Below are 72,089 nucleotides of genomic sequence, written 5' to 3' on the forward strand. Positions count from 1 at the left end.
GTATCTAAGGGCATCATTGGCAAGGCTTCGTGGTTCGGCTTATATTTTGTTACAAATCACAACTTAACATAAGTGTGAGAATTTGTAAACAAAATTACCTGTTTGACCAGTATAGTCAGTGACAAGTAGGCTTTGGAAAAACTTATCAAGTAACAAAGAATTAAAATTGATATCTAGACCGAAATCATATTCCAAAACAAAATTATATCCTGGATCTTGTTGGGTAGCAAGACCACTCAAAATGAAAGAATATGATTTTTGATATCGAAGGTATAGAAACAAATGTTTTTTTGCATTCTAGAACAAAAAGTTCATTGTTAATTCATTGAATGTTACAAAAAGATGGGTTTCACCTTTTTCATGGTTTCATGAATTAGGATCATAAACACAGACTTTTGATATGCCTAAATCCTGATTGGTTTATGTCAGAGATCTCTTGGACATATGTCATTGTGTGTGAGCATGTAAGAACTTTTGCATGAAAACAATTGGTTGGAAAGATGAAAGTACCTCTGCAATAAGTGGACCAAGCAGAAAACTCTTAACTCATGTGAGAAGAGTAAGGTAGCTGAGGAACTAATGTGAATATAGCCTAATTGGAAAGGAATCCTAATGATGAGTAAACCATTAAGGTTTCGACACATTGAGTTATGGAGGCTTGGGTCGACATGTTGCATCATGCTTCTAGGGACATCTTAACTAGTACAAAGTATTGAATGAATACCTTTCCCAAAAGCCTCAAGCCATATTCCACCTAGAAATCTTCGACAACCAACTATACAAGCTCGTTAAACATAAAAAAAACAAAAAAATATTTTTGGATTTTGTAGATAAGAATGAGAAAAACAAATATAAGAAAATCTTTTTGTTATTTTTGATTTTTGAATGAAAATAAAAAATAAGAAATATTTTTGGTGTTTTTGATTTTGGAATGAAAAGAACAACAATGAAATAAACTAGCGATTTTTTTTTAAAAATGTCGACAAGAGAATAAAAGTCTCGACACTACGTATTGAGACAAAGTAACAAACCTGTTAATAAATCGTTCAGTCGAATGTTGAAAGCGAAGTATGTCGAAGGTGGTCCAATGACCAATAACCTCTGAATGATCCAAAAATTCGACATCAACAGCCTTTATAATACATATAGACCAGGAACAACATTCGCATCTAGCATGCCTAAACCCGCCAAAATTCATAGAAAGCTCTTTTCATCCAACGGTTTTGTAAAGGTATTAGCAAGCTGCTCTGTGGTCTTTACAAAATGAACTTCAATGTTGCCATCTTCAACGTGATCTTTGATAAAATGATAGCGAATTGCAACGTCTTTAGTCTTCGAATGTTGCACAAGGTTGTGACAAACACATATAGCACTTTGTGAATCACAATACAACATACTTTTCGTAATGTTGATTGCATAATCATGTAGTTGACTTTGAATCCAAATGATCTGAGAAATGCAGGCTGCAGCAGCAACATATTCTTCTTCTGATGTAGAAATCAAAACATATCTTTGATTGTTGGATTTCCAGCTCACAAGCTTCCCATCCAAAATTTGACGTCCACCATTTGTGCTTTTACGATCAAGTTGACAACCACCCAAGTCTGCATCTGAAAGCGCTTGAATGAAAACCCTATTTTCAAAGGATACCACAATCCAAACGAAATAGTGCCTTTGAAATATTGAAAAATATTCTTGACAATTGTGAGATGAGATTCCCTAGGATTCAATTGATACCTAGCACAATTACAAATAGCAAACATTATATCAAGTCGACTTGCTGTAAGATATAATAAAGAACCAATCATGCTTCGGTATAATGTGAGATCAATAGTCGATTTTTCCAACGAAGGACCAAGACATGTTCCAACAGCCAGCGACACTCGCAACTTTGAACTATTCGTCATCCCAAAATTTTCAAGTAGATTTCGAGAGTACTTTTCTTGATTGATGAAGATACCTTCACTGCTTTGACGAATATTTAACCCCAGAAAATTGTTGATTTTCCCCATCATGCTCATCTCAAATTGACTTTTCATATGATTCTTAAATTCTTTTGATAAAGTAGGGTCAGTAGAGCCAAAAATAATATCATCAACATAAATTTGAACAAGCATTAGATGAATCCCAACTTTCTTTCGAAAGAGAGTAGGATCAACTGATCCTTGTTTAAATTTTGATTGCTTTAAAAAAGTTGTAAGACTTGTGTACCATGCTCGTGGTGCTTGTTTTAATCCATAAACTGCTTTATCTAAAATGTAAGAATGATCAGGGTATTCCACATTAATAAAACTTGGGGGGTTGCTCGACATACACCGTTTCTTAAAGTTCACCATTGAGAAATGCACACTTAACATCCATATGATAGACATTAAAAACCTTGTGTGCTGCATACGAACAACATTTCCATCCTTATTGGTTTTATTTTTGAAAATCTATTTTAAACCCATAATGGAAACATTATCTAGTTTTGGAATAAGTCTCTAGAATTTGTTTCTTTCAAATTCAACAAGTTTAGATTGCATAGAAACAACCCAATCAGGATGTTCCATAACATTCTTTACTAATTTAGGTTCGATTTTGGAAATGAAAACATTGAACATACAAAATTATTTATGAACATCAAGTACCTAATGCTTGGCGCGAAGTTGAGCTCTTGTCAACACTCCATCATGAGGATCACCAATAACTTATTATTTTGGATGCTTTCTAGTTCACTATTCCATCGGAGGAAACGCAGGATCAAATTCCAATGGTGCATCTTTAAACATTTCTTCAGTTTCTGGTCCTTCACCTACATTCGACATGTTATCAGATATGTCATGAAAAATATCAATATGAATATTAAAAGTATTTGGTAAAACTTCAATTTGCTCCCTCTCAACAAGTGGATCAGTATTAATACGCTCCCCCTCGACATGAACATCCATTTGAAGTTGCTCCTCCTCAATATTAATCGTTGAACTCAAGTGCTCCCCCTCCGCTCGCGCATTAGGTATGTCTTGCACACCTTCATTGATTATTGGAGAATCTATTGAAGAATTCATATCTTCAGCTTCTTGTGTTACAGTCGAATCATCTGAATGCTTCGATGCTTCAGACACCTAATTATCATCAGCATGAATTTCTACATCAATTCTGATGAGAATTAATCTCTAGATCGATTAGATCTTTCACAGGTATGAATATGGAAATCAAACAAGTCAAAAGCAGTAGAAGAATGAACACAAAACAGAATCAAATGTATGCCTATGATTCAAAACAAAGTCACGCCTCAGCAGAGCTCGATGAAGATCTTCTGCTGTAGAGGCGAGCTAGGGTTACAAAACTTAGAGAAAATAAAACAATAAAAGCGATAACTTCTAAGACTGCATGCATGCAGCTTATATACTAAACCCTAGAACAAAGACATGCACGGTTGGACAGGCCCAATACCGGCAATCAAAATTGGGCTAAGGACCGAGCCCATGACGCAATCTATTAATCTCAACAAATTCCCCTGTCTGGAACACCAAAAATTAAATCATAACCAAAATCTAAAGAATTCAAATTCTTTTACCACTAATTTATTCAAATTCTTGAAATTTTGATGAGAAAGTCTTCGGTGCCATAACCAGCTTATGTCAGATGAAGCTTTTGAAAGGAGACACACCGAGGGAACACCAACAATGTGTTTAATGTCAAGAGTAAACATATCTCCTTTTTGTTTGGATTTTAGCAATACTTCTTTCGTATCGATATTCGAAATCACTTTTCCTTCTTCATTGAAAACAACCTGATTGGCAGTACCCACGACTAGTTGCGAAACACTTATCAAGTTGTGTTGAAGACCTTCGACATATGCTACCATGTTCACAGTGAACTTGCCATTCGTAACTTTACCATAACCTTTGACATCGCATTTGTGATTAATTTCAAATTTCACCACTCCAAGATTCTCTAAACTTCGATAGTCGTGCAAATTTTACTTCCTTCCAGTCATGTGATGAGTGAAACCACTATCAATGTACCATTTGTCATCATATTGCTCGTCACGCAAAACCTACAATCATTGAAGGAATTTCGGTCCTCAAGGTTGTTTGGGTCCTTTTCTATTAGAACAAAATGCTTGATGAAATGATTTCAAACTGTCGATTAAGTCAACTTCATTAGTTAAAGGTATTTAAATGAAATCATTCAAAGGTTTTGAATCAACACTAACGTTGCCTTGAACCTTCGCAGTTTGTGAAAAATCAACTTTCTCCTTTGGAACAGCTTTCCACTTTTGAATTATTGGATTTGACTCTTTGGAAGAAGAACTTCCACTAGTTAAGTCATTCAAATAAATTTCATAAGCAATCATGATCTCTTCTTGAGAAAATTTCCAACTTTGATACTGTTTTCCTTTTCCTTCTAACCAATGATAGAGATTTTTAACATTCATTTTTCATTTCGAAAATGATCTATTATGTGGTTTGTTGGAAGAATGATTAGGAAAATTTTGTTGAGTTGGTTTGAAAGTCTCATTTCTTTTCACATTTAACATTTCAAAACGTGGTTTTGAAAAATCAGATTTCACATGAGATTGAAATCAATTTTGAAACTAATTTTGACAGGCAACATTTGACGTTGGATAAACTTGTGAGCCATTCAAAAATCGCTTTTGATTAGAAATTTGAGAAAAATTTCTTTGTCCACTTGGTTGAAAACCATTCCTTTGAAAATTATGTTATGAAAGTCTTTTATTTTGATTGTAATGAACAAAATTCTTTGATTGTTGATTTTTCACAAAGTTCTCTTTGTTTTAATTTTGTGAATTGAATTTAGCTTTGAATGACGAAGCTTGTTGTGGACTTTTTGCAACATCTTTTGTGATGAACTTTTTGACAAATCTATTTGTGATTGAGCAGGTGTTTTCTTTATAAAAGACTTGTTTTGATGGTTTGTCTAAACTATTGTGGACTTAATTCATTTATATGATTTATTTGTCAAAATATTTTGTTTCTTTCGAGACTCAATATGTTGCCAATAAACCTTCTTCCTCGCTTTAGTCATTGAAATCCCAAGTTCTTCCGAAATCTTTTCAATTCGTTCTTTGAAATTTTGAACCTCTTGATTTGACTTTTGAGAAATTGTTTCTTTTATTTGATTTTCACCTTTTCACTATTCCCTGATGTAACAAACACTTGATTTGGAAAGATAACTTCATCGGTGCAGACGAAAATTGGATAGACAACTGAGTTTGTTTCAAGATAATGAGAACCTTTTTCCTTCATTATTGTTTCGAACTCCTCAGATTCCTCATAAAACTGATCAACTACTACCCTTGGTATAGTTGTTTCTTTCGAAGTATCATCATTATCATCATCACTATCTGTTTGACTATCTTCGATAGTCACATGGTCAGGATCATGAACTTTTGAAGTCGAAGGTCGGTCAGTGTTAATTTTAACCGAAGAATCATTACAAATATCTTTCCCTTCGGTCGTTCAAGTGACATAAATGATTGATAACTGAGAACAATCAACAACTTCCTCCTCCTTAATTTCACTAATATCATCAGAATCATCTTCGATATCAGCAAAACTATTTTGAGATTCAGATGTCGTATTCTTAGTTCTTTTCAAAATTATGATTTGTTCGTTTCTAGACAAGGTCCTATTACCAAGATCACCAAGATCATTTGCATCTAAACATTCGTCAATTTTCACAATTCGATATGCATATCTATTATCAGGAACCTTATCAAACTTAGAAATAATCATCTCAGAGTCATAGGAAGTTTAGTCTATTTTCTCCCTTTTGAAAGCTAAGAAAGGTAAAAGCTTCCTATTTTGTTCTTTTCTAATTTCACATGAATGATGCAAAGCAGTCAATTGACCATATAATCATTTAGCTGAGTTATAGTAAATATTTCTTTGTTTCAACAAAATCTTATTATCAGCACTCAAGCTATCCCTATCACACATAATGTTTGTAATTTGTAAGTCTAAATGATATATCTTTGCTTTCTTTGACTCCAAAATCCTTTGTGTTTCTAGCAATTGAGTACTAGAATTCTTAGCATCATTACTAGCAGAGATAAGCAAATCATTAACATAAGTAATTCCATCATCAAACTCAGATAAAATTGAATTGTCTGCATTAAAAGGAATGTTAAATGATTGTAAAAGAGAACGTACCTTCGAAGTCATTGGTGATTTATGAGTTGATGTCGAAACAAAACACTTCCCAGTTACTTTCTCTTGCTACTCTTCCTCCTTTACCTCATACTATGAAAACATAGCCCCATGTGTAGGGATTCCCATTTCTTCATCATCAGAACCTGAGGACCAGATTTGGTAGGCTCCTTCTTCGTCAACCACACCCTTGGCTATAAGTCACACTCCCTTTGTTTTAGCTCTGACTTCCTCAACCCTTTCCACATAATAAGCTTCGTCCTTAACCATGTTCTTCTTCTCATCTTTCATCCTTAACATACAATCGCTTGACATATGATTCCCTTCATTGCAAAAATGACAATCGAATCCAAAGTCTCCTTTGAGCTTTTTCTTCACCTTCGCATCTTCAGCTTGAATTTCCTTCTTTTCTACTTTCTTCTCATCATTCACTGACTTCCCAAAAAAGCTTCCTTTTACTTCACTTGTTTGAGTCTATAATTTGAATGGCTTTTCGAAAAACTTCTTTACTCGATTCTCCTACTCAACAATTTCTTTCTCAATCTCTTTTGCAACAACCTTCGACACTAGAGCAAGTGGACCACCAAGACTGATCTTAGATTCCTCAGCAATTTCATTAACTTCAGATTCATGTGATTTCATCACATTGTAAACATCATTCAAGGAGAAATAGTTAAAACTTTCCTAAGTCTTCATCATGAAACTGACGTTTCGCCATTCTTTTTGAACTCCGATGATAAAAATGAGATTGAACTCCATTGTTGATCTTATTACGCCAAATATGTTACACTTGAATATGAACTCATTCCGACGATCATAATAAGGCTCAATTGTTTCTCCTTCCTTCTACTTAAACTCTCCTAATTCCAACAGAAACTGTTTGATTGAACTTGAAACGACCCAAAAATACGACCCAAAAATTTCGTTTTTTAATACCATCAAAACTATAATCAGAGTATCATATAGATAAACCATGCGTGATATTTCCCAAAAGATAATAAAGTACTGTGCGGAAAATGTAACATGCTATATCCAAAACAACAACTAAATCAAATCCAAACTAAAGCTGAAACGGTGGTGTGTGCGATGCCGTCATCCAGAGCTCTTCCCTTTGCTTGCGGAAGTACCTGAAACCAAAACTGAAACTGTAAGCACGAAGCTTAGTGAGCTCCCCCAACTTACCACATACCATACAACAACATATAAACACATATTGGGCCTTGCCCACTGCATCGGGTCGGGACCCGGAAAACTGCATCGGACCGAAGTCCGGAACTGACTGGGACCTTGTCCCCTGCATCGGACCGAAGTCCGGAACTAACTGCATCGGACCGAAGTCCGGAACTGACTGCATCGGACCGAAGTCCGGAACTAACTGGGACCGTGTCCCCTGCATCGGACCGAGGTCCGGGACTGACTGCACATAGCATAGCATATCATAACAATTTATACTGCATACTGCATCGGGCCGTGGCCCGGACCATAAACACATATACATAGCACATAAAACATGTCTGAACCACGAAGGCATCAAACATACTAACTACTACATCGGACCGAAGTCCGGAAACTACTATTAACTGGACGGGCCGGCATTGTGGCCTTAGACCCGCCCCTACGGGAAGGAAACTCACCTCGTAAGCTAGCGGATGAGAGTGCGGCTCGGAAAGCTAACGGCTGCTGCTCCTGAATCTCCTCGGCTACAAATCCATAACACACTCAATCAATCACTAGCACTACACTCAGGGTAAAATGACTCTTTTACCCTTGGTCAAAGTTGACTTACTCAGGGCTGACTCGCCGAGTCGGGATACCCGACTCGCCGAGTCCTAGACTCTCTGTTCAACTCTTACCTGCTGTTAATCGTCGAGTGTGGCATCGACTCGACGAGTACCCTCTGGATCCAAGAACTCAGATGATCTTCATCCGACTCGCCGAGTCAGATGAACAGACTCAACGAGTTGTTCTTAATCCTCAAGGAGATTGCCTTGGACTCGCCGAGTTGTATGAACAAACTCGCCGAGTCCCTCCATTACTGAGTCTACTCTTAACTCGCTGAGTCCACTCCCTAACTCACCTCGTACACTCGACACTGAAGAAACTGAAGAACTCGGGACTCGCGACCTGACTCGTCGAGTCGTTCCTCCGACTCGCCGAGTCGCCGCCATGCAACATATTTTTACTCGATTTCTCTTGAATCCAACACATGCAAATGATAGATCTAGGTCCATTAAGCTGTTTTACCACGTAAAGTTTCCAACTTTACGTGCACAACCACATGAATGAGGGAAATAAGACTAAAATATGCACAATAAGGGTAGATCCATGGCTAATAAGCAAAGGAACTCCAAAAAGACAGTGGATCTGGACTCTTCAACACCCCAACACTCAGATCCAAAGGTATTTCGGCTCAATAACACACTCAAGCAAGCATAAAGCTTGGAACAAGCATCAAATAGCCCTTAAAAGAGCTCTAATGGAAGTTTAAGCATGAAACCAGAAGAGAACTCCGAAAATACCTCAATAAGTTCACACTTGATCTTGGATCTTGGCACTAGAACTCGTTTCCTTGCTTCCTTCTTCTTCTCCTTCTTCACCCCTTCACAAAATGGAACAAGATCACTTATAAGCTCACAAGAGGAAGGTTTAGGGTTTCTCACAGTGCTCTCAGGGGGAAAGTGACGAGATGGAGGCTATAATGGGGTTTAAATAGTGAGCAAACCCGGGGAGTTAGGGTTTCACCCAGACGGACGGACTCGCCGAGTCCAGGATATGGACTCGCCGAGTCGCCGGCTCCTGCGTGCACAAGATGCGCGACCCGACTCGGCGAGTCAGGCTAGAACTCGCCGAGTCCCTCTTGAAAACTTAGCCCAAATCAAATTAATTAACATACCGGAAACGGGTCGTTACAATTCTCCCCCACTTGTTTCAGACTTCGTCCTCGAAGTCTGCTACGGCTGGATCTGCGAATAACTCCGGGTAGTGCGTTCTCATTTCTTCTTCAGCCTCCCATGTCCACTCAGACCCCTTCCGATGCTGCCACTGCACCTTTACCAGCTGAATTACCTTGTTCCTCAAGGTCTTGGTCTTCCGTTCCAAAATTGCTATCGGCTTCTCGATATAATTCAAGCCGCTATCGACCTGGATATCCTCCAAGGGAACGACCGCTGTCTCGTCCACTAGACACTTCCTCAACTGCGACACGTGGAAGGTGTTGTGTATCAAACTGAGCTCCTCAGGAAGATCTAACCGGTAAGCAACCCGACCCACCCGGGCCAAAACCCTGAAAGGACCAATAAATCTGGGGCCCAATTTGCCCCTCTTCCGGAACCTGATGACACCTTTCCAAGGTGAGACTTTCAGAAGAACCATGTCTCCTACCTGGAACTCCAAGTCTGAACGCCTCTTGTCGGCGTAGCTCTTCTGCCGACTCTGCGCAGTCTGCAGTCTACTACGGACCTGCTGGATCAGTTCCGTCGTCTTGAGCACCACTTCAGTGCTCCCCATAACCCGCTGACCGACCTCGCCCCAACAAATCGGGGTCCTGCACTTCCTGCCATATAACATCTCAAAAGGAGGTCGATCAATGCTCGCATGATAGCTGTTGTTATACGAGAATTCCGCTAAGGGAAGATACGTATCCCAACAGCCCCCAAAATCCAGAACGCATGCCCTAAGCATGTCCTCGAGAGTCTGAATCGTCCTCTCGCTCTGCCCGTCAGTCTGAGGATGAAAAGCGGTGCTGAAATGGAGACGAGTACCCATCTCGTCGTGAAACCGCTTCCAGAATCTGGACGTGAAGCGAACATCTCGGTCCGACACTACCGATACCGGCACTCCATGACGTGCCACAATCTCTCGCACATAGATATCGGCTAACCTTTCCGCCGATATACTCTCCTGGATCGGAATAAAATGGGCACTCTTCGTCAACCGATCCACCACTACCCATATCGAATCTACTCCACTTGCGGTCCTGGGAAGTTTGGTGATAAAATCCATGGTGATGTCCTCCCATTTCCACACGGGAATATCCAACGGCTGCATCTTGCCGTGAGGTCTCTGGTGCTCCGCCTTGACCTTTCAGCAGGTCAGGCACCTCTCAACGTACCAAGCGACGTCCCGCTTCATGCAGGGCCACCAATAATCAGGTCGAAGATCCCGATACATCTTCGTCGCCCCTGGATGGATAGAAAATCGAGACTTATGAGCCTCGTCCATCAATACCTGCCGTACCCCACCCCAGTACGGTACCCACACCCTACCATGAAGCGTCATCAAACCCCGACTGTCGTAGTCGAACGAAGCTACTCGACCCACTATCCTCTCGCACTTCTGCCTCTCCTCCTTGAGACCCTCCATCTGAGCCTCCTTGATCCGCTCCAACAAAGGAGTGATTACCGTCATCCTCATACACAAATCCCTGATAGGGGCCGCCGACACCTTGCGGCTCAGGGCATCGGCCACCACGTTGGCCTTCCCTGGATGATACAGGATCTCACAGTCATAGTCCTTCAGCACGTCCAACCATCTCCTTTGTCTCATATTCAAACTCGGCTGATCCATAAGGTATCGTAAACTCTTGTGGTCCGTGTAGATAGTACAGCGGACCCCATACAGGTAATGCCTCCAAATCTTGAGGGCAAATACAACTGCCCCCAGCTCCAAGTCGTGGGTAGGATAATTAGCCTCGTGAGGCTTCAACTGTCTCGAAGCATAAGCCACCACATGGCCTCGCTGCATCAACACTGCTCCCATACCTGTGATCGAAGCATCACAATAGACCACGAAATCCTCAACACCCTCTGGCAAGGTAAGGATCGGAGCCTCGCACAATCTCTGCCTGAGAGTCTCGAACGCCGCCTGCTGCTCAGGCCCCCAACGAAAAACTACCGACTTCTTGGTTAGTCGGGTGAGCGGCACTGCTATCTTGGAGAAATCCTGAATAAACCTCCGATAATACCCTGCCAATCCTAGGAAGCTCCGAATCTCAGATGGAGACCTCGGGACCTCCCATTGCATCACGGCCTCAATCTTGGCCGAGTCAACCAAAATACCCTTCTGATTAACGAGATGCCCAAGAAACTGCACCTCGCGTAACCAGAACTCGCACTTGGAGAACTTAGCGAACAGTCTCTCCCTCCTCAAAGTCTCCAACACCTCCCGCAGGTGCTCCTCGTGCTGTCCCTGCGTCTTGGAATACACCAAGATGTCATCGATGAACACTATCACTGACCGATCCAGCATCGGTCTACACACGCGGTTCATGAGATCCATGAACGCGGCTGGGGCATTGGTGAGCCCAAATGGCATCACCACAAACTCATAATGACCATACCGGGTCCTGAAAGCAGTCTTCTGTACATCCTCATCCCTGACCCTCATCTGGTGGTAACCGGAGCGTAGGTCGATCTTGGAGAACCAAGACGCTCCCTGGAGCTGATCAAACAAGTCATCTATCCTCGGAAGTGGGTAACGGTTCTTCACCGTTACCTTGTTCAACTCCCGGTAATCAATACACATCCGATGCGACCCGTCTTTCTTCCTCACAAATAAGATCGGCGCTCCCCAAGGCGAACTGCTCGGTCGAATGAAACCCTTGTCTAACAGCTCCTGAAGCTGTGTAGACAACTCCTGCATCTCAGGGGGAGCAAGTCGATATGGTGCTTTGGCTATCGGAGCCGCACCAGGAACCAGATCGATCCTGAACTCAACCTGCCTCTCAGGAGGTATCCCCGGCAAATCCTCGGGAAACACATCCGGGTAATCTCGAACAATAGGAACATCATCGATCGTCGTCTTGCCCTTATCCCGGGCATCCAAGACGTAGGCTACATAACCGGCGCAACCCTGCTGAACGTAGCGCCTCGCCCTAGCGGCAGAGCAGAAGGTCAATCCTCGCTGGGGCCTCTCGCCCTGAACCACTATCTCTCCCCCACTGGGAGTGCGAACCCTCACTAGCTGAAGCTCACAATCAATCACCGCCCCATTGGGGCTTAGCCAATCCATTCCCACAATAACTTTATTCCCACGCAGGGGAATCAGAACCAAATCCACTGAAAACTGCTCCTCAAATATCTGAAGGGAACACCCTCTATATACTTTGTCGACCCTCACGGTCCTATCATCTGCTATCTCAACCTCTAACGGACAATCCAGTTCCCCCGGAGCTCTGCTAAATCTCTTGCTAAGCGCAAGCGATACAAATGATCGGGTGGCCCCCGAGTCAAACAATACCAAAGCAGGGATGCCGTTCACCGAGAACGACCCTAAATAAAGCGTACCATCAAATAATATTCAAACGATATATTAATAATTAAGAGATGAAAGAAATATACATACCCGTCACCACATCAGGAGTCGCTCGCGCCTCCTCTGCTGTCATCTGAAATGCCCTGCTCTTCGCCACCGGCGCATCAGCTCGGCCCTGACGGCCATCTGTGATCCTCAAAGTAGCAGGGGCGGGTGCATGCACCTTCCCTGCTGCAGCTAAACTGGGACACTGGGACCTTTTGTGTCCCCTCTGATTGCACTGAAAGCAAATCAGATCCGATGCTGTAACCGTAGTGGCAGGGGCCGTACAATCCCTACTCATATGCCCGGTCCGACCGCACTTGTAGCAGCCGGAACTCCCTGCCTTGCACGCCCCCTCGTGCAACCTCCCACACTTGCCACATCGACCGTGGCTCTGCTGACCCCTGGACCTGTGATCTGAAACCTTGGGCTTTTTGCCCACACTGCCTGCACCCGAAACCGCCTCCGGTTTCCTCTTCCTCTCCATCTCGAGATCAATCTCCCTCTCTCTGGCTCTAGCAATCATGTCGTCCAGTGTTTTGCAACTGGACCGGCTCACAAACATACGAATGTCGCTCCGCAACATCTCGTGATAACGGGCCTTCTTCATCTCCTCGTCTGCTGCATACTGAGGAACAAGAAGGGCCCGCTCCCTGAACTTGGCGGTGATCTCCGCCACTGTCTCGGTAGTCTGGGTAAGATCCTGGAACTCCCTGGCTAACTGTTGCACCTCAATGACCGGTGCGAACTCCGCTCTGAACCTGGTAGAGAAATCAGCCCAGGTCATGGCATCCAATGCCGCATCATCCCCGATGGTATGTCCTACCTCCTCCCACCAGTCACGTGCCCTGTCCTTCAGGAGACAGGACGCCAATCTGACCTTGTCCCCCTCGGGACATCTGCTAGTGCGGAATGCGTTGGCCACATCCGCCAACCACCTGGTACTCGCTATGGGGTCCCGTGCCCCGTGATAGTCAGGAGCCCCGCATGCCCTGAACTCCCTGAAAGTGAGTGTGCGCGACCCCATCACGGCCGCCATCTCAGTACGGAAGGTACTCAGTCTCTCATCCATCATCTCCAAAATGCCCTCCTTGATCGAACCGAAGATCACAGGAGTCTGCTCAAGTATGATGCGAGTAATCTCAGAAGAAAGGAACTCTCTGGTCTGCTCATCGATCTGTCCGACCTCCGGGTCGGATCCCGATCCTGATCCTCCTCCGGCATCTGAACTGCCGGCTGCTGGCCTCGGACGCAAAACTACCATTCTGAAACATATCATAACAACATCAGAACATTGAAATATTTCAAGGGATCATGATACGACTACTAGCTTCCTGGTCTAATCTTGGCCTTCCTTGATTCGAATACGGATCCTCTGCTTCCAGTAGTATGGGCCCCTACTACCTTCCACATCTATCCATACTTTCCTCAAGAACTGCCTCGACTTCCCCAAGTCACTTCTACCGCTGCTATTCCCTGCTACTCTCACCCTAGGCTTGCCCTAGAGAAAACTCGAGCTCAATACGACTGGTCCTCAGCTGCTGTAGGTCTCCTTGCACTGCCAGTTAGCCATCACCTGAACACCATCACATGTGATGAGGATCGGATAATCCTTCAAGTAAAAGATCCGTCCCTACAACGGTTGGACTCAAACAAGAGCTGCGCAGTAGGGCCAGTTCCAGCACTCTGAGATTATTCAAACCTGATTACATGTGGTGTGACGCGTCCACCTAATGGCTAACTCCCATTACTCGGAATCCCACTAAGCACAAAGCAAGCAGCATTCGGACAAGGGAAACAGACTCACGCAAGGTATTCTTATAACAAGAAACTGCACTAGCATAGGATGCTAAGCTCATACGATCAGGCGTAACCTAAACAGGCTATCCTACTGCTGTCTACTCAATTCTAGCATGCAATATTCATAGAGCTGTAACACATAAGCAGGCACATAAGGCGTTCTCCTACACCCTTAGTCCTATTCTAGCATGCTGTTCTACTAAACTGAAATTGAACAAATAACTTGTATGGGTAATTTGGGAGTACTTACTTGAGCTCGGTTGACCGCATGCACACACCTTTTTCTTAAAACAATTCTTTTCCTTCTAAGTGTTTTCAAAATTCTTTTGTAAAAACATTTTATTAAAAATCTTTTATTTCCCTTTAGTTTGAGTTCAGATACACCCGAGAGTGTATCCGAATCCCTCAAACCAGGGCTCTGATACCAACTTGAAACGACCCAAAAATACGACCCAAAAATTTCGTTTTTTAATACCATCAAAACTATAATCAGAGTATCATATAGATAAACCATGCGTGATATTTCCCAAAAGATAATAAAGTACTGTGCGGAAAATGTAACATGCTATATCCAAAACAACAACTAAATCAAATCCAAACTAAAGCTGAAACGGTGGTGCGTGCGATGCCGTCATCCAGAGCTCTTCCCTTTGCTTGCGGAAGTACCTGAAACCAAAACTGAAACTGTAAGCACGAAGCTTAGTGAGCTCCCCCAACTTACCACATACCATACAACAACATATAAACACATATTGGGCCTTGCCCACTACATCGGGTCGGGACCCGGAAAACTGCATCGGACCGAAGTCCGGAACTGACTGGGACCTTGTCCCCTGCATCGGACCGAAGTCCGGAACTGACTGCATCGGACCGAAGTCCGGAACTGACTGCATCGGACCGAAGTCCGGAACTGACTGCATCGGACCGAAGTCCGGAACTAACTGGGACCGTGTCCCCTGCATCGGACCGAGGTCCGGGACTGACTGCACATAGCATAGCATATCATAACAATTTATACTGCATACTGCATCGGGCCGTGGCCCGGACCATAAACACATACACATAGCACATAAAACATGTCTGAACCACGAAGGCATCAAACATACTAACTACTACATCGGACCGAAGTCCGGAAACTACTATTAACTGGACGGGCCGGCATTGTGGCCTTAGACCCGCCCCTACGGGAAGGAAACTCACCTCGTAAGCTAGCGGATGAGAGTGCGGCTCGGAAAGCTAACGGCTGCTGCTCCTGAATCTCCTCGGCTACAAATCCATAACACACTCAATCAATCACTAGCACTACACTCAGGGTAAAATGACTCTTTTACCCTTGGTCAAAGTTGACTTACTCAGGGCTGACTCGCCGAGTCGGGATACCCGACTCGCCGAGTCCTAGACTCTCTGTTCAACTCTTACCTGCTGTTACTCGTCGAGTGTGGCATCGACTCGACGAGTACCCTCTGGATCCAAGAACTCAGATGATCTTCATCCGACTCGCCGAGTCAGATGAACAGACTCGACGAGTTGTTCTTAATCCTCAAGGAGATTGCCTTGGACTCGCCGAGTTGTATGAACAAACTCGCCGAGTCCCTCCATTACTGAGTCTACTCTTAACTCGCTGAGTCCACTCCCTAACTCACCTCGTACACTCGACACTGAAGAAACTGAAGAACTCGGGACTCGCGACCTGACTCGTCGAGTCGTTCCTCCGACTCGCCGAGTCGCCGCCATGCAACATATTTTTACTCGATTTCTCTTGAATCCAACACATGCAAATGATAGATCTAGGTCCATTAAGCTGTTTTACCACGTAAAGTTTCCAACTTTACGTGCACAACCACATGAATGAGGGAAATAAGACTAAAATATGCACAATAAGGGTAGATCCATGGCTAATAAGCAATGTAACTCCAAAAAGACAGTGGATCTGGACTCTTCAACACCCCAACACTCAGATCCAAAGGTATTTCGGCTCAATAACACAATCAAGCAAGCATAAAGCTTGGAACAAGCATCAAATAGCCCTTAAAAGAGCTCTAATGGAAGTTTAAGCATGAAACCAGAAGAGAACTCCGAAAATACCTCAATAAGTTCACACTTGATCTTGGATCTTGGCACTAGAACTCGTTTCCTTGCTTCCTTCTTCTTCTCCTTCTTCACCCCTTCACAAAATGGAACAAGATCACTTATAAGCTCACAAGAGGAAGGTTTAGGGTTTCTCACAGTGCTCTCAGGGGGAAAGTGACGAGATGGAGGCTATAATGGGGTTTAAATAGTGAGCAAACCCGGGGAGTTAGGGTTTCACCCAGACGGACGGACTCGCCGAGTCCAGGATATGGACTCGCCGAGTCGCCGGCTCCCGCGTGCACAAGATGCGCGACCCGACTCGGCGAGTCAGGCTAGAACTCGCCGAGTCCCTCTTGAAAACTTAGCCCAAATCAAATTAATTAACATACCGGAAACGGGTCGTTACAGAACTGATTTTTGTCTTTGCACTTCCTTGATACTTCCCCTTCGGTGTATCCCAAATCTCTTTTTATGTTTTACAATTGCGCATATAATTGTATACAACTGGAGGAAGAGCACCTCGGAGTTCACGCATACATTTCTTTTTAATCTTCAACAATTTCTCATCCTGTTCTGTAACAATTTGATTATTGGAAGAAGTTTCTACACCTTGAACAGCAGGAGGAAGACAAACATCGTATATGATTCATTTCCGGAGTTCCTCATCTATTCCATTCAAATAGTCCTCCATACAATCAGCCCATTGATCGTAAAACTCTAGAATCAGTATTGGAATTTTGGTTGAAGAACCAAGAATATGTGAGTATGAAGTCACGATGTCATGTTCAAGTTCGCCATTGATGTACGGATGAAAATTAGGAAAAGCTTCAATTAATGAGAATTGATTGACAAAAGCTTATAGAATACAAACACTGAATACTCGACTAGACAACCTAAACACATAATCGAAGCAAATCTGAAGATCTATTAAGACTTTCAGAATCAAAAGAGCGAAAACTTTTGAATCCAGAAGTAGAATCAAAATACATTTGAAACTTGAGAAAATTAGATCAGCACAGAATGATTCCTTCTCTCATACCAAATGAAGAGTCGAATGAATTGAGTATGAAATATGCGATCAGATTTATAAGTATGAATTAAGAACACACGATCTAAATATAATCCAATTGGCTCATTTATTCTTTCGAATACAGAGAAGTTTTTAGAAAGAACAATACCAATGACACAGTTACTTTCTAACTCTAGCCTTCATCCCATATTTATAGGGATCAGGAAAGCATACAAAAAATATAATCGACTAAGACTTTAAAGCCTTCGAAACAATGAGCCCTTTTAATAAACTTACAAATAAAACATTTTATACTACAAAAGACATAGAAGACTTTCGAAACCTCACAATAACATTCGACCTCAACATAAGTAAATGTTCTAGATATTTTCACCAAGGAATTGATATTTAAAGCCTTTATGGTTTGTACCTTTTAAGTTTGAAATATCATTTCCTCCTAAAAGATCTTGGTTTTTATTTTTCTTGAGATTTCCATAATATCCATCCACTTAGAGACTATCCAAAGCATACTTGTTCTTTTGGCTACACTGGTCAAACAAGTACTTCTCTCAGATCTTCGAACTTCTGTCAAGTTTTAGAATTTGATTGAAGCTTAAGCCACCCTTATAGTCTACTTAAAAGAATCCTTTCACTTTTTCTCAACAAATAGATGATCGTAATTCAATGGGATACCACACAAGCACTTCAGAGTCTTTCTTGACTCAGAAGGAAGAGATCGTTGTCTGGGATCCATCTGATTTTCATGTCATTTTTATTTGATATCACAGAATCCCACAAGTTTTATTTGGTTTATTTCTTTTTCTTTGGCACACTCTTGCACCAAAATATATATGAATTTTCGAAGTCTGGTTTTACTTCCGGTTGATTACTCTACCTTAGAGAATAGGTCATGGTGGATTGGTTGCTTATTTTGAATGAGTCGCGAACTGAAGAAACGATTTCTTGGAGACAAGGATTAAAATCAGGCGTGTCTTTTTAAAATCCCTGACATCACGCGTGTCAATTACAACGGCGCCTGGTACATGGATGAGATGCCACACTTTTCAAGGCTACTTTTACGAGGTAAAGGAACGTAAAGCCATGAATTTCTCTTACCACTCATAAGAAACAATATAAAAGGGTTTTGACAGTTCATTCTTTCTTACCGCTCACACAGTATTCCAAAACCCTCAAAGAAAAAATTGCAAATGCTCTCTACTACTCTTCATCTTTCTCGTTGCTTCAATGGTCGGATCATTAGAAACTACCTCTTTTGCCGATCAATTAGCCTCTATCATTATACTGAATGTGAAGCCAAACTAGAACCTGAATCTCGATCTCGACTCGTCTTGCTATAATGAAGCCCTAAGGCTTATGATTGAATGCTTAAGGTTCTCGCCACTGGCTCAAGCTTTAACCCTGGTGGAATCTATTCCTTTGGTCCATGTTTCTAAGGCTTATTCATCTGCCAACTAAAGTCAACCTTATGGAGTCATTCACTTAGAGGTAGCTTCTTACAAGACCTCGATCTCCAAATCCCATTTTTGTTGACTTTTAGGGTTTGCTTCATCTGAAGGACTCGTGGATCCAGAATCGATTTCAACTTCTGCACTCATTGATATGTTTTACCAGATGGGATACAATGGAGATATATCCTTATTGTCAATGTTAAGGAAGCCCTTTCTTCCTCCAATGTGGAATGGGCTGTTCACTATCATGTTCAAGAGATTTTCTGAAAGAGTTACAGGCTCTGACAACAAGTAGGTTGTTCTATACTATTATCTATGGACTCTACCATGGAGTAAATCTCGATTTTGGTTCTATCTTGTGGAATCAACTCATCTAAAGCACAGTCTCCACCTCTCGCAACACTAAGATCTCATGTGCTCACTTTTGGTCTATTGTGGTAAAACGCGCCCTAGGCCACTTCAAGGATCCACTAATGGGGGATTCGGTAATAGTTGCCATTCTAATTCTGCACACATCAACACTTATGATGTCCAATCCAAGAAAATTCAGCTTTTTTGGTACTATTCCAGAAGCGATTTTGGTAAAAGTTCCAATAGACAACGTGATTGTGAATGAATATCGCAATATGCCTACATCTGGTGTTAGTCATATGATAGAGGAATTATGAAAGGTAAACGAGGAAGGTAACAAACCGAAGAGGGTAGGCAAGCGGAAAGCGAAATCTGCTCTTTCTGAAGTAGTGAAAACTCCAAAGAATGTCAAGAAGCAGGCTAATAAACTGAGTTCTCCATCTCTGGTTTCTTGGGAGGACTCGAAATCCCGAACGGTTTCGGAAATTCGAGAGGATGCCATAGTTCATAATGAAGTTAAGGATACTACTGCAACTTCGGAACTCGTTCCTACTGACTTAATTCCAAAGGTATCCACTCCAGATCCTTCTTCTGTTTTTTTTTATTTTCAAATGAACACTCCACCATCCTCACTTATGAAGACCATAATTTCGATTTCCTCTATCCCTCCACTGCCACCAAAGATTTCTTTTGGAATTTCACTTCCACAGATCTCCATTCCTCTTTCTACACCTCTCTTTACAGATTCAACCACTACTACAACAACAACAGTAACCAGCACACCATAAGTCACTATCACCAAGTTCGTTTTGGGGGAGGTACATACTTTTGGTATTCATGTCAACGTATCTGATACAGGGGTGGATATCAATTTTGATGTAACTCTGGGTCGAGGCGCCTCTACCGCTTCTCCATTAGATGAAGATGATGCAAACATCCTTTTTGGCAATGATCAGGAGAATTTTACAGATTTTGTTTTCAGCCCCTTTACCATCAATGTTAATAGTGATGACGATGATGCCCCGATGAGCGAAGGGCAATTTAAGACGCTCAATGAAAAGTTGGATTCTCTATTAGAGTCTTCATAATCCTCATCTTCATCCAACTAGGAGTACATGCTAAAATCCCACCAAACTACCGTTGAGATGTTAACGAAGGCAAATGCAATAGTCCTTCAAGAATCGACCAAGGCAATCGAATCTTTAGAAAAGGCCATTTGATAAACGACCAAAAAAGTAGAGAAACTACAACATGAAGTCACTTCATTTATGACTGAGTTCAAAACCTCCTCTGACTCCAATACTAAAGCCGTGAACAAAGTCATTGCCGAATTTCGTACTTCTCTACAAGCTAATAAAGAGGCTCTCTCACTTTTCCTTTCTGAAATAAAGCTTGACAATATTGAGCTCAATGCCTCCATTGTCTCAAAGATAGAAAAACTTCAAAAAGACCTTGTTGCTGAGAATAATCTCATGGATAAATTAGCTGAAAATATTCAAAATGCCAAGGTCCTTTCGGTAAAGCTGCAATATACAAACAAGTGTGTTGATGATTTTGAATCTGAGAAAATACTTGTTAAAAGTTATGTTTCTGAAAATAATTGATACCTGCACCGGGTTTTCTAGACTCGTGACTCTTTGTTCATAGTCTCGGTTCGACAACACCTATCAGACAAACCTCAACCAGTCTTTATAATGTGGAATCAGATTGAAGGGGTTTAGGGTAGCGATGCTCTTCCGATACAAGGAGGTGACAAAGAAGACAAAGAAGAACCCCATGCAAAAAAAACAACTAAAGAACATGAACAAAACCCGAAGACTGATGATCAAAAGGGTAATAAAGCTTTTGCCTTAGATAAAGGAAAAGAGAAAGTACTTGATGACGAAGAAGAAGAAGAAGAAGAAGAAGAAGAAGAAGAAGAAGAAGAAGAAGAAGAAGAGCTCTCTGAATCTAAAAAGCTTGTAAGAAAGAAGCATGATAAAGAACTTGACGATCTTCGGAATCTTCGAAAGGAGTTAGAAGCATAAGAAAAGGAAGCTAATAATGCAAAAATCACCCTTGAAACTCAGAAGTCTCTCTTTCCTCCATTGACGATGGAACGAATTCAGAGGGAATTCATTGACGATCCGAGCATCTATTGGCCTGAACCTTCGGTATCCTTTGATCTGAGTAATATTGTGGAATCTCAACTCGATTTTCCTATCACTCCTAAGGCCTTTTTGTTTCGCTGCTTTGAGAAGATTGAAAAGTCTCTGATCTATGACATTATTGTTAATCCTATGTTCTTCGCTTTCTATCTGAAGTATGTCAAGCCTCAATTCAAGACTTGTAGTTTATAGAAGATAGTTGCTTTAAAAGTTTGTACGCCAGTCCAGACTAAAATCTTTGTGAACATAAAATTTAAAGAATTCAAAGGAGCAAGTCGTATCAAGGATGAGTTTACTTTGGCAGACTTACCTTACAATAATCCATATGAATAGATCTCAATGTATCTGATTGTGTTAAAAGATGAAAAAAAAAATACGAGCCTATCATTGCTCATCTGAAGAGGATGCTTATCTGCTACATTCATGAGATTGCGAGTATGGATGTTGACATAGCGTCAGTTCTGAAGAAAAGGACGGTTTTGAAGCCCAAAGAGGAATCGAAGGACCTTCACAAGTTAAAACTAGGTAAAATACGAAAGGAGAATGGTGTGTGGTGCATAAGCGAAACGATGGTGAAAAAGTTCAGAGGAGTATGTTCTTCTTGCGAGACAAACATTTAAACTCCACTGCTGCTCTGAACATTATCCTCGGAATGACTGCAAGCTGCAAAGCAAACACCTCAGCCGATCAAAAATGCTTCTCGAATATGATCAAGTGGTACCTCATTGTCAGAAGCACTCTTCTGAATTTGATGTCGAAGTTATTCAAGGCGCAAAGAAGACAACAGTGAAGTCACTCCTTCTTAATTTGATACAAAGGGGGAGATTGTTGGGTTTAATAATGTTGTGTCAAATATGTGCTTGTATAGTCTTATTTATTATGGTTTGGGTGTTTCTAATCTCGGTTTTACTTTCTAGTCTTAGCCTATATATAGAGTGCATGCATTTATCTTTAGGGTTAACATTTTGGAACCCTAATTTCCGTTTGTACGCTCTAACAAAAAAAGTTCTTGAGAACTCTTCTAGACTCTATTCATCAAAGCGTTAGGCATACGTTTGATCTTCATTGTTCTTGTCTTTAATTCACATCATTATTATAGAATCTTTCAATCTTATTTAGTATTCTCACAAATAGCCCAAATTCTTCATCTTTGACTTAAAGTCAAACTTATCAAAAGTCTCAACCATCAACGGTCAACAAAAGTCAATAATCAATAGGTCAACTGCGCCTGACGACGTGACAATCTATTGGTCACGTCTTGATCCACTAAAAGACAAATTATTCATGGTACTTTGATCCTTACTATGTGACATGCATAGTCTCACAACGTGAGAACTGTCTGAATGACATCTTGATGTATTAAACCCCTTCATCCATTAAGCCACTAATTTACCTACTCCAGAAGACTACCCAACACCCCCCAAAAGCTACTAATTTAACGGATCCAGTTAAGTTATTTTATTAAGAAAAGGAGGTCAAAACCTTAACACGAGCTTAAACATCAACCAAACTTCAGATTTACTACATATAATCAGCAGGGGACTCTAAGGACCCATAAAGCTGCCAACTTTATGGAGTCCCAACACTATAACACATCTAATCATGAACCATAATGTATATAACTCTAGATCTAGCAACAAGGAACCATAAAGCGTGAAGCTTGAATACTCACAAGGGTCCACAGAGGTTGCTAGAAGATGTCAATGAAGCTTGTAAGCTGGATTTATTCACCAAGGGTATTGATCTATACACAACAATATTTGGCCATACACAACAATTTATGCTTTATAGAATTGTACAGTACACACATATAAAACACAAATGTATGGCTAAAGACTGTTATGTACGGATCAGCACCCATTCTTCAAAGATGATCCCTTCTTCTTCAAGTCACCAAATGTTCATTAACTCAATGATGGGGCTAGGGTTTTGTTTGAAATCAAGGGAGGCTGAAGAAGATACCCTAGGTTATGAGAAAAGTTTGTTACTTGTGGAGAAAACCATGTGGGCTTCGGATGCAACCAACCTTACAACGTGAGCATCATAATGTCACATTGTGACTCTTATTTCCATGTGTCACGTCGTAACACCCGTTTTTCCCAAAAAGTCATGCCCTTGACTCCTTGATGTCCTAACCGTTCTTTTCTTCTGGGTGTTACATTTGAACTATGTGAGTTTTTTTTGCGTTTATTTAATTATGAAATTATGCTATATATCGTTTTGGTTTGTTTTAAAAAACAGGTTTGATAATTATAGAATCTATAAAAAAATATTTTAAAAAATGGCTATACAAACAATATGTCGTCGTTATAAGTCTTAACTGTAAAAACGGTTTTCACCTATATCGACGACATTCTGTCGCTATAGCTCAAACTGTAAAAACGGTTACAAACTTATGTCAACGACTTATCGTCGCTATACGTCAACATGTCCTAATGACATATCGTCAGTACAGAGTGGATCCACGGTGGCACCTTGTTCTCCTTACAAATATATAATATATTTTTTTAAATCAATCCAAATGGATCAGACGACATTTCGTCGGTATAGGAGTACTGACAACTTTTTTCAATTCCTACGACGAGGCTATACCGACAATTTGCATCGGTATAGGTTATTCCAACTTGTCGTCGACATAGGATTAAAAAAGTCGTCGCCATAGGGATTGATTGTTGTAGCGTTGTAATCTTTCTAGTAGTGTATAATGAAAGGCATACAAAGTTGTTGCATTCTCCTTTGATTATACGGATACAACGCATACAAATTATGCGGACATAGCGATAGAGATGTCAACAAAACTGTTGGATTGTCATTTTTATTAATATTTAAACGCGTGAATTACATATGAACAAGACAAGATGATGCTCTTAGAAAATGATCAATTAATATCTTTATGGTAAATATCTTCTAATAAGATAAATAATAAATGTAAACATAAATATTCTCTACCAAAATAACTAGTTTTCTAATTAGTACAAAATCAGAAATATTTCAAAAAAGTTCACTCTTTTAGGTTTACTTAACATTACGGGTCAATAACGTGGACCATTATGTGGCTGTAGCATAAAGCATTAAACTTTACTATCCTATTAATCTATTATCATTAAAAAACCTTTTTTCCGCACGTCACCCCACCGGCCCACCCTACCCCCTCTGAACTCAAAAATAGTATAAAATATGCCGTTCGCCCCTCTTTTATTCATTGTACCATTCTCATTGTCTGAACTTCTTTCCCTTAACAAACGAACAAACATTCTCACACAAACGCATACACACGCAAACCAGTTACAAGGTAATTCATGGTGATGTTTCAAGAAATGGCACTAAGGAATGACCAAAGTGAGAGCTTAAAGGGACAAGAACACAACAAAGGAGTGAAACACTTGTGTGAAATGGGCATCATAAAAGTTCCCAAAAAGTATATCCTCCCTACTCTTGAACGTCCCGACAACTCTATAACAACCGAACTCCATGACGTCACAAATCTGAAGCTGCCCGTCATTGACTTTGCCGAGTTGCATGGCCCAAACCATGAGCAACTCATTACATCATTGGCTCATGCTTGCCAGAATTACGGGTTCTTCCAGGTTAGTCCATCCATCCATGAACATGACTCTATTTTACTCAACCAACAACTAATTAAGACCACGCTGTGGCGTATATAGTGCACCCTATAACATATGTTCTACTACCCTACGTTGTGTTTTTGTTCTAATGTCTCTTAGTTATTGAATGTTAATTTTATGTATACATATTGTAGGTTATAAACCATGGGATTTCAAGTAATGTTTTAAGCGAGATGATAGATGTGGCTAGAAGATTCTTTGAGCTCCCCTTGAAGGAGAGAGAGAAGTATATGTCTACAGATGTTCATTCTCTTGTTCGATATGGAACGAGTTTCAACCAGATGAAAGATGGCGTTTTATGTTGGAGAGACTTTTTGAAATTGGTTTGCACTACTGAGGCTCATTCTCAGTGGCCTTCTTCTCCTTTGGATTTTAGGTAAATTCATAACTACCTATCCTAGCTTTCGTTCTTGTGAGGACACTTTATAAACAGTTCTTGAGTGTATGTGCATCCACCCACACATACACACACCTAAACTTAAAAATAAACACTAATAATGGCTTGTTTAGTTTGAATATTCTTTAAATTGTATTTTGTTGAGTTTTAAACTTGAATTTTCATAAGGGTCTATAAGTACACACATGAATAGGAGGACAAGGAAAATAGAAAACATGGGGTTCTGACATATTATATATACATACTAATTTTGAAGTGCCACATGAACAGTTTTCTTCTCTGATTGGTTTTAATTTTTTTTCCAATTTTTATTTGCTGCGTCTAATTTTCTTTGGCCTGCTTCGAGATAGTGTTTGCTGGATAATACGTGTGCTACTCTTCTTCTCCACCGTTTTCTTCTCCAATAAAATGCCTACAAGTATCGTCCCCTTTAATGCTCTCCACTGCTTTCATTCTTACGCCCTTCCACGTTCTTCCTTCTACAGCTTCATCTCTTTCTTCCTTCCACACAAAAGCCCTACCTCGATCCATTTCTCTCCGATCTCTCCAAGGAAACATCACCCCGAAGGATGGTCACCCGTCGCTGGTAGTGAAAAAATTGGAGAAAATTTATGTGATTTCGATTAACCCACCCTACAGTACTTCCACTCTTTGTTTTTGGATGGTTCCATTCCATTTTCCCTCTTCGTCTCCATCGCCTCTCCATTTTTCTTCGTCACTGAATAATCAACAACCATATAGGTGGCACTGTGATGGCGGTGGAGCTACCAGGTAAGTTTCCTACGATTCATCACACGTACACATATAGAGATCGGGAGACATCGAGAGGGAGGCAAGAAGAAGCGAGATGGTGTCGCCATAGTTCAATTTCTCCTAAATCCCATACTCGCACCATAAAGCTCTTAAAGGTCTTCGATTCATCCATAGTTCTCCCTTTACCCTTTTACTCATACCAAATAAGGTCATATAATCCCTAACGTTTCTATATTCCTTTCTATTTATTTCTTCATGCTTACTGCTGATGCGGTCGCCTGACTTTTTGGAATATCTCTCAAACTACGACTCCCGCTATCTATTGTTTGGTTATCTCCGAGTAAGCTTCTTTCTATTGTTACATATACTATGATTTTCATGTGATTTTTGCTAATGGTTTGTGTTTATGGTTGTACTCCTGAAATCTGATAATTGTGATTGTGATTCGAAATTCAGAATTTTGAATCGAATGCATTTTTACTTAAAATTGTATCCATGCTAATCTTTGTAATGATTCCTAATTGTTTTGGTTATATCTTCAATTCAGGCTCTTTATTTCTGTGTTCCATTCCGTGAGCTTCTTGGATACATGGAAATGATGAAAATCTACGAGGATTTGGAGCTAATCTAAGATTTTTACTGTTATGGATGAAGTTGCGGCCGCAACCCACCAGGTATTCGATGAAATGCCGAGGTGTTATTTGGTCATTTTGTAACAGTCACATGTGTTGCCTACAGTAACATAACTTATATTAGAAAACTTTAACCTATAATAACAATCTACTTATGATTTTTACGGAAACTGGATGTTTGCACTTTACATATATAACTTTATTAAAAATGTCTGATTATTATTAGTAAAAAGTTTCAAGATACAATGAAAAAATAAGATATTATAATATATGAAATTTAAAAGAGTATTTATGAAGGGAGAAGGAAGAACAAAAGGGGAAGCTGTCTTTCTTCTCTGATCTCAAACCAGGTGCAGAATTTCTTGAGGTATAAAATGCATACATATGTTGCAATTTAATGTTTTGTTGTTGCATGTAGTTTTCACTCAAAGGTAAGATTTAGCCCTCTTTCTCTTGCCTACAATTCTTTTACCATTTTGCTTTAATGTTTTTTTTTATTTAAATTTGTTGAAACTACTATTTATTCTTAATCTCTCCTTTTAGCATGGTGTTGCTTTCTGAAAATGACCACCTTACCCTCTGACCTAAATTGGAAAAAAAAATTTGTTGTTTTGGCAGAACCTTGAGGTATTAATATTTTTTTATAGTTTCAGGACCATATTGCCCCTGCACTGTTTTTATATTAAAAAAATTCCATTATGACAGTTTTTGGACGATATTGCCCTTGAACACTGTTTTCATATTAATAAAAAACAATTTAAATAGTTGTAGGACAATATTGCCCCTGCACACTGTTTTAACATTAAAAAAATAAATATTTGCATTTTTTTGACCATATTGCCCCCTGCACACTTTTTATATTAATAAAATTAATTATTTACATCCGCTGCATTGTTTTTATATTAAAAAAAAAATTCTATTCTGACAGTTTTTGGACGATATTTCCCCTGAACACTGTTTTTTTCATATTAATAAAAAACAATTTATATCGTTGTAGGACAATATTGCCCCTGCACACTGTTTTAACATTAAAAAAATCTATTAGGGCTTTTTTAGAACAGTTAGGTTTGGTAAGGAAAAGTGGAAAACCGGGGTACGATGCATTTTATTTTTCTGAATAGATGAAACAGCTGTTGTGAGTCACAATTACATATTTCGCTCATGTTATATCCCTCACGTAATTGATTCATTGATTGAGGGGCATAATGGGAATTTTGATACATACATGTAACGAGATGAGCAAGGCTCCTTAGATATAGATATTGGTGACACAATTGACATTGCAAAGAAAGAAGACAAGAATTGTTGACAAGAAGGAAAGGATTGGGAAGGCCAAATCAGGGGCTTCAAACTACCATCTATTGTTTGCATAAACACCTTGGTACGTATGGATTCTTTTTAAGAGTGTTAGAACTTGATGTAACCTTTTTTTATGTAACGTTTTCTTAAGTTAACTTTTTAGTTAAGATGAGGTTGTTTCCTCTTCATGTTATATTACATTAATATTATCATTTTTTTCTATTATGTCAAATAGTGGAGAGCATGTGGATGATGTCTAACTATGTAATATAAAAAAAAAATCTTCACGGGTCAAATAAAGTGTCCCTGTTTTTCTTGCACAACGTTGTAGGTTTTCATCAAAATAAGCCACCAAATATCAAAAAAAAAAAAAAAAAAAATTCTGACCCGTGCAACGCGCGGCCTCTTCCCTAGTTAATGCTCATTAACATCTATGATTGTTACAATAATTGCAGTAATCATTAAAATGGACCTAAAGCATATAACTCATTTTACTTAGGTTTTTTTGATTACTAATGTTAAATTAATGAACCCCATTTACAATATGAGTTTTTTTTTTTTCATATCAAAAACATTTAAAAATTGAAAATTTTTTAAAGCAGTATTTTCAAACTATTTTTTTTCATCGAGTTGTTAATTAACAAGTTATTGTCATCAACTATTTAAATGATTTTATGGTTCAAACCAATTGTAAACGCACAGTTTATTGTACGGTATATAATAGAGATAAAATAAGAAAATGATGTCTTATTATTTGTGGATTCTACTAAATAAGAAAATTGAAAACATCTTACTATAGATATTGATAAGCTAGTTTAGTTGATGTGACAAGCAGTCTAACAAGACGACTCGTGAGACGCGTCAAAAACTTAGCGTCTCGACGCTTATTTTTGTCATATTTGGCTTTAAAAAAATCAACTTCAAATATCTAAAAAGGCATTTGAAACCATAAAAAATGGTTGATTCTTGTTGTTATTAGCTGTGTTTTTGTGACATCAAATCTAATCCGTTATCCTTATTGACAAATTGAAGGCCTATACTTTTTTGTTGCAAAAAGATACACATCTATGAGCTGTATGCACAACAGCCACATCAGAATTGTGTCTTTAGTACGAGGACAATACATCATGGCTAAAAAAAATACAAAGGCTTTGACATAAAACATAATATATAAAGTAAAAGTTATAATAATAATTTCTTATTACCTAGAAAACGACTGCTTCCTTAATTAAAAACATACAAAGGCTTTGACATTAAACATAATATAATAATACTTTTGTTTAATTATACTTAAATACCTAATTAAGTTACGTAGCAATAATAATAATAATAATAATAATAATAATAATAAACTAGTAATCAGTATCTTGTCTTTGTATCATGTCTATCTTTTAATGATTTTAAATAATCAAATTGTTAAATTAGTTTTCATTCTAATTAAATTAAGCTATGGCTGGTGGTATGTGGTGTTGGATTAATCGGATTTATGAATGTACGGGTATTTTGGGAAAAACCTTTTAATTTTAAGTATTTGATATAGATTAGGAAATTGTATAGTTGCTTAACAAGTATTACGTATTGGTTTAGGTTACTGCTTTCATTAGTATAAATAAGTACATTTATCTGTTAGTTTAGGTCGAGATTTATAGCAATAAAATCATTTGTCACAATTTTCTTGTTCCTCATTTGTTTGGTTTTGGGCATCAAGATATTACCAGTTTAATACTTACACTTGATATCAGAGCCTAGGACACGTGAAGGTTGAAGAGGGTAGGTTTGAGAGTCGGTTTCAAGAAAAAATGTAGACATTTACTGCGGGGCAAACGCAGTGGGAACTAGGTTCGGTTTAAGGGAGTGTGGCTTGTTTTTTTAGCGCGGGTTGAAGCATCTCAACAACAACCTCAATTTTTCTTGATCAGACTTGTTCTAAGGTAGAGAGAGACTAACCAGAGGCGTGGAATAAATGGACGGGAAGATATCAAGCGGGTGACTTTGATTCGGTTCGTTTTGCGGGTGACGGAAGACAGTAAAGGTGGACGTGACCTTGTCTTGTTGTTCGGTGGAGAATTGCTCTCGGAACAAGCTTGATTACAGAGGTGGGGATGGTGAAATGAGATAATAGGATGTTGATCGGTTGAAATCAAAAGGTAGAAAAGTCAAAGGAATTGCATAGTTCTTGATCAGTTTGTTCGTGATAAGAGGATACCGACGTAGGTTCGTGAAAAGCGGGCGGTAAGGATCCCTCAAAGCAGGTAGCTTTGGATTCAGTTTGTTTGGGGAAAGAAAAAAGTGGAGCGGGTGGATTTGTTTTCTTAGTCGGTGAAGATGTCTCTTTGGAGAATGGTAATCAGAACAAAGGAAGAAATTGGATAATCAACACGTTGTGAACATTATGGGTGTAAAAGTTCAAATATGATGACTTTGGATTTGGCTGGGGAGAGGTTATGAATCCAGGAAAAGTCTAGATGGTAATTAACGTATCCAATGGGATGCCATGTTAGATGATACGTGTGTTGTGAACAATCAGACAGTTTGAGAGAAGACTTTGGATGTGACCGAGATGGAGGTCGAGTGTCCGAGAAAAGTCGGGATGGTTCGAAAAGGTGATTAAACTTTGTAGTGAATGAGAGGTATGACCAATCCGATTAAGGTGGTGATTGTTGGGTTAATTGGATTTATGAGTGCAGGGATATTTTTAGAAAACCCTTTTTATTTTAAATATTTGATTTAGATTAGGAAGTTGTCTGCTTGCTTAACAAGTATTACGTATTGGTTTAGGTTACTACTTTCATTAGTATAAATAAGGGCATGTATTCGTTAGTTTAGATACAGATTTAAAGCAATAAAATCTTTTGTCACAGTTTTTCATGATCCCCCTTTGTTTTCTCTTGGACATCAAAGTATTACCAGTTTAATACCTTACATGTGGTACACGACGAACCACAGACAGTCAGTTTCTTTTTGGTCAAGACTTCTTCTCTTTTCCTCTCTATTTCTCTACACTACAAGAATATTGGGATTCAGTAGCAACGCCTTTATCAGCGACAGTCGAATCCTTTAGCGGTGACAAGCGTCACCATTCAAGGTCACAATTCTTGTAGTGATACACAACGATGGTGGTTTCACGTTGCAGGTACACCACCAAAGTTGTGGAAAGGAGAATGGTGAGGTTAAGGAGATGATGATGTGGTGGAGGATATGGGGTGCGGAGTATATATACCCGATGATGTAACTTTTCCTGGAAAGACATTGATTACAAAAAACACAAATTCTCAAACTTAGCAATTTATGTTCCATACGTTTTTTATTTTTCATGTTGTTGTAAATGTTTCATATCTTTGATTCATATATACCTAAATAAATCCAACTAAAATTATGCATCATGTAAGACTTTCCATCTATTCTAAATTAAATGGTTAAGAAATTTACATGGATAGGGTAATGGGAGTAGAGTACGCAAGAGAGACAAAAATGTTGTTCCAATCGCTGATGGAAGCCATCCTAGAAAGCCTTGGATTCGAAGAAAAAAACACACACAACAAAACACCAAAAACCAATCAAGAATCTGGCAATGACAACTACCACAACAAAAGGGAAGAGAATTACGATAATATAAAAAAAGACATTGGAGATGGAAGCCAACTAATGGTGGTCAATTGCTATCCACCATGCCCTGAGCCTGAGCTTACGTTTGGAATGCCACCACACTCCGATTATGGATTCCTCACCCTTCTCCTCCAAGACGAGGTTGAAGGCCTTCAGATACTTCATAAAGATCATTGGGTCACCATTAAACCTCATCCTCAATCTTTTGTTGTGAACATCGGTGATCACCTTGAGGTTTGTACATATTTCATTTTGATTATGTAGTTTTACCACTTTTTTAGAAAGAAGGGGTATGGACTTTTTAGATAGTCGTATTTGAAATTCATGGATCTAAATTATGTTGGTTATATATCTAATTTTCAGATACTTAGCAATGGAAGGTACAAGAGTGTGATGCATAGGGTACTAGCGAATTCCAAGAAATCAAGAATATCAGTGGCATCTTTGCATAGTTTAGCATTCACGGCAGTTATCAGACCATGGCCAATGCTAATCAATGACGAAAATCCAAAGCGATACAAGGATACTGATTTTGCAGATTTTGTTCAATACATTACGACTTGTGATTCTAAACATAAAAATTTTCTAGAGTCAAGGAAATTAACTGACATTTATACCTAATGAAAGTCTCAACGAAAATTAATTATTAAAATATTCATTATATCGAAAATAACACCAGAAAATGATGATAGTGAGATGTAAATGTTGTTTAAGAGAAACAGTTATGAACTTATGATTTCTAAGAGCTTCTGTGTGTTTGTAAATGTGACAACCCAAGTTGTCCCGTTACATTTCCCCGTTACCGTTAACGGAATATTCCACTGTATAAAAGTTCCGTTAATTAGAGGGTGTCAATTTAATAAACATTCCATTGGTTCACATTAATATGCCGTTAAGTCGTGATAAAAGGAAATAAAAACACATAACACACATTTCCATTTAAATGGAAAATGTTAAGTTTTATTGTTACGACCACTAAATCGGGTGCGACCAAAAGCCCCGTTTAACGGCAGTATCGGGTAAAATTCCACTGAGCCCCGACTCGGAACCCTATATAAGGGTGAGTGGAGTCCATTGGAGACTTTTTACACTCTCTCTCTCTCTCTAGACTCGTTTTCGCCCCGAATCCGCAACCAAACGCTTCCAAATTGTAAGTCCGCTTACCCTAGCTTATTCTAAACATATTGATTCGTGTTTATAGCCCAAAAATCGAACTTAGAAGCTGATGAAAAGGAGTTCACGGCCTAAGCTCCTCCTTAGGCCGTAAACACCTAAAATGAGGCCAAAATGACCCAAACTTGTCCTTAATGGCTTGGAAATAAATAGAGGAATTAGCCTAGGAGTGTTTGCACATTTAAAACAATCATTTTGGGGCATAAAAGAGAGTTTACGGCCCAAGCACTTGCGTAGGCCGTAAACACCTCTAAACCATGTCAAAAAGCCCCAAACACACTCCTAAAATACCCTTAGGCTTCATACATAAATTAGGGACTTAGTATTTGGGGTTTGGATCAACTAAACACATCAAAATGAAGGGGAAAAAGGAGTTTATGGCCCAGGTTTATACCAAGGCCGTAAACACCCCAAATCATGCCCAAAGTGTGGTTTTTGTTCCCCAAATGGCCTTAGACATTTACCATAAAATACTAGGATTGAAACAAGGACTTAAACACAAGAAATGGAGGGATAAAAAGGAGTTTATGGCCCAAGCAAGTGTCTAGGCCGTAAACTCCCCAAAACACATCCAAATGATAGTTTTAATCCCCCAAAATAGCATCATACTTCATTATAAATTGCTAGCAAGGCATTAGGGGCTTTAAACTTCACAAAACTCTAAGGATGAGAGTTTACGGCCGTAAACTCCCTTAGGAGTTGACCTTAGGCCGTAAACTCCAAGTTAATGCCCTTAGAAGCCTCAAACCCACTCATGCCTTTTTGGAAAAGTACTTAGAATGATTCCATGAGCAAGAAGAAGCCTTAAAACACCCTAGAACCCATCACCATGAGTTTACGGCCGTAAACTCATGGTGAGTAGTCCCTGGGCCGTAAACATCATATTAAGGTCTTAATCTTGGAGAGTATACTCCATTCCTAAGTCATATACACCCTTAAACGCTACCCGGGACACCCAAACACTTAACCAAATTGTTTTCCGCTCCTGTGAGCGCGTATATTTGTTTAATTAGTATTAAATATACTAATTGTATGTGAACATATGTTATCATATGTTAAATAGGTCATTGTGTGTGTTCAAGTCCTTGCGTGACACCGAACTCCCAAACGGCACCTTCGTCGGACCTACTTACTCCAGGTGAGTTCATACCCCTGAATGAACCTTTTAAATGTTTTAACATGTTTTATAGGGGGGGGAATACAAGTTAAACATGTCAGTTATCATATCAATCACATGTGATTGATAACCCGCATGCACAAGATTTTACCACTGTACACTATTTTACCGAGTAGGACACTATAAATGGCTTTCAAAAGGGGTTTTCACTTGTTCAAGTTCTTACTTTTGTTGCTTTATCAATGTTCCATTTTCAAACTGATTTATGAAAGATTCCCAAAGATTTCTAAAGGTGTTCACACTTATTTTACCAAAGAACACAAATGCGATTTTCCTGAGTATAAAGGTTTTTCCAAGGTTTTCATGTATACTTTTACTTGTTAGTTACTGCTGCTTCACTTATACTTATTTTTAAACTCCTACTCAATAACGCTTTCACTTCGTGATGCGTTTATACTTGGTATTGTCTCTATTTCGCTCTTACTTCACTTATCGTCGTTTCCACTTCGTGATACACCTACACTTGGTACACTTATACTTCACAATTCGATTATCCCACTCTGTACGCTTATACTTCACAACTTGGATGTTCCATTGTACGCTTATACTTCACGACTTGGATGTTCCACTATACACTTATACTTCACTGTATGTTACCACTTGATACACACTCAAGCGTAGTTAGATGTATGTTTGTGCTTGTATAGATGCATATAAATAATGATTGAAGGACTTAGGAAGGCTTGTCCGCCCTATTTCCTTTTCTTCATTGAGATGTGGTCTGGTGGGATCGGATGTCCATCCGAAGGTTGTTCGATTCATTAGTTATATATTATGTACACGAGCATAGACATACGGGTTTTCTTCAGTCAATTCAGTTAAGAGTCTCTACCTCTAGGTCAGCACTTACATTAGAAACCCACTACCCATTGTTTGGAAGTCATTACCCACTATTTGGGATGCATCTTCGGGACACGGCCTTCTCCGTCGTCTAGTAGGTAACCAGAGTCTCCTATAGGGAGAGCGGACATTGTGTGTATAGATCTATACGGGATTGACACCCCCGCACCCTGACTGCTAGCTACAGTCCACGGCTCACCAAGCCAAGGGGTGACAAATGTCACATTATATAGACGCTTGTAGGGCGTCTGGTACCCTAGTGTCGGTTAGTATGGTTACGAGTATCCCGGGTTACCTTGTAATTCATGGCCTTAAGGTAACGGTATTTCGCCAGCAATTTACACTGTATGATGGTAACTTATTTTTAGAGTCACATTGTTATGACCTTACAAGACGTATCTTTCATTTGATACTGTCTGGGGTCTATCTTCTCTGTTTTGACCTTACAAGACGTATCTCTCATTTGATGCTGTCTGGGGTCTGTATCCACTGTATTCACAGTATCAACTGTATTCACTGTATTCACTATTTTAGACCTTGCTAGACGTATCTTTCATTTGATATTGTTTGCGGTCTGTATTCACTGTTTTGGACCTTACCAGCTGTACTTTTCATTTGGTACCTTCTGGGGTCTGTGTCTCTATTTGTTAGACTGAACCAGGCGTGTCGTTCGTTCGATACTCTCTTGGAGTCTATGATTCCTTGCCTTAGTCAGCAGTCCTCACTGCTGAGGCATGTGTTATTCCCTGATGTCATTTGCTTTCCTCGATAATCAAATTCAGTATTTTGATAATGATAGCAATTTAGGGAAAATAACTTTTTACCACATAACACTGACCAGTCTTGGTAGAAGGCTGCTTTTATTAAAGAAAATATAGGATTTTCTGGAAAGGACTCTAATACACTGAAATCTCTTAAACTACTACTTTTATTAAAGTTATTTGAATGAAAACGTCACTAAATGCTTATGAACTCACCAGCATTTGTAAAAATGCTGATACTCGCTTTTCAAATAACTTGTATTCTCAGGTTAGCATTAGACAGGTACACCTCTAGAACTGTTGATGAAGACGGCTTAGTACCTTGCTGTACTTATTATATCTGTTTGTATACTTTGAATTGTTGTAATGTAAACCGTGTAAAACTATTACTATTAATGCAATGTTTTGTTGTACTTTGATTACTATAATGCATGTGTTGTGATACTTGACATGACGTCATCCACCCCAGAACGTTTCCGTCGTTCCGGTTTTGGGGTGTGATAGTAAAACCTTAGGAAGCTACATGAGAGTTTGTCAAGTTTTGTGGACTAGGTAGGGTAAAAGTTCTTAGGAAGACATGTACATTGTTAAAGAAAACTACTGAAGGTTTGTAAATGGACGGATGGAAACATTCACATTCTGTGTCAAGTCTTTTGAAGAATATTTGTTAAAAGTTGTGTTTTTTATAATATCTTGCTTATAGAAAAGAAGGATCATGCATGGTTTACGTGTAAAAACTGAAGATAAATCATTTTCAAATTTTCAAGCTAGTACTTAAGCATTGTACTTTGGTTTTAGTGGATACTGAAAAAATTGCTCCAGTTATTGTTCCCTTTCTTTTAAGCTCTCGGAGGTTAACCACCTCGAATATGTTCCTATCTTTCGGTGCTTCCATTCCTGATCTCACCACTATGCCTCGCCGGAAAGATACTACAATTGACATACTTCCCAAACCAGAAACTAAAACCGATGAACCACCACCAGACCTTGTTCATGCACTCCTCCATCTTGCCACTGCAACCAACACCCGACTCGATACCCTCACTATTAACATGGCAAATCTTGCTAGTCCATCTCCTCACCACCCAACATCTCATTCATTCATCCCCACCGCCTCCTCTATAATATAGCATTAACGCCCTGTGGCAACAATATTTTCTGAACATGTACCAACAACATGTCACCGGATAGGTTATACCGACGACAAGTCGTTAACACAAACATGCCTGGATAGGTCAAAAAAGTTGTCGACATAGGTGTTATCAGGATTGGTACCTCCTAATCGACGACATGTCGTCGGTACATATTGCGTCGAGAATGATTTTTGAGGAAAAAAAACCTTTATTATTATATGTCGCAAGGACAGGTCGTTGGAATACGTACCACCTATAGCGACGATATGTCATCGCCATAGGTTTTTTCAACTTGTCAATCAAATAGCTACAACAACGACTTGTCGTCGCCAAGCTTTGCTTCAGTTATCTATCAGATAACTATAGCGATGACATGTATAGCCACTAAATGTTTTTTATTTATTTTTTAAAGATTCTGTAAATTTACCAAGCCTGCATTTTTAAAAAATTCAAACATTTTGCAGAATATATTAAATGAGATTTAATAAATAGCTATCATTGTTCAAATTCAAGTTTAATATTACATACCAAATTAGATATAATAAGTAGCTAACATTGTTCAAAATAACATAAAACATCAACCATCGTTATCATATTCTTCTTCTTCTTCTTCTTCCATTCTCTCGGTATCGACATTTTCTTGAGACGTATTTCCTTGTCAGGAACTTCCTTGTGTGTTGGAAATGAATAGAAAGCTAGGAAATAGTGGTGGTTGGAAGTTAGGAGTTATTATATTGTTGAAAGTGTTCTTGCATTTGTTTTGCATCAAACTAGGATTGAGATTTTGGAAGATGTGGAAGCCTGCTCATTGCATGTCATCGTCACGTCTTGAGGGCATTAGACATGGCAAAACATGACACAACACGAAAATCCGACACGAAATTAGCGAGTTTGGGTCAGAGATTTCGACGCATTTAAATAAACGGGTTGACACGATAATTAAACGGGTAGGGTTAGGGTCAAGACTTTCAACTCCAAGATGACTCGAATATGACCCGTTTAATTATATATTATTTATTATAAATTTCATATTTTTATAAATATATTATATGTTATAGAATTGTAGTATGTCAAACTCAAGAATTTGAAGTAATATTCAAATTTTCAAAGTGACTTAATTTTAGTCATCCTCACCACTTATCCCATTAGCTCCCCAACTTTAACTCTTTTTATTTTTCTTTCTAAACTTACTAAAAATTTTGTCATTCCATCTCCTAACTCCAGTGTTTCACTTTTTCCTTTTTGTCTCCACAACTCCTACTTTCCAACCATTAAAATATTTCAACCTGACACAACATATTTACAATGTCTAAACCTTAACCCAAAACCCAACACGAAAATAAACGGGTTGACAAAGCACCATACGATAATTAAACGGGTCGGATTTGGTTCAAGCCCTTTCAACCCGTTTAATGTCTTGACACGACACGACACATTTTCCAATTCTAGAGGGCATGAACGAGGCACTGTTCCTTATCTACTTCTCCGTCTTCCCGACCTCATTTTCCATTTTGTCATATTCATCTTGAATATGCTCCCAAAATAAGGAAAACAATAAACATACAATAATTGAAACAAACAATTAAATTTAAACATTAAAATAATAATAATATACCTTAAAAAACATATAATTAATAATAATAATAATAATATATTTATACAACGTATTAATTTCGTTTATCACTTACCCATGTCTTCATGTGGTCAACTTGTATACTAACCCGAGCCTTCTTTGTAGCGCATCTGTCTCCAATCCTCAAGTTGCTGCTTTAATCCTTGTTTTTCCTATAATAAGTCAACAACAATAAATATATTTATACAAGTGTTAATAACAATTTTAAATAATATTATTTATTTATTTCCTCTAAATGGCATCGTTGAGCACATGATGTAACGGCCCAAATTTATTTCCGTCATCGATATTACTTTCCGTGGACAAATATTTATATTCATAGGTATATTATTTAAAATTGTAAACCTTAACCCAAAACCCAACACGAAAATAAAAGGGTTGACAAAGCACCATACGATAATTAAACGGGTCAGATTTGGTTCAAGCCCTTTCAACCCATTTAATGTCTTGACACGACACGACACATTTTCCAATTCTAGAGGGCATGAACGAGGCACTGTTCCTTATCTACTTCTCCGTCTTCCCGACCTCATTTTCCATTTTGTCATATTCATCTTGAATATGCTCCCAAAATAAGGAAAACAATAAACATACAATAATTAAAACAAACAATTAAATTTAAACATTAAAATAATAATAATATACCTTAAAAAATATATAATTAATAATAATAATATATTTATACAATGTATTAATTTCGTTTATCACTTACCCATGTCTTCATGTGGTCAACTTGTATACTAACCCGAGCCTTCTTTGTAGCGCATCTGTCTCCAATCCTCAAGTTGCTGCTTCAATCCTTGTTTTTCCTATAATAAGTCAACAACAATAAATATATTTATACAAGTGTTAATAACAATTTTAAATAATACTATTTATTTATTTCCTTTAAATGGCATCGTTGAGCACATGATGTAACGACCCGAATTTATTTCCGTCATCGATATTACTTTCCGTGGACAAATATTTATATTCATAGGTATATTATTTAAAATTGTAAACCTTAACCCAAAACCCAACACGAAAATAAAAGGGTTGACAAAGCACCATACGATAATTAAACGGGTCAGATTTGGTTCAAGCCCTTTCAACCCGTTTAATGTCTTGACACGACACGACACATTTTCCAATTCTAGAGGGCATGAACGAGGCACTGTTCCTTATCTACTTCTCCGTCTTCCCGACCTCATTTTCCATTTTGTCATATTCATCTTGAATATGCTCCCAAAATAAGGAAAACAATAAACATACAATAATTAAAACAAACAATCAAATTTAAACATTAAAATAATAATAATATACCTTAAAAAATATATAATTAATAATAATAATATATTTATACAACGTATTAATTTCGTTTATCACTTACCCAAGTCTTCATGTGGTCAACTTGTATACTAACCCGAGCCTTCTTTGTAGTGCATCTGTCTCCAATCCTCAAGTTGCTGCTTCAATCCTTGTTTTTCGTATAATAAGTCAACAACAATAAATATATTTATACAAGTGTTAATAACAATTTTAAATAATACTATTTATTTATTTCCTCTAAATGGCATCGTTGAGCACATGATGTAACGGCCCGAATTTATTTCCGTCATCGATATTACTTTCCGTGGACAAATATTTATATTCATAGGATTATTTTGGTTTTAAGATAATATAACAAAATAAATTAAAAAAAGATGTATTTAACATCTAAAAGAATTAATCGGTAATTAAGAGAAATATAATTAAATTGAATTAATCTATGGAATTATTAGGGTAAACTTAAATCACTTCGATGGTGTTAATTATGGTTAGGGGTTGCTGTGTCATTAAGTAAACTCAAAAATGTTAAGTTATTAGGGTTAGGATCGTTAGGAATTAAATTATGAAAGTTTAGGACTTTCTTTGCAAAATCAAATGTAACCCCCATGAATAATTGAGGTGTGAGATACGTCCGTTTTTGGGTCACGATGGCAAAAAGAGTCGATCCAATTGAATTAGTTCTTAACGTTGTTCATGGGGAATTGAGTCGACCAAATCAAGTTGCGTTGCTTCCTTTTCTTGAGGCATCGAACAGTTATTAGCAAGGAAAAAAATGATCGGCTAGGGAGGAGAAAGCAGGCAGCGAACTGAGAAGATAAGGGGGCGAGAAGAATTTGTTCTTGTCGGTCATAAAAGGGGGAGAAGCTGCAAAATTAAGTTCAACCATTGGTAAATCTCTCTACTTCTTCTTCTTGTCATGTTTACATCTCAATTGCTTTTCAAATGGTTTAGTTGTGGTGTCAAATCTTTTCCTAGTTTGTGATAATGATACATCTTTTTCTCCTTTCAATCCTTAAAATCTTGTAGTGTTTATTTGGTTGAATTCTAATTTCATTGGCAGCAATTTGATTTTTTGTTGCTATCAATTTCAAGTATAAACTCACCCAAGAATGTTATGCTTCATGTTCTTGAAAAATTCCAAGTTTTTGAGAACATTGTTTTCTTTGGTGATTGATAAAACTCATGTAATTACGACCTTGATTCAAGAGGGTAATTTTTTTTATGTAAAAGACCATTTTTTGAGCCATCCAAAAGTTCTCCAAAACAGTCTCTAAAGGTCTTTAATATGATGCTTAATGGTGGAGGAAATTCAAACCCTAGTGGTGTTTTCTCTTTTAGCAAAGTACCTTTTTGCCATTTAAGCAATGAACTTTGAATCATGGCTTAAGGCTGAAATTGTTCTTTTAACTTCTTGACATGTTTCTACTGTTAAGTATTCAATTTTCATCTTTATAGTGGATTTTGGTTATGTTGTATTTGGTGTCTAAGCCCATAACTATTATTGGTATGTACTTGACCTAAGAGTAGCATGGTCCGTTTGGCTTGCATATCACCAAGACAATTTGATAGGATAGACTTTTGAGAATAGGTTATTTATGATTTGTTAATATATTATAAGTTATAATATATTACTATGAAATCATATTATTTAATTAGTATTGAACAAGAATTAATTTGGAATTAATTTTGTGATTAAAAAGAGACTAACTAAATATAAGGGGTTGATTGGTAAATCATTCATTCTTATGGTGTGGGTCAATGATCCATGATTCCTTAGGTTAGGCTAAACCCATGTGACAACCCATGGATGTTCCATGGACGTTTAAACTCATGGATCTTAAGGAATATGGAAGGTCATGGTTGTTAATGTTTATATGGTGTAACCCTAATGTGTCGCACTATATAAGAAGCCCCTTGATTGGTGAAATTGCACTAGAGCTTCTTGGAGAGCCATAGAGCCGATTTCTTGTGTGCATCATACTCTCTCAAAAGCTTCCTTTTGTCTTAGGTGTGTTGTGATTCCATTTGAGGCATTCATACTACTGGTGCTAAGTTCTGAAAGGCCAAACACAACAAGGTTTCCAACTATAACAAAAGGTATCACATCTAACTAGAAAGTTGTAGTAAAGACACTCTATTGTATGCTACTTAGGATGATACTTTGGAAAATTAAAGTTTACATGTATATTAGAGAAAACATATATCCAAAGTATCTAGGGTTACATGTACACCATAGAATTCTTAGAATGCTCACAACCCTTCAGTGGTATCAAAGCCTAGGCTTGTTTTCAATAATACATGATTCAACTTGTGTTAAAAAGTTTAAAAAATTGAAATTTTGGATTTCTGGATAGTGGACTCGTCGAGTCCACTGGGGGACTCGCCGAGTCACCTCACAAAGTCATCCAACTCGCCGAGTTAGCTCTTGCACTCGACGAGTTGGGGCCCAGAATGCAGTTTTTCGAGTTTTTTGGCTGGAATTGGACTAGGATCATTACCCTAAACTGTTTTTGAACTTATAAACATGTTTTTCATCTAAATGATTTTGACGAATTCCATAACTTGTCCTCAAGTTATGGAAAATCAAAAGTTTTCTTTTAAAGAAATCATTAAAGTAATAGGTTATGAACTTGAAGAGTATTTTTATCATAAATGGTATTATGAACTCCATAACTTGTCCTCAAGTTATGGATTTTCAAGAGTCTTTTCATTTAAACCGATATTAAACTCATAAGTTATGGATTCCAAAAGTTTTTGGAAAGGTTAAAAACTTGCCCTCAAGTTTTGGAATTTGTGAATGTGGAGTCTTCTTTTGACACATTTAGTTCCAAACCCTAAAATTTTAAATGTTTAAAATTCAACCCTTATACTATTATAATATTATAAGTTTAATATTTATAAATATGTATAAGAGTAAACTCAGTCTTACCGTTAGTAGGCCTTATTCACGAAGTCGGTCTATAAGGGGGGTATAAGGTTACTACCTACAAAATGGCAGTTTAGTGGGTGTCCACTCTCACCCACCGTTTCCTTGACTGGTGGAGGGTCGTTAGCGGAACAGGTTTGATAGGACATTTAAATTCTCATTAAAAGTATAATAAAATACTAAGTAACTAAATACTTATAAATTCCCAATCCTAGTTACTTAGGAAAAATGTGAATTTGGTGCTAACCCATGAAATTGCACTTTGCACCTTGTTCAGTCGTTAGTGGAGCATGTGTGGTTAACCGACACACTAATCTGGGATTGACAGTGCGTGGCAAAGGGTAGCTTAATTTTAATCATAGATCAATAGAGCGTGTGTGGTTAACCGGCACATTAATTAGGTGGTTGTAACATTGGGTGTACCAAGCTAATTTGCATGGTTATTCACACATTGTTTGTGATCCTCGGCATCCCGATCACAAACTAGAAGGGCACAATCAAGATCTAAACATGTCATTGAAAAGTTCAATGAATCTTAAAAGATCTAGGAAATTCAATTCACCTAAAACCTAATGTTTCCTTTTCGTTTTTCGTGGTGGAGATTGGTAAATCATCATTTACCGACCTTCAAATAGTTTACAATCGGATTACGGCAACCCTCATCTGAATTGTAAATTATTGTGTTGGGTCCTAACCTTAATATTTCATTTGGGCATTATATTAAGGACTTAAATCAACTTACTTGAATTTCTCTGTTGTAGATGTCTGCCTCAGACAACTATGGTCTTCCCAAATCTTCTAGAACAAACTTTCATTCCGAAGATGATGTTCCACATTGGATTGTGAAAGTGAAAATCATACTTCACTTCCTCTAACTCCTCCAATTATTCTCCCTAACCCACAAGCTCAAAGACTTGAAATTTTCAAAATCACTCAATCCCTATTGAATAGTAAACACAAAGATGGAAGGCATGTATGTACCCATGTCTTGGACATGAAGCTGCATATTGATAGGCTGGGGATGTTGGGTGACGTCTTCCCAAGGAAGTTGGCTATTAACTAGGTTCTTTAGGCACTTCCTAAGTCATATAGTGACTTCGTTAAAGACTACTATGTGACAGATCACGACATGACCCTAATTGATCTCACATATTTGCTAATTGCAGCTGAATCAGCAATGATTTGGCGCAATGGTCAAGCAAATTTGACCGGAAGATCTACATCCCAAGCTGACATGGATATCCCATAAAAAGATTCCTTCTCCTAAAGGAAAGGAATTTTCCATGGTCAAAAGTTTTGATCATAAGAGAAAGGCTAATTCTGAGACTGGTCCATGTGAGCTTATGTGTTTCTACTGCCATGGAAAGGGACATTGGAAGCGAAGCTGCCCTGACTAGCTGAGAAGTTTAATCAGATTATTTGGTTCTGCTCCAGGTAAGTCTACTGTCTAACTCTATTAAGTTCCTAATTTTTTATTCTTAATACATAATGTGACAAGGTTGCATTTTGATGTTTTGTATGATGAATCTGACCACAAAGATGGATTTCAATCGCATGGTTTGAAGATCGAATTTTTGAGTTGTTGCTTATGAGTTATGATAGATTGCTTAGAAACTTGTAATAACATAGTTTTCATTTGATGTTGTATTGTAAGTAAAAGTTTTTTACGTATTATACAAAGATATAAAAATTTGTTTTGTTTTATTTTATTATATCTCCTTGCAATGGCATTTGCGAAAATTGGTGTTTGTTTGTTTATAATTTTAGCAATATGGATTTGATTCTTTTGTTTGTGGTGGTGTCAAAATTTACCAAATAAGGAAAGACTCTCATCACCAAGTTTCAATTAGACAGAAACTTGGAATCATGCAAGTTGTATTGTATGATGAATAAGAATTTTCATCTTTGGAAAATTAAGACTAATTCCTTGATCACATGTATGCGTGAGTCAAGTGAAGGACTAAAGGATCGAGTACACATTTTTGTGCACTGGTCAAGTCCACCACAAAGAATGAAAAGACTATTTGTCATGATTTACTAAAGTTTACTAAATATGGTTATGCCTACAAGTTGAAGTATAATTCTAAAACATTGGAAAGGTTTCAATGTATAGCAGAACGAATATGAAGAATCAAATTAGGCAGAAAGATAAAAGTTTTTCCAATATGAATAGATTGGAGAGTACATTAGTATCATGTTTTATGATCATCTTAATGATTACGAAAAATCATATCAATTGATCCTCTAAGGATATCTTAGTGCATTTGTATGGCTAAGGAGAGGAATCGTGAATTGTTGGAATGTTAAAATCAAAAAGGTGAATCATACTTCGTTCCAAATCGATTCTTAAAGTCATACTCCAAGATTGAGCCTTGAGTGACATAATCATAAGAAAGGTTTATAACACTTATCAAATGTAGAGTAAAATGTTTTCTACTCTTGTACATTTGAAATTGGTAAGTTGTGATGTTTTGGATAAAACAAAGACCAACCAAGGCCAATAGTGTGAAGTGTTAGTCTTGATTAAAATCCGCACTAAATCTTGAATATTTGTTTTTCAAGGAATGATTCTTGACAAGAGAGTATTATATGTCAAGAGCTTAGTGGGAGTCTTGAACATCTTGACAAGTTTCAAGAACTAATCAAAGAATAAACCTATTGTTAATCGCTAGCACACGACTTAAGGTTATAACTTATCATGTTGATATATTCTTTTTTCTGTGCCTATTCTAGTTAAAAGTTGACTATGCATGTGAGTTCTATGAGTTCTCAAATTGTTTGCATAAGGAAAAGCACCTGGATCAATGAAAGTTTCATTGATCGGTATGGGTAAGCTGCTTAACAACTTGGAAGCAATGGTAGGCCCTTGTACTACCAAGTGGCAAGAAATTAAGATTGAACAAGTTCAGTCCATATGAGTTTGGATTTGTCACTAACATTGTCTTGTGATATGGTTATGAAAAATTCACATGGATAAGAACACATACACCGTAAAATCTAAGTGTCATAAGGTTTCTCTCCTATTCATGAAAATGATTGTGAGGAAACGCTTTCACTAAGTAGATTTTCAGGAGATAGAATTATGATATTTGCATTCTCCAATTCAATTATGATTACGACATTCATTTTCATAATTTGAATTGTGAGACATGGAAAAGGGTCTAACTATTTGAGACTTATTGATGTAAGTTATAAAATTGTTTAGACACACATGTAAGCTATCTAAGGAAAGGTGTATGAATTTGAGAAGCCTAGATAAAGTCTTATCGAAGCATCTCATATCAGAAATCTGAACCTTGGTAAGAAAGTCAATGGAGTATTGACTTCTAGAAATCCAACTGATTTATGAATACATGTCAGGGCTAGTGGGAGCATAAGTGTTATGCTGGTAAGTTAGTAATTATTATGCTAGTGGGAGCATAATTATTATGGAAAGTGTTGCAAGTTAGCAATGCTAATTATAGGGGGAAAAGGTTTCAAATTGTAAATTTGCAGGATTTGAAAATGATGTTTTGTTATAATTAAGGGAGAAGAAATTATACTTCATTTCAATTCTAAAAGCTTAGATTGATATTTTAATCAATTTAGTCAAAAATATATATATGAATGTTATGTTAGAATGGTTCAAAATAAGGAAATTCTATATATGGAAATAATAATTGCTTTCTCAAAATTTGATTATGATTACGACATCCATTTTCATCATTCGAATTTGGAGAACATGGCAAATAAAAATACTGTAGCAAAAGACTAGTCAAGTATCATGTCTTTATGTTAGACATTATGAATCGTGTCCCATATGCTTTGGGTATAGGATCGATTGCATATGCTATAATATTCTCGTGTTCCAAATTTTCCAAATGTCTACGACATTAAGAGGGAAAAAGGACTAAAACCGGATTGGTTGCTTAAGGACAGTTAGAAGTATAGTAATGGATGGACCATATTGACATTATTATGAATAGATAGGAGTCTATTAATAATGAATTGTCGTATGGCAAATATGGAATGTTTCCATATTTAGAGTTGAAGAACAGATGAGAAAGTTAGAAACTTACCGCAAGAAGGATGTTCAAAGGAATGTACTTTGAATTTGAGACTTCGTTTCCATGGAATTGCTCTCCATTTGAATACTCTATAATGTTTGTTGCCATGACTCTGTGACTTTTGTGCATAATCATTACAAGAGGATCATTTAATATAAGTTTATAATCTAACATATTCTGGTAGTGACAAGAATTTGGAATTCTTACACTTGCAATAAGGATTTGGAATTATGAAATGAGCATCATTGAAATGTTTTTCAATTGATCTATTTCAAAAAGTAAGGACCATAGACAAACATAGTGTGCATGCTTGAAGCATGGCATAACTATTGTTTAGAAAAACATTGTATGCATGCTTGGAGCTTGGAATAACTATTGTTTTAATTAAAGTAATAAGTTGATTATTCGAAACATTATACAATGAATAATGAGTAGTCAATATGACTCAAAATCATTGGGGCTATATAGGATTAGTATTATTCATGTGTTTCACATTGCATGTTTTGACTTCCCGAATAACTAGGTTATTCAAACCATCCACAGTCGATCATACTTTGGAAGTAGGTATTGAGGAAAGACTATCATGAATGGGTTTGTAGTTTGTCTAGATGGCTGCAGTGTTCATGAGTACTCCTAGAATAAGATTCGAGTATTGGATTCAACCCACGCTCATTTGAATCAGTTCATGGATTTTATCACGAGTGATCATGAGACGATAATATCTTATATTGTTCGAACGGAGAGATATGAGTTGCAGTTTACAAGTCGATTGCACATTGATGATATGTAATTGCATCGGTAACTCAGTGTTATAAAACATATCGTTGTGTGTGACTTGATGAGTAGATAGAGAAAGCATATGAGTCGATATTTATCCATTCCTTTTAACCTTGGAGGGATAAAAGCGATATTTGTGGGGCCCTTTGATGATTTAGTGATGACACCCCTAAGTGCTTGGCCAAGCCGGGACTGATTTGATTTGTTCAATTAGTCGGTCCTCATAAATCTGAAATCAGGAAACAACAGATGAACAAAGAGAATAATTTTAATCCATTTCTCAGTCCATATGATATATAGAATGGAGGAATATATGATCTCTTATCTAACGGACACGTCATTGACTAGGTCAGAGTTCGACAACGGCTTTTAAGAGCAATGATTTCTGGTCAGGTTGGAGACATGCTTGCAACAATAGTTACTAGACGTATCTAGGTGGGAGACTGTTGGATTAGGTGTCTAAGCCCATAACTATTATTGATATGTACTTGACCCGAGAGTAGCATGGTCCATTTGGGTTGCATATCACCAGGACAATTTGATAGGATAGACTTTTGAGAAGTGGTTATTTATGATTTGTTAATATTTTATAAGTTCTAATATATTAATATGAAATCATATTATTTAATTAGTATTGATCAATAACTAATTTGGAATTAATTATGTGATTAAAAGAGACTTATTAAATATAAGGGGTTGATTGGTAAATCATTCATTCTTATGGTGTGGGCCAATGATCCATGATTCCTTAGGTTGGGCTAAACCCATGGATAATCCATGGACGTTTATGTTGGATTAGTGTCTAAGCCCGTAACTATATTTGGTAAGTATTTGACCCGGTTGTGCATGGTCCTTTTGGGTTTCCTTCACCAAAGCAACTTGATAGGATCATTTATGAAGAGAGAGCTTAATTATGGTTTGTTAATATATTATATGAATAATATCTTAAAAGATAAATCATATAGTTTAATTAATATTAGACAAGAATTAATTAAGATATTAATTCTATGGCTAAAGGAGATTAATTAAGCTTGGGGGACTAATATTGTAATTATAAGATAATTGCATTGTTGGATATGGATTCCTAATAGTAAGAGGATTTGACGAAATATGTCACACCCCCAAACCTGAACGGCGGAAACGTTCGGGGGCGGATGACTTCATGTGGTAACGTAACAATTGAATACATAGTAAAGAAAGCAATACAACCATCATATATATAATTGAAAGTTTACATTTGTCAAAAAGTTACATGTTCAAAACCAATTACAATATGATGTCAAAATATGAGATTAAACTGGCGCCGCAGCATCCCTTCATCAAAAGCATAATGATACCTGAAATTACTGATTCCCTGGGACATACAAGTAATTTTGAAAGAGTAGATCAGCATTTAATCTGGTGAGTTTCATAAGTATTTAAATGGCAATGTTTGTATGAAATGAAACTGTTCTGTCCTTGGTTGTGTTGTGTTTAGAAAATCCTATATTTTCTACTAGTATAAAAGTAGCCTTCTCTCAAGAAACCCGATAGTAGTCGTGTGTTTTACTTGTAATTCCCCCCCCCCCCCCCCCCCTTAGAAAGCATATAAAAGCATTTAGAATATTTAAAAAAACAAAAGTTAATTAAGGGGTATGAACTCACTTGAAAGTTTGAAGATAGCGAGATGGAAAACCGGGCAGAGTTTAGTCTTGGGAAACGGATTTTTTTTCTCGGGATTCTCGGGAATCTCGGGAGTAAAATCGACCCTCGGGGCTTGAGCAAAAAGACCAGAGCTTCGGGGTAGTGCGGGCACGGAATACGAGGCAAGATCGTGAGAGAAATGAGAGAAATGGGGTGATTTTTCCGGAACCCTCGCACCTCTATTTATAGGGGCTGAGAGGTCTCGGTACGCGGGGCGTACGGGCGTACGCAGCGCGTACCCGTGCGTCATGCATGAGCGAGTCCTCGACTGCTCCGGAGCTCGGATGGGATGGATCGGGTAGGTTCGAATAGGGGCGACGTGGACGGACCGAGACCAAGGCCTTCGGGTACGCGGGGCGTACGAGGTTACGCGGCGCGTAACTCGGATGAGGATGCTGACTCTTCCTTCGGATATTACCGGATTTTGAATTAAATTTATATATAATTTATTTAATAAACTTCAAAAAATCATATCTTCTTCATACGAACTCCGTTTTCGATGGTCTTTATATCCACACGTAGGTTAGACTATGCTCTACAACTTTTGTTTAGACTCCGTTGGCAAATTCTAAAATTATTTTTATTATTTATTTATAAAATGACGTGATTAAGGAATTTCTTTAAAAATTCATAACTTCTTTATCTGACATCGGTTTTTGCCAGACTTTTCACTGCTGAAATACCATTGTCGAGACCTTCGATTCTCGTTTAAGTCATTCCGGCCAAAAGTCGCTCGATCTCCGATTCGAGTTTTTAGCTGTCTGCTGCTAAGCCGAACTTGGAAAAATCTTAACTTCAATATACGAAGCCGGATTTGGGCATTCTTTTTACGTACGATCCCGGTTTTAATGATATTAAACATAGTAGGTAGTGAAATAGAAACTTTTTGGACATTTTATTATCAAAGTTAATTTCTTTAACTCAAAAATGGTTACAATACTTGACTTATTAGGCCATTACAAAGAGTTGAAATATCGGGTTGTCACAAAATATATGGGAGGCCCATATAATTTTCGTCCAAGGGCCTTCTAGAAAGGTTCCATGGGTTGCTTAAGGCCTAAGCAGAGAATTAGGGTTTCTCCTGAAACCCTAGCAGCCCACACAAGTATAAATAGACCCCTAGGACTCCCAAAAATGTGGCTAAGAGTTCCCTTGCAGATCTTGGACATTTTTTTGGTGCCTCCTCCTCCTTCTCATAAGTCATTCTCTTGCTCTTGGTGTTTGTGAGCCGTTAGAGGTGTGACACTTGTGACACTAAACTTCTTGAAGATCAAAGAACTCGTGTAACAATTGTAAGGTAAGATCTAAACCCTAATTCAAATGTTAAATCATATATGGTATGCTAGATCTAGGTTTTATGAGCTTTGGACGATTATTGCATGTTCATTAGACAAACTAGATCCAAAAGCTTTAGGGTTTGCATGTACACCATAGGATTGACGTAGTGCTCAAAACCCATCAGTGGTATCAGAGCCTAGACTGTTTGTTTGATGTATTTGATGTTTTACATGATTATTCAAACCTGGAAATCAAAAAATCTTGGATCTGGAGGCTGGACTCGCCGAGTCCATATGTGGACTCGCCGAGTTCACTGGCAACTCGACGAGTCCAAGGTTGGCTCGACGAGTCGGAGTATCAGATGCAAGATTTTTTGGATTTTCGACCTATTTTGTTGTGGGATAATTACCAAAAACGTTTTTCATTAATAAAATCTGAATTTTATCAATATTTGGTGATTATCCTTACCAACATAGAAGATAATTGTCAAAATTAAGATAATAACTTATTTTATCATATAAATATTAATTATTCATAATTTTGTTTTGAATTATCTTTTTAGAAATTGAATTAGGTCAAATTTAGATAATTACCAATTATTTATTAATTAAATTATTTGTAATTTGATCTAGATAGTTTTGAAAAGTTTCAAAACTTGCCCTCAAGTTTTGGAATTTAAATTTTTGATTAAAAGTTTAATTTTGAAATATTTAAATTCTAAACCCTAATATTTTGAAAAAAAATTCAAAAACTTGCCCTCAAGTTTTGGAATTTAAAATTTTGATTAAAAGTTTAATCTAGAAATATTAAATTCTATAATCCTAAGTTTTGAAAAGTTTAAATTACACCCCTATGGTCTTATTAAATTAATTAAGTGTATAATTAAATGAGAGTTGATAAATCCATAGTGATATGGTTTACATTTAATTAAATTAAAAGTGTAATTTATTAAATTAGACCACCTAATATTTTAAAAGTGTAAAATACACCTTTATACTATATATAAAATTAAAAGTCTAATACTATACATGTATAACTTAAATGCTAGTCTTATCGTTAGTAGTCCTCATTCACGAAGCCGATCTATAAAGGGGGTATAAGGTTATGGACTATGAAATGGTCGTTTAATGGGTGTCCACTCTCACCCACCGCTCCCTTGATTGGTGGAGGGTCGTTAGTCGAACGGTTAGTATAGGGCAAACCCTTTCCTCTAAAAGTATAATGAATTATAAAGTAACTAAATGTTTTTACAAAATTCTCAATTTTAGTTACTTTAAGCAAAAGTTAATTTGATGCAATTCCATAAAATTACACTTTGTACTCTTGCTAAGACGTTAGTGGAGCGTGTGTGGTTTACCGGCATACTAAATGGGCTCTAAGCAAATGTTGCAAAGGCTGAATTGATGTTTGTCATATATTGATAGAGCGTGTGTGGTTAACCGGCATGTCAATTTAGTGACTATAACATAGCGGCAGCCACAACGGTTATGACTGCTGCTTGGAACATGGCTGGGTCAAACTGAGGAGGTGGTGGCGTCGAATCTGTTGGGGGATTTTTTTTTTTTCCTTCTGTTGGGTCTCTTCTTCGAAGGCATCTTGTTCTAAAAATAATCAGGAAGAAAAGGATGGTAAGTCCCCTAGATTTTTAATCAAGAGATATGAAACAAGATATATCTCACCCTGAAAGATAAAGTGTTCTACTAAGCTATAGTATTTTAATACAAGTAAACTATCGCTAGGAAGAAATGAGTAGCAACACTTTGAATGAATCTCTATATTGTATTAGGCTCTAGTTGAAATACTCCTATAGTATTTTAATGTTGTATGCTTTGGTTCTATCGATATCTTGTTGTATATGGCTTGGTAAGTTTTAGGTTTGCTGCAACACCACAGTCACTCCCAAACACATGTTGGTCATGTCTCAAATAAATATAGTTGATTAGGCTATATTAACCCCAGACATGATTACATAACTATTCAGGTTTAACCGCAGTGTCCCACATCCAAATACTTTTGCTTTGTTCTAGTCATGATACTGTTTCTGGTATGCATGTATGCTTGTATACTTCTTATAAAATACTTAAATTTTAAATAAACAATTTTAGTTTAAAGCTCTTCAGCCCTTTAGTGTTTATAGTTGTATACCATGTAAGGTTCGGTAAACTTACTTCACTATAAAAAAAATAGCTCTGATACCAATTGGTCACACCCTCAAACCGAAACGGCATAAACGTTCTGGGGTGGAGGACGTCATGTGTAGTATCACAACCATTGCATCATAGTAATCAAAGTAACACAACCATTACATTAAGATATGAATATTTACATTTGTTCGATTCATTGTTTAAATACATCAAAAGTAGCAAAAATATAAAGACGAGACTCTGAACGCTCCGTCTTATGGAAGTCGGTGGGAATACCTGTCTATTGATTTTCTAAGAATACAAGCGATTTTGAAAGAGTATCAGCATAAAGCTGGTGAGTTCATAAGAATATTTTTGTAATGAAATCAGTTATTGAATTCTGGAAAAAAAATGTATTCATGTTTCCCAAGAAGATCCCATATTTTCTAACATGTAAGTTCTGTTTAAAAACTCTGGCTACCACCAGTATGTATAGTATGTTCTGTTTGAAAACGATGGCTACCACCAGTATGTATAGTACGTTCTGTTTGAAAACCCTGGCTACCACCAGTATGTATAGTAGTTTTATTAATTAAAATAAAACCGAGTAATGTATCCCTGGAATCCTCCAATGTAATGTATGGTAGTTCTATTAATTAAAATAAAACTAATGAAGACTGAAATCCCATAAACAAAGGTTAGTTTATATAATTTTGAGTTCGTATAACCATGTTTGATATGACTAGTGACCTCAACGACGTTTCTTTAGGCGTCGTACGGTATGACATTTGTCATCCCAGACATGCCTGCTTAACTGTAGCTAGCAGTTTAGGTGTGGGATTGTCAATCCCGAATAGATCTATTCATAAATCTAACACTCTCCCTCCAGGAGACTTTGGTTATACTAAATGTCAAGGATTTTACCAGTACCCAGAAGGGTACGATTGAAGAGATGTCTCACATAGTTTACGTGTAGTTTTGTATTGTTTTCTCATAATTGGAAACCATGTGTATACTTGACAGAGTATTAATAATTATACTAAAATAATTATTTGGTGTTATACTCTTGTTATCCGAATGTAGTAATGAATATCATAAACTAAAGTTGTCATAGTTTATATGATTGACCATGTATGAAATCTCGATTGGTAAAAACTGTATGATAAACTTCCCAAACTATACCTATTATACTTTGCCTGAAATGTATTATACTTGGTTTGTGTATTGTTCTGAAAACTATGTAATTAGGTTTTCTAGTTGAAAGTGTCCCTTATGCTCTGCATAATACAAAAGGGATAAAATATCGATATAAGTCATTGGACTGTATCTATTGCATAAGTTGTAAACTTGTTGAAATCCTTTTGTTTTAATTCACAAAATCATTTATGTTTGGCTTGTATTCCCCCTGAAAACGTTAAAAATCATAAAAGTGTAGGGGTATGAACTCACTGTTAGTTATGTGCAAGCGTCGAATCAACGAACTGGAAATGAACACCCTCGAGTTGTCGTATGCGGCACTTAACGGAATCTGGGACTTGATTGAATCGAGGAAAGCGGATTTTTCACCACTTAGGAAGTGTTTACGTGCATGAATGGGGTTTACGGTTGTGAAGGGCGTTGACGGCCGTGAACTGTTTAGTGTTTACGGCCGTGAACTTCCTCTTGAAGGGTTTACGACCTTTGAAGGTTTGAAATGTGTACGGCCATGAACTGGTTTACGGTCAATGAAGATTTGCAGATTTGAAGGGTGTACGGCCGTACACTCAAGAACAAGGATGATGGATTCGATGAAAAACGTGTTGTAGATGCTCCAAATCAACTCCCAATGACGATTTTTTATGATTTTCGGAAGAATAAGGGTGTTTTTGGTGTTTACAGTCGAGAGTTTAGAGAGAGAAGGAGAGAGTTTTCGGCCAAGAAGGTTAAAATCAAGACGGGGGTCCTGTATATATAGGCTAGGGGTATGGTCAGCGGTGGGGTCCACCTGGCAGCAACCGCAAACGATTTTACAGTCGTACATGCGTTTACGGCTGTAAACTCGCTCAGGCCGAAAATTATTTGTTTTTTCAAGGAAATTTCGGTTTTTCATGCGATTTTGGTTCCGATTCGTATGTAAAATTTAATTATATAACACTAGATGATTTTTCCAAACCAAGGAATTTGACGGAAACTCAATGAAATTCAAATTTTATTAACGGAAATCGGCTAATGGTAACGGAAAAAGGTTCGGGTTGTCACAAGCGAGACCCTGATGAACCCCTAGATCCACAGCCTCATCTTGCTCCTAGCTTTAATGCTCTCCTCTTCTACTTCAATACTGCACTAATAACCACAAAATTAGCTCCTCTCTCACTCAATAGCTCAAGTGGACGGTTAGGATTTTTCTAAAGGGTGTAAGGTGACTGGTGAGGTGAAAATGAGACTTAAGGCCCCTTAAATAGGTCACAAACCCAGGGATTTAGGGTTTCCTTACACATCGTCAACTCAGCGAGTCGGCTCCCAGACTCGTCGGGTCGATCATTAAACCCACGTGACCAATCCAACTCTACTCGACGAGTCGGGAACACAACTTGTCGAGTATCTCGTTAAAATCCAAAAATAAATAAATAAAGAAATCCAATACCTAGGAGTCGGGATGTTACAATTCTCCCCCACTAGAATCAGACTTTACCCTCGAAGTCATGATCTGGAAATAACTATGGATGTTGCTCGCGCATCTCGGACTCTGGCTCCCAAGTCCACTCGGATCCCTTCCGATCTTGCCACTGGACCTGAACCAGGGGCACCTGTTTGTTCCTCAAAACCTTCACTTTTCGATCCAAGATCGCTATCGACCTCTCAATATAATTTAGGCTTGCATCCACCGGAATGTCCTCTAATGGTACCACATCCATATCATAGGCTACACACTTCCTCGGTTGAGACACATTGAAAGTGTTATGAATCTAACTCAACTCTGCAGGTAGATCCAACCGGTAAGCTACCTTACCCACTCTGGAAATCACACTGAAAGGACCAATGTATCGGGGTCCCGGGTTGCCCCGTTTCCTGAATCGGATCACCCATTTCCATGGGGATACCTTCAGGGGGACAAAATCTCCAACCTGGAACTCTAGCTCGGATGTCGCCGATCAGCATAACTCTTCTGGGGACTCTAGACTGTCAGTAACCTCTGTCTGACCTGTTGAATCTGCTCGGTCGTCTTCATCACAATCTTAGTGCCACCCATCACACGCTGCCCCATCTCACCCCAACAGATAGGAGTTTGACACCTCATCCCATATAAGAGCTCGAAGGGAGGCATACCTGTACTAGAATGTTGGCTATTGTTGTAAGAGAACTCAGCCAAGGGAAAATAAGTGTCCCAACTTCCTCTCAAGTCCATAACGCATGCACGTAGCATGTCCTCGAGCGTCTGAATCATCCACTCACTTTGACCGTCTGTCTTTGGGTGATATGCGGTACTGAAATGCAACTTGGTACCCAATTCCTCATGAAATTTCTTCCAGAATCTGGAAGTAAAATGCGCATCTCGATCTGACACTATCGAGGTCGGCATTCCATGCCATGCTACCAATAATCTCTCTTCAGGTCCAAATACATCTTAGTGGCCCCCGGATGGATCAAGAATCTCAATATATGTGCCTCTTCACACAAGGCCACCGGTAATCTCTCTTCAGGTCCAAATACATCTTAGTGGCCCCCGAATGGATCAAGAATCTCAATCTATGTGCCTCCTCCATCAGTATGTGTCATGCTCCACCTGTATAGGCCACCCAAATTCGCCCTCGTAAAGTCATAAGCCCACGACTGTCCGTCATAAACTCGGAAACCTGCCCAATCACCCGATCCCTCTTGCGGTTCTCCGGTCTCATGGCCTCCTCCTAGGCCTCTTGAATGATATATAAGAGTGGAGTCATCACTGTGATCCTCATGCACACATCTCGGATTGGTGCACACGCTGTTCTATGTCTCAGGGCGTTGGCTACCACATTAGCCTTGCCCGGATGATATAAGACCTCGCAGTCATAGGCCTTCACTACATCCAACCACCTCCTCTGTCTCATATTTAGGTTGGGCTGATCCATGAAGTACTTCAGGATCTTGTGGTTCGTATAAATAGTACACCGGACCCGATACAAGTAGTGACGCCAGATCTTGAGGGCGAACATCATCACCGCCAGATCCAGGTCGTGGGTGGGATACCTTGGCTCATGAGGCTTCAGCTGCCTCGTTGCATATGCCATCACGTGCCCATATGCATCAACACCGCACCTATCCCAGATATAGAAGCATCACAAGAAACTACAAAGTCCTCCACTCTCTCGGGAAGGGCTGACACTGGGGCTTCGCACAATCTCTGGAGAAGAGTCTCAAACGAGGACTGCTGCTTGGGCCCCCAAGCAAAAGTAACACCCTTCCAGGTCAACCTGGTGAGAGGAACGACAATCTTGGAGAAATCTATGATAAATCTCTGATAGTAACCGGTCAAACCCAGAAAACTCCTGATCTTAGATGGAGATGTCGGCACCTCCCATCTCATAACTGCCTTAATCTTGACCGGGTCGACCAATATCCCGTTCCGATTAATGCGGTGTCCCAGGAACTAGACCTCTCATAGCCATAAATTACACTTGAAGAATTTGGTGTAAAGCATCGCCGCCCTCAGTACTCCAAGGATCTCTCTAAGATGCTCCTCATGCTGCTCTCTGGCTCTCGAATACCCTAGAATATCGTCGATGGACACGATCAACGATCGATCCAACATAGGCCTGCAAACCCGGTCCATGAAGTCTATGAATGTTGCCGGTTCGTTGGTTAGCCCGAAAGGCATCACCACAATCTCATAAAACCCATAACGAGCCCTAAAGGTCGTCTTCTGTATATCCTCCTCGCAGACTCTCATGTGATGATATCCAGATCTCAAATCAATCTTAGAAAACCAAGACGCCCCCTGCAACTGATCGAACAGATCGTCGATCCTCAGTAGTGGATAATGGTTCTTGATCATCGGCTTGTTCAAATCTCAGTAATCAATACACATCCGGTGTGAACCATCCTTTTTCTTGACAAACAGGATCGATGCTCCCCACGGTGAGCTACTCGGTCTGGTAAAACCCTTCTCCAACAGGTCCTGGAGATGTGAGGATAACTCCTGCATCTTCGGTGGTGCAAGTCGATAAGGTGCCTTAGCAATAGGCACCGCTCCCGGAGCCAAATCGATCTAGAACTCAACCTGCCTCTCGGGAGGCACACCCAGCAACTCCTCGGGAAAAACATCCGGAAACTCGCACACTATCGGGACCTCGGCGATAGAACTCAGCCTCTCGGTAGCAACCCGCATATCCATCACGTACGCTAAAAAGCCCATACAACCCTGATGTAGACTCTGTCTGGCTATGGCAGCACAGCAGAAAGCAGATCCAAATCAGGTACCCTTGTCATACACCGTAGGCACTCCCCCACTAGGGTCTCATATGGTCACCATCTAACGCTCGCAGTCGATCACAACTCCAAACTAACTTAACCAGTCCATGCCCACTATGAAACCGACATCACCCATCACGATCGGTACCAAATTTATTGGGAACTCAACACCAAAAATCTCTAGTACACACCATCGGAATACATCAGTAGCAAAAACCACAAGCTTGTCGGCTATAGAAACTCTCACAGGTCGACTCATCGCCTCACGTCGGATACTGATGTGGCGAATAAAAGCTAAGGACACAAAAGATCGACTCGCACCCAAGTCAAACAACACCAAAGTAGGTACAGAACTCACAAGCAAAGTACCTACGTATAACACAGTATAAGCACAACAAATCTCAAAATAATATAGATAAAGAATACGTACCATCCACGACATCAGGTGTTGTGCGAACCTCCTCTATTGTCAGTTGAAAAGCTCTCCCACGAACCTTCGAAGTCTCGGCCTTCATTGGCCGACTCTCAATAGCACGTAAAGCAGCATGTGCAGATCCCTGTGCTGATCCCTGAAGAAGCTGGGGGCACTTGGCCTTTCGATGGTCGGTCTGGTTGCAGTGAAAACAAAATGCAAACCCATTGGGGAAATCCGTCGTCATGTGTCCCTCCTTACCACATTTGTAGCAAATCCCCGCTCGGCACGATTCCTCATGACTCTTGCCGCACTTGCCACAAGTGCGTCCTTTCTGGCCCCCAGTCCTCGTATCAGCGGGTTTAGCCCACTTTGTGACCGACAGCAACTGCACTGGTCTCCGGTCCCTACCCCGAGACTCCTCCTCCTCCCTGGTCTATAACTCTAGCTCGATCTCTCTCCGTTTGGCATTGGTCTGAAGCTCAGCCAATGTCCTGTATGATGAGTTCTCCACGAAATCTCGTATATCCCTCATCAATATGCTCATATACCGGCTCACACGTGCCTACTCAGTGGACACATGCTTAGGGAAAAACAACATCCTCTCGTGAAACATCCTCATTATCTCAGTCACTGACTTTGTCTTCTGATTGAGAGACAGAAACTTCTGGGCCAAACGTTCCCTTTCCACTAGAGGAACATTCTCGTCTCGGAATAACTGAGTGAACTTCTCCCACGTCACTGTAGCATGATTTGTAGGAGTAAAACTAGTAGTCACAAACTTCCACCATTCCTTCGCCCACGCGCGAAGCTGGTTCAGCGCAAACCGAACCCTCAAATGATCAGGACATGAACATGTGTAAAAACACCCCTCGATATTAGAGATCTATCTCATAGCAACAATTGGATCCTGTGTTCCATCAAAATCTGGTGGCTTTGTGTTGCTGATCTCCCGAAAAAACAACGAGTCACCTCCTTGTGGCTTGGCAGCGACGACAGCTGTGGGGGCTGCAGCAGCAGCCGCCTCAGGAACAGCAGCATATTGCTCATCAAAGGTCTCAATCAGTGTGGTCTTAATAGACCCAAACATCTTAGGAATCGCCTCTCGAATGGTTGCAGCCACCTCCTCGTGAATCATCCTGTGAATCTCATCATCACTAGTGCCACTGCTCCCGGGGTTGTAGCGTGTCCCCACCATGATGTCTCTGAAACATAACACAAAATCATCAGCGACTCATTTGAGCATAGTCACACTCGATCACCCATCCCTACTTGTTCCTTAGCATCCTAAGGATTCTTACTTTGGTTGCATATAGATCTGGTGCTTTCAGTAGTACAGGCCCAATACTACCTTCCACACCAACCTGTAATCACCCCAAGTCCTCCTCCTAGGATCCCAGTTCACAAGTACTCTATCTCTCATGAATAGCAGACTACCCTCTCAGTATACCTCTCAATAGCTGATCTAGGTATCTCTTCCTAGATTATCCCTCAACTCAGAACTCTCTCTAAGTGATTCCTGCTAATTACTCCTACTCAGCATATACTCAAGGCGCATATCAAATAGCAGCAACTCATATGCTAAGGCATCACAAATTAGGCAACTCTAGCCCTAACATGAAATACCTAGCCTATTATCTAGCATGCATACCTAACATCACAAAAATATCTCATAACACAATTAAGTAAGGGTATTTTAGGAAATCACCATTTGGGCTCTAGCTGATTGTACACATTGCTCCAACTCGTTTTTCTCTTAAAACTCTTTCTCATTTTATAGAAATCATTTCTTTTGAAATTTTTTCTCAAATCCTCAGTTTGAGTCCAGACAAACTTGAAGGTATATCCAAATCCCTCAAACCAATGCTCTGATACCAACTTGTAACACCGTAATTTTTCAATGAATTTTCATCTTTTTAAAAACACATTTATCTCATTAGCACAACCACAAAAATCCCAAAAATTATAAAGTCATCAAAACACATTTTCCTAAAAACTGTTTAAAACACAATCCAGGATCCTCAAAAAACATATCTCCAACTCGTGTGTATGTGTGTACAATCAAGTCAGTGTCTTCTCGTGATCCTGAGAGGTACCTGAAACATATAACACATAACACGGTAAGCACGAAGCTTAGAGAGCTCCCTAAAATACCACACATATCTCATTAGCCTCTCATGGTTATGCTCGAATAAGACCCTCTGTTCAATGTGTCTTAGTGGGACCCTTAGGTCCCACAACTCGGGTGGACCCTCCGGTCCTAACTCAGTAAACTTAGTATAATACACAACATAAATCACAAAGACATAATGCAGGAAATCATAATACATAATATAAGCACATAAGACCCTCCGGTCACACAAAGATTACCACTATAGGTAACTATAGCGAGAAGACTCACCTCGTATGCAAGCAAGTAAGTAATCTTGTACACGAATCTCGAACTTGCCTCCGCCTAATCACATAAGATTTTATCTCTAATTATCATTTAATTCACAACTCTAAATAACTAAGTTGTCCTCTTTCTTAAACTCTTGAAATGGTTAAAAGACAATTTTACTCCTCCATGGCCCCCCTCCTAATCCTTGTCTTGACCAATCCTTAAGTCAACAGCAGTTAACACGCGAGTCAACTATCTATGTTGACCTGACTCGCCGAGTGCATCTATGTGACTCGCCAAGTCCCCCTTGTTCCTTCAGAACATTGCGAAATCCCAACCTAACTCGTCGAGTTTTCTCACCAACTCGCCGAGTTACTCCTGTCCAGACTCATCGGGGAAAACCCTATCCGAATCGTCAAGTCAGCTCATTGACTCGGCGAGTCCATTCAGTTTTTATTCTCATTTAGACATTTTAAAGTAGATCCACCACTCCAAACTCTAGATCTAGTCCTCTAAGGATCGAATGTCACATAAACCTTCGATTTTTACGTTCATGCATGGCATATTTGCTTAATACAAGTTCAAACAAGGTTTAGATCCACAAGATCTTCTCTCTAGCTCAATAAAGGTCGGGTTCTTGGACTCACAAGACCTCCTACAACCCAGATCTAAGGTTTCAACCTCAGATCATGCTCAAGGACTCAAATGACACAAAGAGGATGTGAGAAAACCCTAGAAACTCCCTAAACCAAGATCTCATAAGGAAATGATCAAGCTAGCTTCTTTTTACCTCCAACTGAAGCAATACCCTGATGAACCTCTAGATCCACAGACTCCTCTTACTCCAAGCTTTAATGCTCTCCTCTTCTCCTTCAAATGTGCACTAATAACCACAAGATAAGCTCCTCTCTCACTCTCTAGCTCAAGTGGACGATTAGGGTTTCTCTCAAGGGTGTAAGGTGACTGGTGAGGTGGAATTGACGAATAAGGCCCCTTAAATAGGTCACAAACCTAGGGATTTAGTGTATCCTTACACAACGTCAACTCAGCGAGTCGGCTCCCTGACTCGTCGAGTCGATCATTAAACTCGCATGACCAATCCAACTCTACCTGGGATTCGGGATGTTACAATTCTTGCCCACTATAATCAGACCTCGCCCTTGAAGTCAGGCTCTGGAAATAACTCAGGATGCTGCTCATGCATCTCGGACTCCGGCTCCTAAGTCCACTCGGATTCCTTCCGATGGTGCCACTGGACTTGAACCAGGGGCACCTATTTCTTCCTCAGAACCTTCACTTTCCGTTCCAAGATCACTATCGGCCTCTCAACATAATTCAGGCTCACATCCACCGGAATGTCCTCTAATGGTACCACTGTCGTCCTATCCGCTACACACTTCCTCAGCTAAGACACATGGAAGGTGATATGAATCTGACTCGACTCTGCAGGTAGCTCCAACCGGTAAGCTACCTTACCCACTCTGGCGATCACTCTGAAAGGACCAATATATCGGGACCCTAGCTTGCCCCATTTCCTGAATCGGATCACCATTTCCATGGGGATACCTTAAGGAGGACAAAATCTCTAACCTATAACTCTAGCTCGGATCGTCGCCAATAAGCGTAACTCTTCTGGCGACTCTGGGTTGTCAGTAAGCTTTGTCTAACCTATTGAATCTGCTCCGTCGACTTGACCATTATCTCAGTGCCACCCATCATATGTTGCCCCACCTCTCCCCAATAGATGGGATTCCGACACCTCCTCCTATATAAGAGCTCGAAGGGAGGCATGCCTATATTGTAATGGTGGCTTTTGTTGTAAGAGAACTCGGCCAAGGGAAAATAGGTGTCCCAACATCCTCTGAAGTCCATAACGCATGCACGTAGCATGTCCTCGAGCTTGTGAATCGTCCACTCACTCTGCCTGTCTTTCTGTGGGTGGTATGAGGTACTAAAATGCAACTGGGTACCCAATTCCTCATGAAATTTCATCCAAAATCTGGAAGTAAAACGCACATCTCGATCTAACACTATCGAGGTCGTCACTCGATGTCATGCTACCACCTCTCTCACATAAATCTCGGCCAATTTCTCTGCATAAGAGCTCTCACTAATGGTGAAGAACTGAGCACTCTTCGTCCACCGGTCTACAATCACCCATATTACGTCAACCTCATGCACAATCCTTGGTAGCTTGATGATAAAATCCATCGAAATCTGTTCCCACTTCCACTGGAGAATCTCTAGAGGCTATAACAGGCCATGTGGTCGTTGGTGTTCTGCCTTAACCCAGCAACAGGTTAAGCACCTCTCAACTACCCATGCTACGTCCCTCTTCATGCAGGGCCACCAGTAATCTCTCTTCAGACCCAAATACATCTTAGTGACCCCTGGATGGATCGAGAATCTCGATCTATGTGCCTCCTCCATCAGTATGCATCGTTCTCCACCTGTATAGGGCACCCAAATTCTCCCTCGGAAAGTCATAAGCCCACGGCTGTCTGTCACAAACTCAGAAACCTGCCCAATGAACCACTCCCTCTTGCGGTTCTCCGGTCTCACGACCTCCTCCTCGGCCTCTTGAATGGTATCTAAGAATGAAGTCATCACTGTCATCCTCATGCACACATCTCAGATCGGTGCACTCGCTGCTATATGGCTAAGGGCGTCGGCTACCACATTAGCCATGCTCGGATGATATAAGATCTCGCAGTCATAGTCCTTCACTAAATCCAACCACCTCCTCTGTCTCATATTTAGGTTGGGCTAATCCATGAGGTAGTTTAGGCTCTTGTGGTCTGTATAAATGGTACACCGGACTTGATACAAGTAGTGACGCCAGATCTTGAAGGCAAACACCATCGCCCCCAGCTCCGGGTCGTGGGTGGGATACCTCGTCTCATGAGGCTTCTGCTTCCTCGATGCATATGTCATCACGTGCCCTGTCAGCATCAAGACCGCACCCATCTCGGATATAGAAGCATCACAATAAACTACAAATTCTTCAATTCCCTCAGGAAGGGCTAACACCAGGGCTTCGCATAATCTCTGGCGAAGAGTCTCAAATGAGGACTGTTGTTCGGGCCCCCAAGCAAAAGTAACACCCTTTCGGGTCAACCTGGTGAGAGGAACGACAGTCTTCGAGAAATCTTTGATAAATCTCTCATGGTAGTCGGCCAAACCCAGAAAACTCCTGAACTCTACTATAAAAATTATTAAATATTTAAATTCACTATTTAAACAATAGATAAATATTCAAATTCAAATAATCATATTTAAATAATATTTATCAATTTTCCAGATTTAAACATTTTAAAGGTTTTATAGTAGTAGATTCTAGTAGATAAGGTTATAGACATTATTCAATAACAAATTTCATAGTTTGTTTTACTTATCCTTAGAAAATAATTGCCCTAAATAAAATTATTTTAGAAGGCTAGAATCCATATTTGGCTCCATGATGTGTAAAGGGATGTCGTAAACACAACATAAAGTTATTTAGGTAGGCAAAACCCTTTGCAAATTTTGATCACTACGAAATGCCTAGATCTCTGAGATTCATTGACTATCAATGACAAGTTAATCTCGGATTATATTCATCTCAAATTCAATGACGAGGTTACTGCGGATCACTACAGATGGTGAATCGACCATACAAAGTCACGTGGTCCCCGGCTCAAGTTACGCTTGAGATTCCTGAGTTCCACATCATTCTCTACCTATACTCTCAAGTTGACGTTCTGGTTAACAACGCAAGCTCCATCAACAAGTTATAAAGAAAATGTGCAACTTTTATGGATAATATAAGATTCACATTAAATAGATTGATAATTAACCTTGAAAATTTGCATGGTCCTTGGCTCAAGTTACGCTTGAGATTCGTGAGTTTCATATCATTCTCAACTATACCCTAGATTGATGTGTCGGTTAACCACACGAGCTTCACCAACAGAATATAAAGAGAATGTGCAATTTTCATGGATAATATAAACTCACATCATATTAATAAATTGGGATTTTGTTTTATACTTGTATTTAGAATACTTTTATATTGATCATTAACACTATCAAACCCCTCCATTCTCAAAATGCAATAGGGCGGTGAGGGTGGTAAGCGTGAAGCATATTAAGAACCGACCTCATTAGGAATCATAGAGAACTCCTGAAACCCCTACATTAGAATGGGTGAGCCTAGTCATGGTAAGACTAGCAATGTCAATATTTAAAACATATAAGGACACATGTTATAACTTTCTTTTAAATATATTGGAAACAAGGGGTAAATTTAAAACTCTTTAAATTCAGTTGTCTATTATCAATTCTAATTAATTGCGAGGACGCAATGTAACAATTAATAAATCATGGGGGTAATATTGAAATTTACAAATCTCTATTATAAATAATATTAAATATTTAAATTCACTATTTAAATCTCTATTATAAATAATATAAAATATTTAAATTCAGTATGTAAATAATAGATAAATATCCAAATTCAAATAATCATATTTAAATAATATTTATCAATTTTCCAGATTTAAAACATTTTAAATTTTATATTTATCAATACTTGATAAACCTTCATATTTGAAAAATGGAAGAAAATCTGAAACCCTAATTCTGTCGAGCTCGCGTCGTGAGATCCTAGCTCTCACGTCGTGAGCTGCAACTAGGGTTTTAACAATTATGAAATTTTCAGTTATTCTTCTATCATTCAATTTCAAACAAGTTTTTATAGAGAATATGGACCTAGGGTGAATATAACCATGAACCAATTGCTCTGATACCACTGTTGGGATTTCTATGCATCAAATACACTCTAAACTAGGCAGAAGAATAATCGAAACTACGATATACCTAAGTGTACATGCATCCTATGGATCAATGGCTTCATGCTAATTACATCAACCCTAAAAAACATAAAAACAAAGAAGAAAAAAATACCTCTTATGTAGCCCTTGATCTCCATTCTTGAGACCTTGATCCTTCATGAAGTTGCTTGGATAAGAGGACCCAATCCAGAATCCCTCTAATGGTATCACACCCAATGACACCAAATAGTGGAATAAAATTAACTAGGAGAAAGTTCAATTTCCCAAACCTAAAGGGGTTAAAAATCGTCCCTATAGGAGTAGGAAGAAGGGTTGGCGAAACTTCAAGCCAAGGTGCAAGGATAAATGAAATCCCTAAGGCCCTATTTACAGCCTTGGATCCCTTCTAGGGTTTAGTACTCTTTCCTGTATGGGATTGAGGCATAACCACGAAATATCACTCCTTTCCCATGTCGGATGGAGTGATTTTCATCCAACCCTAATCTCATAAGGGTTTTGGAACATTCCTGATTAACCAACTATCGATTAATGAACATTCAACCCTTTAATTAATTAAATTGTTAATTAATTCCTATAATATATGTCTAAATTATATTTCCAATTAGTTTCTAATTAATTATTAACCATAATGATTAATAAACCAATTTCTCCTTTATTTGTTCCACTCAATTTGGGTCTTGAGGGCAACCCAAAAGGAGCCTCTTTTTATTAGAAATATTACCAATAGTTAATGACCTTGGATACTATTCCAACAGTCTCCCACTTGGACAAGTCATCAACTTTACATGGACCAATATTTCTCCAATAATCAACAGAGATTTATCCATCCAATGCAACTACCAAACTCTTGATCTAATTAAGATTCAACCCATAGATAAGTGATCAACTATACATTCGTTTTATGATATATGTATGAATTCGAGACATGGATTATGGTCAATCTCAAGAATTCAAGATTATGTTTCCCGATATATATTATTGATGACTGCATCTGACTACTAAATTGAACACATCAATTCCAGTCAGGGCTCGGTCAAGCACTTTAGATGTCAACACCAAATCATCGAGGGCCCATACATATCGTTTCTCCTGTTAAGGCAGAAAGAACGAATAAACTTCAACTACATATTTTTTCTATATTTCCTCATGTCATACATGGACATACCCTTTATAACTACCAGTTACGGATAGCGTTGGAGTAGACCAATGCATAAAAGAATCATAGAGCAAGACCCTACATGTATCTAGATTTGAAGAATAGAATATATTATCACCATAGAATTACTCGTGACTGGATCCATGAAGTAATCTCTAAGCGCGGGTTGGTCCAATACTTAAATCTATATTAAGCACTCAAGAGTGTTAGCGCAATCTCTATGCTATGTCCAATCATTATGCACAATCCACTAATACACATGACAGTCATGAATCACTACTTACTTCCAAGAGTATGACCGACTGTGGACGTTTTAGTAAATTATTACTCATGAAGTAGGTTCCAAACATTCAAAAGGAGAACACACTAATAAGCTAAGTGAAATGACTGATTTCCATCATATATTAAGATCTACACTTAATTATCGCCAAATCGAATTAACACTTATACTACTTTAAGTTCTCATGTTTAAAAAAAAACCAAAGTAAAGGTGTTCAAGACAATTCATTTGCAAATCTAATGCCTCTTGACTTTGTCAGTCTGTCAGACTTGGTCAATGACATTGGCTTATGGAATGGATCGACAAGATTGATATGACATTGACTATGATGTCTTTTCATTTGAACCACTATCAAATGTGTTAGTACTTACTGAGTATGTGTCTTGTGAGCTTGTGTGATTTGGGATCCATACTCAAGGTAAGTTCACTCATAAAGTCATAAGAACCTTTATAAGGACCATCAATGATTGAATTTCAACAAGATGTCACTAATGAATCCCTTTCAATCACAATTTCCACTTTGCAATTTAACCAACTGTAATATACTCTAAGTATGTTAAAGACACTATGGTGTATTATCTGGTACTCTTCCAAGCTAATATATCACCATTCAGTAAAAGCACGAATTCCGACTGCGAACGGAATTGCCTTTATAAGTATGAAACTTAGCATCAATGTAACTCTTACAATGATCTATTCTATACTATCAAGACCATCTCTTATGTCCTCCCAGGACACTTAAGAATTTTCTTGATCTTGATTCGTCGATTCTCACCAAATTGATCTAATACAACTAGTCATGCACAAGGCATACGAATCATCAGATCTGGTACATGTCATGGCATATATGATCGATCCCATAGTAGAAGCATGTGGGACACGACTCATAAACACTAGTAGAACTAGGACATTAGCATCGCTTAAGGTCATGCCATATTAAGCACGAACTTTTCCAAGTTCTGCATGTCAACTTTCTTCAACATATCATGTACTTTGGCTTAAACCAATGAATCACTTATATCTATCACCATATATACTTATTATATACGTGTGTTGTATCTCCCATGTATATCATAGTGAAGCAATTCCCATACCAAGCCAAGTTTTTACACTTTCTAAGTTAGAACATAGTTTCATATGAATCGTACATTATCTATGTACAATATAAGGGTAACTATAGTGCTCCCACTAGCACTAACATATATATGGCTTATCTATTTTTCTAGAAATTCAAACTCCTTGAACTTTTTCATTGAAAAAAAGATTCCAATTACTCCCACTAGCTTTGATATATTATATGGCTTATCTTTATTTCTCGAAATTCAAACTCTTTGAACTTTCTCATTGAAATAATGATCCATCTTGTGAGATGCTTATATCAGTCCATAAATGAACTTGTTTAGCCTACAAATCCTTAACAACTGATCTTTGTTTGATTACGTGTCTGTTCCTATCCATGATTGTCTCTTCTTGAAGATCCACTTCCGCCTAATGGTTAAGGCCAAGTGCTTGATCTACCAAGTTTTCACATACATAGACTGAATCTCACTCTCCATGTCCTCCTTCCACGTTGTAGCCTTTATGGCTTACCATAGCTTACGATAGCTGGTACACTCTGATTGCTCCATGTCAGTGACTCATTTACCTTAGAAATATAAACTCTTATATAACTAGTAGATGATGTCATCTACCAGATTTATAAGGAAAAGATGGAGATATGTTAGTTTCCTCAATAGCTCTTTCAGTTCCAAATTGAATGGTATGTCCAACTTTAGGCTCTTCGTTGGTTGACTCTTGAATCTTATCAAGATCAATATGGATCCTATTAGCCCTTTTGGAAATCATCTCCCTCTCTTGGAAGACTACCCTTCGAGCAACATACACTTTGTTATCAGAAGGATTGTTACCAAAATGCTTAATGGGTTCTCCAATGAGATAACACATTTATATTTAAAGTTCTAGATTGTCGAGTGCTTCACGAAGCCTCGTGATCATAGACTTCCATATGTGGTAATGAGGACAAAATCACTTAACATATCATAGAGTGTTTCATAAACCTACTTAGTTGGTACAAGACCAAAGGACTTCTCGTAACACTACTCATGGTACAATCCATGAATTGTTAGTAAGCATAATGTGACTCATCTAGTACAAAATCAATGAACAATTTATTTCTCTATCCAACTAACACTTCCTAGTGGTAGTGTTTTGGGAGGAGATAGATCATGAAACTCTTTCACAATTACTTAGATGATTGATAATGTTTGGACTGAGATTCTCACTATGAGTGTCAAATCCTATTGCCTAATTGATTCTTAACTTTGCACACCTGAAAGGTTCCAGACACACATTCATATGAAGTTGGTCTCACCATGTATCGTGGTTAATCTGAATGGTCCATTAGTGTGAACTAATTCCAACAAATACTCACATCACCCAGTGACGCATTCATCGTCTATCTTGATAAACAAGATTTGTATTTATCATAAGACTCGAGGTCAGATGATATCCAAAATCTGATCCAACTGGATACTTCGTAATGCATTTCTCATTTATGTATCCAAGACTAAGATTCCACAAATACATTTCACCCAAACCTTTGGATGTATTTGAATAAGTACTTATTATGGTCAATCTGAACGATCCATTATTCAAATATTCCAATCAAATTTTGAGTATTGTTGCTATACTAGCTTCATAGATTTCATGAATTTCTTTTAGTATGTTAGAATGCTCCACATTTAAATAAGTCAGAACTATCTCATGAATCATAGTGTAAACAATTTCAATTATAATACCATAGACTAAACATTTGAAGAGAATTTTCCGCTAATCCTATGAATATAGCAAGGCTTGGCATTCATGATCAAATTATCTTCTCCATGTTTCAGTCTTCTTACTTCATTTTAGCAGCTACACATTCTTGCAAATGTCAGTTCTTAATCCTTATTAAAATACTCAAGGTTTAGAAGTAATGTATTGACGACATTTTAAATCCATATATTTGATTGAATACCAAACATGGAAGAACTAGTTATCTTTTGATCCAATGGAAAATAGCACGGGCTCGTGATCCATGATAAAATTTAACTTCTTCATGTTCCAGTCCTTTCAGCTAAAATATATATTTGGGCAAGTTTGATTTCATAGTAATTTTCTTGTTATGGTAACGAGCAGCTATCAGAACATGTCTTAGAATAAGCCTTCCTTTGTCCTGGGTATTGGGGCCTAGATTATGTATACCAACACTAATCGCCTTTTAAACCATGGGAAATTGGCTTTCTTCTTCTTGACACTTCTATTCATGATAGTAAAATATGGGAGTGTTTTGAAGTATGAATTTCTATGATTGGTCATGTTAATTCCAAAAGGAAACCTCAACATGCTACACAACTCCTTCATGGTTATTCCAAGTTGTTCATATCAAAATCAAAATGAATTAATTATATGTACATGTCAGCTAGTTGACTAACCTTAGTCAACTTCTAACTCAAGGAAATTCCATTTACTTCAATATGTCAATTTACAACGTACATTTGATAATTGCTCTTTCTAACAATTTAGAATGCAATGTTTAAAGTAACCTAGGAAGAGCTTTAACAAAGGCATGATCTTTCCTTTCGTTTATGAGAACTATTCCCAAACTACGAAATTGACAAGATTGATCATCCTCATAGCTAATCCTTTCAAAGGTTTTATAGCAATAGATTTTAGTGGATAAGGTTAAAGACATTATTCAATAAGAAATTCCATTATAGTTTGTTTTACTTATCCTTATAAAATAATTGCCCTAAATAAAATTATTTTAGAAGGCTAGGATCCATATTTGGCTCCATGATGTGTAAAGGGACGCCGTAAACACAACATCAAGTTATTTAGGTAGGCAAAACCCTTTGCCAATTTCGATCACTACGAAATGCCTAGATCTCTGAGATTCATTGACTATCAATGACATGTTAATCTCGGATTATGTTCATCTCAAATTCAATGACGGGGTCACTGCGGATCACTGAACAGATGGTGAATCGACCATACAAAATCATGTTGTCCCCGACTCAAGTTATGCTTGAGATTCGCGAGTTCCACATCATTCTCTACCTATACTCTCAAATTGACGTGTTGGTTAACAACGCAAGCTCCATCAACAAGTTATAAAGAGAATGTGCAACTTTTATGGATAACATAAGATTAACATTAAATAGATTGATAATTAACCTTGAAAATTTGCATGGTCCCCGACTCAAGTTACGCTTGAGATTCGTGAGTTTCATATCATTCTCAACTATACCCTAGATTGATGTGTCGGTTAACCACACGAGCTTCACCAACAGAATATAAAGAGAATGTTCAATTTTCATGGATAATATAAACTCACATCATATTAATAAAATCGGATTTTGTTTTACACTAGTATTTAGAATACTTTTAGATTGATCATTATCACTATCAAACCCCTCCATTTTCAAAATGCAATAGGGCGGTGAGGGTGGTAAGCGCGAAGCATATTAAAAACTAACCTCATTAGGAATCATAGAGAACTCCTTAAACCCCTACATTAGAATGGGTGAGCCTAGTCATGGTAAGACTAGCAATGTCAATATTTAAAACATATAAGGACACATGTTATAACTTTCTTTTAAATATATTGGAAACAAGGGGTAAATTTAAAACTCTTTAAATTCAGTTGTCTATTATCAATTCTAATTAATTGCGAGGACGCAATGTAACAATTAATAAATCATGGGGGTAATATTGAAATTTACAAATCTCTATTATAAATAATATTAAATATTTAAATTCACTATTTAAATCTCTATTATAAATAATATAAAATATTTAAATTCAGTATGTAAATAATAGATAAATATCCAAATTCAAATAATCATATTTAAATAATATTTATCAATTTTCCAGATTTAAAACATTTTAAATTTTATATTTATCAATACTTGATAAACCTTCATATTTGAAAAATGGAAGAAAATCTGAAACCCTAATTCTGTCGAGCTCGCGTCGTGAGATCCTAGCTCTCACGTCGTGAGCTGCAACTAGGGTTTTAACAATTATGAAATTTTCAGTTATTCTTCTATCATTCAATTTCAAACAAGTTTTTTATAGAGAATATGGACCTAG

At 38.4% G+C, this 72,089-nt stretch overlaps 2 protein-coding genes across 2 annotated transcripts in view; one reads left to right on the plus strand and one right to left on the minus strand.

Moving 5' to 3' along the window:
* The window catches only part of LOC128132301 (uncharacterized mitochondrial protein AtMg00810-like), a 5,333-nt gene extending 3,321 nt beyond the window's left edge, over positions 1-2,012 (minus strand). Inside the window, exons 1-3 of the mRNA XM_052768818.1 lie at positions 1,738-2,012; positions 1,398-1,633; positions 1,032-1,101 (exon numbers count right to left, since the gene is read on the minus strand). Of these exons, the coding sequence (XP_052624778.1) occupies positions 1,032-1,101; positions 1,398-1,633; positions 1,738-2,012 (581 nt within the window). The remainder of the gene's footprint in view (positions 1-1,031; positions 1,102-1,397; positions 1,634-1,737) is intronic.
* A 22,493-nt stretch (positions 2,013-24,505) lies between these two features.
* LOC111905499 (probable 2-oxoglutarate-dependent dioxygenase SLC1) lies at positions 24,506-32,413 on the plus strand. The gene is made up of 4 exons (XM_023901179.3): positions 24,506-24,885; positions 25,059-25,300; positions 31,443-31,845; positions 31,975-32,413. The coding sequence occupies exons 1-4, from the start codon at positions 24,598-24,600 to the stop codon at positions 32,230-32,232; spliced, it is 1,191 nt and encodes a 396-aa protein (XP_023756947.1). The 5' UTR covers positions 24,506-24,597; the 3' UTR covers positions 32,233-32,413.
* The last annotated feature ends 39,676 nt before the right edge of the window (positions 32,414-72,089 follow it).

The sequence above is a fragment of the Lactuca sativa genome, chromosome 2, assembly GCF_002870075.4.
Source record: "Lactuca sativa cultivar Salinas chromosome 2, Lsat_Salinas_v11, whole genome shotgun sequence".
Lineage (NCBI taxonomy): Eukaryota > Viridiplantae > Streptophyta > Magnoliopsida > Asterales > Asteraceae > Lactuca > Lactuca sativa.

Coding starts and splice junctions, on each gene's coding strand:
- LOC111905499 (XM_023901179.3), top strand. CDS start 24,598: ATGGTGATGTTTCAAGAAATGGCACTAAGGAATGACCAAAGTGAGAGC. Junction 24,886..25,058: donor AGAATTACGGGTTCTTCCAG/GTTAGTCCATCC, acceptor TACATATTGTAG/GTTATAAACCATGGGATTTC. Junction 31,846..31,974: donor ACATCGGTGATCACCTTGAG/GTTTGTACATAT, acceptor TCTAATTTTCAG/ATACTTAGCAATGGAAGGTA.